The sequence below is a fragment of the Haliotis cracherodii genome, unplaced genomic scaffold (genome assembly GCF_022045235.1).
Source record: "Haliotis cracherodii isolate W230 unplaced genomic scaffold, xgHalCrac1.p SCAF_13, whole genome shotgun sequence".
NCBI lineage: Eukaryota > Metazoa > Mollusca > Gastropoda > Lepetellida > Haliotidae > Haliotis > Haliotis cracherodii.
Window position 1 is genome coordinate 10,968,873 of NW_027266268.1, and position 72,089 is coordinate 11,040,961.

The following is a 72,089-nucleotide window of genomic DNA, read 5'->3' on the forward strand; positions in this document are numbered from 1 at the left end:
TAGAAATCTACGATATTGTATCCGTAAATATAGGGTATAAATTATACTGGCAGGTACCGATTAATCAAAACATAAAATCCTTAGTTAGAAACTGAGTGTTAGGGTGGATGTTGACAGACTGCTATGATATCAAACACCACTGAACTGTGCAGCGTCCATTCTCTTTACTGCCTACATCACAAAATCGGCGATACACGAGACGTCACCCAGATATGGACATAAAGTATATACCTCTTCTTATTTTTCAGTCTTCTTCACTGAGGGAATGTACATGCTGAAGAATATCCGATGAACAATAAATCACCACAGCATTTATCCGTTTTCAGTTGTCTCTATGATTAGGTGCACGCTTACCATTCACATGTTTACCATTAGTTTGGTGATATGGAATTGGAATGGCCCTTCAATGTAAAACAAGGCATTTGCGTCCACGACGTCCACGTGTCATCTCACAACTTCATTTAAATTAGAGTAACTAAGCTAATATTTAACGCAATATTTCAGCCATATCGTGACGAGAAGTTACATAGAAATAACTACACGAGTGTCCGTCAGATACCATTGAACTTACAACGAGATGTTTCAAAACGTATATAACTAGCGAAAGCGAGTTAGATACGCATTGTAACAACGAGTTGGAACATCAGTGGTATCTGATAGGCACGAGTGGAGTAACCTGTTTCTTACACACCCAAAAATCGCAACTTTTTAGCATCGAATCCATCTATACTGAACCAAATTAAAAACTTCACAATCCTAAAATTTTAACATTTTGACCAGTTATCATTGTGGGCCCTTATTGTGTATTTAAACAGTAATGGCCACGTATTGTCTACAGATAACACCTTTTTTGTGCAGGTTAATCTATCAAAATCATGTGCACAGCATTATAGTGCCAAAAGTGTTTTTTCACGTGCAACTGGTCAAGTAGCCATAATACCGTACGTGCTTTCAGCCATACTTGTTAGCAGTCATTAACAAAAAAAGGCCATTTGTCATGCCACGTCTTTCAAATGTGCAGACGGGAATGTCCGTAGCTGAAGTCGTAAGGACGATGGGTTGTAGTCGACGGACCGTTTATGATTTATAGACGCGTCTACAGCAAACGGGTACCACTGCTGATCGCCCTCGGCCAGGTCGACCATGTGTGACGTCACATGCAGAGGATCGTCAGATTCTCTTACATCACCTCCGTAACCTATTTTTGACGGCTACATCCAGAAATGAACTGTTTAGGGGTAGACTGAGTGCGCAAACTGTTAGAAACCGTCTGAAAACTGTTCACCTCCAAGCACGACTGCCATCCTGCGGACCGATTCTGACTCAATTGCTCAGACGTCAACGTCAATTGTGGGCACAGCGACACTTACGATGGACTCAGAGGAATTGGAATCAAGTCGTCTTCAGTGATGAATCCCGATTTAATCTTCGATTTGCTGATGGAAGGCGAGAGTGTGGAGGCGCCGTCATGAACGTTACGCCAAGTGTTGTGTACAGGAAGTTGACAGATTATGACAGCACATGGACCCGGTTTGATCTTCCAACACGACAATGCCAGACCCCACACAGCTATTTTGACAAAGGCACTCGTGCAGAGCCACCTCCTCGTGGTAAGTGCTGGGTAACGGTAATAGCTCTTCCCCCGTGTGGAACCGGGGCAGAATATTTCCACAGCCTCCCATTGCTGGTCGTATGAGGCGACTAAAATGGGCAACCTGTTTGCCGTGGGTTGCGTCCCTGTGTCGGCGGAGGACGGGAGTCTGGTAGTTGAGGGCACTGGTTCCTGGAACTGTGTTCCTCTGCCCAACACACTACTTCGACCCTTACTTCGCCTAGACGGGTGGTAAGATGGGCCCGGTCTTATCAATCGGCTGGTCATGCCAGGCCCTGTGCGTAAATTAGTATCTGCACACATGTGTTGTATTATAATGTATATTTTGGTCTTGGCCGTGCTTAACATGTATGAATTAACAATTTTGGTTGGAATAAATTGCCTAGAGTCTTACGCCAGAAGGCGGTGGCACTACATCTGGTAGATAAATGTAGCTATTCAAGTCATATTTGCAGGAGTATAACATCCCTGTATCCCTGGTGTTTGCATCCTGGATATCCGGTGCAATATAACACTGTCCTTGTTGACACTCGATGGCGGGTGGGGAACAGGGGTGCTGAATTATATTCTTTTCATCATGGCTCAACAACAATCTGGTTCTTCTCGGAATGAAAAAAAAGAGACGTTTAGAGGAAATTGAAATTACAACTGGAATGGTTTCTCAAAATATTGATTCCTGGGCTCGTCTCCTGAATATTGAGGCTGCTGACAAACTACCCATTAAATTGAATCCTTTTGCTATATCTAAGGCTGAGTGAGTGAGTTTGGTTTAACGCCGCTTTTAACAGTGTTCCAGTCATATCACGGCGTGTCAGCTTAATGTGGGAGGAAAGCCCGAAGTGATGCAGGTCTCAGACGTTTACCACTTCGGTGAAACCCACGAGCACGGGTATGGTGCTGACAAACCTAGAAACATAAATATCTAAGGCTGTGTCTGGGATTTGCGGTGAGGTCAAGAACGTCACCCGTCTCCGTAGTGGTTCGCTTCTGGTGGAGTGTGCACGGAGACAGCAATCTCTCAATCTTTTATCTATCTCCACCTTTGCCAATATTGAGGTTGCTGTGCCTGTGCACAGAACATTAAATTCATGTCGAGGCATTGTTCGTGACAGGGCTCGTTGTCTGTCCGACATGTCTGAAGAAGACATCGTTGCAGAATTGGGAGACCAGGCCGTTACTGAAGTTAAACGCTTCACAATAAAGAAAGACGGTGTCATCACAAACACTAATACTTACTTACGTATCTCATGACGTTTGCCCGAACATCCCTTCCACAGTCAATTAAAGCAGGTTATTTCCACATCGGAGTGGATGTGTATGTCCCCAATCCGCTCCGATGCTACAAGTGTCAACATTTCGGTCACGGTTCCAAATCATGTCGTAACTCTGTGGTATGCCATCGCTGTGGTGACAGCCATGAGAGCTCTGACTGTGATCATGATTTAAAGTGTGCAAACTGTTCTGGCCCACATGTTGCTTCGTCAAAATCTTGCCCTGTGTGGCAAATGGAATCTAAAATAATGAAACTCAAATGTGAAAGAAACATATCCTACCTGGATGCCAAAAAACTATTTAAAGATCAGACCACGACTCCATCTACCATTTCCTACTCAGCTGCAGTCTCCTGCTCTGTAGCAACATCCTCTATTTCGTGCCAGACTGACTTGTCATGGGTCAAGTCAGAAAAACCTGTTGCTACTATTCAACTCACTCAACAGATTCCTGCCACTCACACTCATTCAGGATCTCAAACTGAGTTTCAGTCTGAGAAACTGTATCATATGTCTCTGAAAGAATCAGAAAATCAGTCAAAAAAAGGGAAAAAGAAATTGAATAGAAAACAAGCACCGATCGTCCCTTCACCTTCAGAGATTCCTTTACAGAACTCATTTGGGCCTCTGGATATGGAGGTTACTCTGTCCTCACAGGACAGGCGGAGGAGCAGTTCTTCCTCACATTCACGCGAGCGATCTCCAATTGAGCCACCATGACTCAATTGCCCAACATAATACAGTGGAATTGCAGAGGACTTAGGCATAATTTTAATGAGATACAATTATTAATACAGGATTTTCAACCGTCAGCATTGTGTCTTCAGGAAACATACCTGAAAACTACTGATCAGTTCAACTTACGACAGTACAATGACTATCATTCATTTTCTCCTCCGGGAGATAAAGCAACGGGAGGTTCTACTATCTTGGTGCGACAGGGGATAATACATAGTCTTGTCCCTCTACATACCAATCTTCAAACTGTTGCTGCTCGTCTGACTCTGCACATTGCTTTTACGCTGTGCTCTTTGTATATCCCTCCTTCTTCTGATCTTCGACAGTCTGATCTTCAAGGTCTGTATGACCAACTCCCAAAGCCCTGCATCATCATGGGTGATCTGAACGAACACAACCCGCTTTGGGGAAGTGCAAATACAAGTTCGAAAGGAAAAATCATTGAGGAATTTATTGCTGACAACAACCTGTGTATATTTAATGATGTTTCTGCCACATATTTACATCCAGCCACGGGCTCGTATTCTGCCCTCGATCTGTCACTCACAGACTCAAACTTGTATAATGAATTTGCATGGTCAGTCCATGATGACCTCTGCGGGAGTGATCATTTTCCCACTATACTTAAAACTGTTAATCCTATTGATGAGCCACCATCATGTAGGTGGAACTTTACCAAGGCTAATTGGTCCTTATATGAGGTACTGTGTACTGACAGAATAAACGTGATATTTTCCAGGATATTCCAGATCCAATACAGTTGTTTTCGGATTTACTGAATGACATTGCTGACCAAACCATTCCTAAGTCCTCTGCGAATCCCCATATTCGTAAACCATGGTTTACAAATGACTGCAAACAGGCCAGAAAGTGTAGAAAGAAAGCAGAAAAATATTTTCGCCGACATCCCACAGTCCATAATTTGGATAGAGTTAAAATTACAAATGCCAAGGCACGACGTGCTTTTAAACAGAATAAGCGTCAATCTTTGAGAAACTATGTCTCCAAAATAAATTCCCGCACGCCCATATCCAAGGTGTGGAATATGGTGCAAAAAATAAAAGGCAAAGGTTCAAGACCGTCTGTTCACCATCTTAAAGAAGGTGACACGTTCTTAACGGACAAAACAGATATTGCCAATAAACTTGGAGAAACGTTGTCAAAACATTCTTCAACATCTAACTATGTCCCGGAGTTTCAAAAATTTAAGAGACAACAGGAAAAGATAAAAGTAAATTTCACTTCTGATAATGGTGAAGACTATAATGAAGTCTTCTCATTACATGAGCTACATACCGCCCTTGGGCAAGCTCATGACACAGCAACAGGAGCTGATAACATTCATTCCCAACTTTTAAAACATTGACCTGAATCTTGTCTGGAGACACTTTTAGGCATATTTGATCAAATATGGACATCAGGGAATTTTCCTCCTTCATGGCATAATGCCATTGTAATACCAATACCGAAGCCTGGCCGGGATCATACAGATCCCTCTAACTATCGACCTATATCCTTAACAAGCTGCGTATGTAAAACCATGGAGCGAATGGTGAATAATAGATTAGTTTGGTATCTGGAAACCAATAACCTTCTCACAAATATTCAGTGTGGTTTCCGGAAAAATAGAAGTACTATTGATCATTTAGTACGATTAGAATCCTTTGTTAAAAATGCTATTGTCAATAAACAACACATAGTATCCATTTTCTTTGATCTTGAGAAGGCATACGATACTACCTGGAAGCATGGCATTCTGAAGGATTTACATGATTTTGGCTTGAGAGGTCGTTTACCTCATTTTATATCACAGTTTTTAACAGACAGGCAACTTCAAGTCCGAGTGGGTACAACCCTGTCTGACCATTATCATCAGGATCAGGGTGTCCCACAGGGCAGTATTTTGTCTGTCACTTTATTCAGTATAAAAATTAACAGTTTGTCAAAAGTTTTAAATGATTCAGTTGATGGATCACTTTTTGTGGATGATTTTAATCTCTCTTGTCGTGGTAAAAATATGCACACAATTGAAAGGCAATTACAATTATGTCTAAATAAAATTAACAAGTGGTGTCTAGAAAACGGGTTTAAATTTTCCGAATCAAAAACTAATTGTATAAATTTCTGCAGAAAATATAAACCGCATAAGGACCCTGAACTATTTCTAAATGGCACCCCTATAAAAGTTGTGAAGGAGGCCAAGTTCTTGGGACTTATTTTCGATAGCCATTTAACTTTCTTACCACACATTAAATACCTTAAAGCTAAATACCTGAAGGCACTTGATTTGTTGAAAGTCGTTTCTAATTCAAAGTGGGGAGGGGATCAGACAACACTATTGCACTTGTACAGGTCCCTGATCCGTTCAAAACTTGATTACGGCTCCATCGTCTACGGTGGAGCCTGCAAAAGTAACGTAAAAAAACTAGATACTATCCATCATCAGGGCATGAGGCTTTGCCTTGGAGCTTTTCGAACGTCTCCAATCCACAGTCTGTATGTAGAAGCGGATGAACCTTCTCTTAAACATCGCCGTCTGAAATTATCTTTACAATACGTCACTAAATTATATTCAAATCAGTCAAATCCATCTTTTAATTGCGTCTTTAATCCTCTCTACCAAGATCTTTACAATAAAAATTCATCTTTCGTTCCACCACTCGGAATAAGAATCCAGTCTGCCATGTTTGCTTCTAATATTAAATTGCATGATATTGTTCCCTTTCAACTGTTTTCATCACCTCCTTGGCAAATGGTAAGGCCAGAGGTTGACCTCACATTAACCATCTTAAAGAAATCAGATACTAACCCATTAATTTATCAACAAGAATACAATCAATTAAGAACCACTTATAACACTTATAAATCTATATTTACTGATGGTTCCAAGGATGGTGGTGCTGTTGCTAGTGCCACTGTCATTGGATCCAGGACAATATCTTCGCGATTACCATCAAAAGCCAATCTAAACATAAACAATTCATTATTTTTTCAGATTCTCTATCGTGCCTTCAGGCGATTAAAAATATTTCATGCAAACATCCACTTTTAATCAACATCCTTGAGTTATTTAATGATCTTGCGACTGGCCAATATGACATCGTCTTTTGTTGGTTACCAAGGCATGTTGGTATCACTGGTAACACAATGGCTGATGCTGCTGCAAAAGCAGCACTCAACAAATCTGTGACACCACTTCTGATCCTGTACACTGATTTCAAACCCATGATTAGATCTTACATCCGAGATTTAATGCAGCAGAAGTGGGACGCCCAAGTAGGTATCAATAAATTACACGAAATTAAACCTAATATTGGTTACACCTACTTGGGCTGTCAGTCCAGATTTGAAGAGGTCATTTTAAGACGATGTCGTATTGGTCACTCACGTTACACTCAGGAGTATATTTTAAAAGGTGAAGATCCTCCATTCTGCATCCCTTGTGATGAAAGAATCACAGTCAAGCATGTCCTGCTTGACTGTGTTGAATTTTCCATCACAAGGATAACTATTTCAAAGTTTCATCACTCAAGGATCTTTTTAACATAAACTCTCATTTAATTATTGTTTTTTTAAAGGAAATTGAATTGATTAATAAATTTTGATGTAGAAAGTTCTATATTTTATAAATTGGTAATATATCATTATGAACTGAGATTGTTAGTGGTTGTACCCTTGATGGGGGTTGAAGTAGCGTAAAATTATTGACCCCCAGAGAGGGTACGTAAGCCCACTTCATTCAAAGTAATTTATATATGCCAGGTTTTCAATCGTAGAATGATTGTTTGTTTTAAATTTTGGCTACATTTCTCCATAATCACCAATAACTGAAGGGATGGTGTCAATCTTGCCGGGGTCCATGCAGGTAGCAAAGGTACTGTAAGTCCCCATGGTCCCTGGTATGGTGGCCTAGCTTTGGCTGTTGGTGATCAATAGCCTGTTTTTATGATGTATCGTCTGTCCTAATCCAATCATTTTATTGTTCTAAAACTAGTTTTAAAGTTATAATCTGTGATATATTGCTAGTTGTTGTACTGTCCTTTGACGACAGTTTTTTAATATATGCTATAGCTTGTTCAAGTCACGATATGGCTGAAATATTGCCGATTTGACTCTAAATATTAACTCACTCACTCACTCACTATTTTGACAAGGAATTTCCTTCAGAATGCGGGAGTCAACGTCATGGACTGGCCGGCAAGGTCTCCCGACCTCAATCCCATCGAACACGTCTGGGATGCTCTTGGCAGAAGTCTGCGCACTCTCCAGAACCAACCACATAATTTGCAAGATCTTGGCACCATTTTGCAGCAACAATGGCGTCGTCTTCCCAATCATGTGTTCTCAAGCATCACAAGGTCCATGCAGAGGCGTTGTGTGGCAGTTGTCAACGCACATGGTGGCCATACACGCTACTGAACTTGTGTGCCATCATATTCTCGTGCTTGGGACTTATGATTTAAACTGTTGATGTTATTACCGAATACCGTAGGTGCTTGGAACAAATTATGGTTACCACCGTTAATCAAAATCCTTCTTTGGACATTAATGTTTAAAAATTACCTTCTCTGATTCATTTGTCCGTTGTATATCATATATGGGATTACTTTCAAAAATGGGAAGTTTTTAATTTGACTCAGTTTATTTTGTCCATTCTGATGATCGCATTAGCGCATTAATACATAACACTACTGTCATAAGTGACGTCATCCTATGTACTGCTTACTACTCATTAATAATGTGACCCTACACAAAAAAGGTTTCGCCATATCTGAGGATTATCAAGGCGATGATGATAATGCAAACTAGACAAAAACAAAGAACAGATTTTATGTCGAATTAAAAGTTGACACCTTAAAGAAATTACCACCAAATATTTACAATAATGTTTACTTCCGTATGACATCACTACAGGTGACCGACCGACGAGAGAGTTGTTTACATTTCAACGAGTACAGTTTTCCGAACGCAGTGTTCGTTTCCACACCTAATTTATTTCGCATGATTTCATCTGGATAATTTGCATATCTGACAAAGACCATTTGTCATTTTTTTCTAAAATGTATGAGGAATTCAGGGATGCATCTATAGCAGCTGAGTTTAAAATATATCTTAGGATCGAATATTGCTAAAAGCAGCGTAAAACCGTTCTCACTCACTCATTATGATGAAATCAGACTGATAATCATTATCAAGGTTATCCTGAGATCACGGCTGGATTAACGGATGCTTACTTTGTAATGGAATCAAAGCCTATTTTGTCTTGGGACGGCATTTAGTAGTGATATACCTGAGGACGAGAATTCAGATGAAGGACTAAGTATATACTGCGAAACGTAGTGTTCCTCATTATAAATTAGTTACCATCCATTAATTCTCTTCCTGATACCTATTTTATAAATGAATCTTAAATCTTTCTTGAAAATGGTTGATCAGTTTACATCAGCATTATTACGTACAGTCATGTGATAAAACAATCATACGGTTCTTCCTGTCATGTTTGGAATTATCTCCTATTCCAATGTGTACATTCATCACAGATTGCTTCTTTCATATCTTAGGGAGGCTTCTGCTAATTATCGATGTATCAAACTGCCCTTGTTAATGGCGGTGTTTATACAGATGTTGAAAGCAAAAATGTCGACGATGATGATTGTGATTGATGATGATGAACATGACAATGCTGATGAAGTATTTTGTGCGGCGCATGTCAGTCATTATTCCAAGGAAGGATATATGTCAAGCCCGTAAAAAGCGTCAATATAAGGATTTTTTTTAGATTTCATTGAAATCTATAATTTATTTGGCTCCAAAGAAAATAAAACTAATTTATGTTTGATTTACACGTCATTATTTCCTACAGATATGTGTATTGGTATTGTATGCCTCAAGAAAAATTAGAAGAATAATACTGATTTTTTAAACTGAGTTATCAGCCTTAAGCCTTTCACAGTTACCTATCAGTCTTATGGGTGACTTTTTTTCAGAACTGGTAACATGTGTGATTATTGTTCTTTTAATAACCATAATGTTGACAGGCTGTATCTCCGCTTTGTCTAGAGCTAGTTTCGCCAGACGAGTCTGATGGGATGACTCGTATGCATGATGAATTTCCTCCAATTCAGCAGTGAATACTGACTGACCATCAGGCAGGCGAACCGATGTCCTTGGGCTTTGGAGCTATGGTTATGGATCCCGTAACCAGCAGTGTTGTTGATAGGAATCTTGGATCCATCAGTGTATAAATGGGACTGCTGTCCCAGGTTGTTTGAATTTAAGTGATAGCTACTGATCGTAGTGGGTTTGCTTTTTTTGGTGACTTCTGATGTTAATGTTTCTACTTGTAGTGCTTCTAGTAAAGTGCCTGTTGCTACACATGTGGCTAGAATTAGGGCTTTGTATTGTATTCTGTCGAGGTGGCTCAAGACAGTATTTGATGCTGAGTGAAAGGCCTCACATCCATAGTCTATTTTTTATCTGATGATTGATTTCTTGAGGCTTTGTAAAGGGATGGACTTATAATGCTGCCTTGTAGCGTACCATAGTCTAATGACAAAGAATCAGATTGATTGTTCCTTTTTTAACTGATAGCGACCTGTCCTGCAAGAAGCTGTCTATGAAGTTTGCTATGTTCACGTCTACTCCATTGCGTGTTAGTTGTGTGAGGAGTTCGTCATAAAACACCATGTTGAAGGCTGTCGATAACCATTGTTATGACATTATCCATTATATATCATTGATCTGTGGAAAGATAAAGCCAATAAAATAAATGAGACGCTGTCTATCACTCAATCAGCAGGAGAGGCGACCCAGACAGGGAATGCATGAATCGGTTGAGTGACTTCTTTCTATCAGCGTGACAGGGGTACCCAGAGAGACAGAAAGCATAAAAATTCCTAAAGATATCCTATCTACATGGCATTAGGTATCCACAAACAATTTCCTCTGATAATAAACTCATACCTTTGATATCCCCAAGGAGCAATAAATCAGAGACCCTAGTGAGATTCTGTCTACGTGGTAACACCTGGGGATTATTAAGATCACAAATTCAATCAACACCCAGAAAACATGGTAGTTTATATTCATTTCCAAAATCCTCATGTAATTTAATGTGTTTGCTGTGGTGACAAATATTCTCAGAAATTACTGTGGTTAGCTCATCCGAGATATACTTATCAATACTGAGTTATTTCTTCCAGAGAAGGATCTTTTGTATATATGAATTTCACATTTAATCAGGGGATTTTTCTGATGACATAAAGCAGCCCAAGAGCCTACCTCTTCTTAAGGCATTATAATACTCTTCTCATGGTTTATGTTCACATGTATAATAACAAACAAAGTTCTATTGGGATAATGCTGTTTTCTCGTAAAATATATAGTATATATTAGTGTCACAATCTTTTTCCATATCTAACATACATAGTATACATTATTTGATAGCATACAAGACACGTCTATTGCATGATAGTATTTAATATGACTACTCTTACACACTGTGAATGGCTCCAATTCAAAACAATTGTCACCACAGTTTATTAACGAGAGTGATGCTCGACACAATTTGAATGTAATGCTTCTGTTGAAAATATACTAAGTGTGTCGTTCATGGGAGCTGTTTTGATCTATGTTCAACTCCATTTTCTTGTTTTGCACCACGCTGTGCTATTTGATCTGTTTACGAAAACTGTTTACCTGTGCATGAAATCATGCTATTACGCTCATAGCTATGCATAACTCACACTTTTTAGTCCCTTTATATGGCCTAGTTAAATAGTGCAAATTAAAAAGAGGTTCTTGATTCGAATAAAGTAGGTTAAAGTTTGTTCTATTAGGTTCTATAAAAGGAGAGAAATGCGCAGTTTTCAACATATCTCTATCTTGTCTGCAAACTGGTAAGTATCAGCTATGTTATATTCATCCTCCTTAATTCATAAAATACACCCCTGTGAATGCCTGCCAGAATTGGAGCTTGTCATTTGTGTATTGCCACATCACGTTCTTAAAGGCGCCGCAAGTTTCTAAGGAGATTTGCTTCCTATTTGATTCTGACAAAATGACAGATTTAATTATCTTATTACCATGCATGTGAGGTTCATCTTACTGGTAACCGTCTATGTTCTGCACCATTGTGGATTTTCCATATAATTGCTGACATGCGGCAATGTTGTGATATAACTACAGGAGTATGTGCATTGTTGTTGAAGTTAAAATTTCTATGCACAGCAAAAGACGTTAAAAAATGGTACTTGTTGTTACCCTGTCTGGCGCTCAGCATTAAGAGGCTAAAACAAGGACTGGTCGGCTCGGAGTCAGTATACTGTGTCTGAGTGGGGTATTCATGTTAAACTGCGGCATGGTATCTCAGTGAGCTGGCACTATAAATCGGTATCAGTCCGGACTAGCACAAGCAGCCACACAAACACACACACACGTGCATGCACGTCGCTATATAAGTGCAATAATCTTGGACGCGACGTTAAACCCCATTTCACCTCACCTCACCTCACCTCTATGCACAGCACTGCAAGATGACCCTGGAAGGACCTCAAGTCAAATATGCCAAAAGCCATGAAGTCAGAATGTTCGGTAACTGTAGGTTTGCCAAAAAAAGACCGAGATGTTCATGTGCAATTTCAGAGGAATAAGTTGTGTTTAATGACGTGCAAGAATACACTGAATCACTATCAACGGAAACTACAACACAACTTTCCTTCTTATTAATGGAAACGTGAATACAAAATAGAGAACCAAACCGTTATTTCTCATTATAGGTTCATTAGGGGACGAGTATCGAATGCTTATTATACCCAAATATTCTCTTTGGTCACCAAATGTGTTGTTTTGTTAATGATAACTTTTCGTTTCTTTTAGTGAACATCAGGATGAAACATCTGTTTGCTGTAGTGTTGGTCGCATTGGTGTTGGCTGTTGCACAGGCCAGCTATCAGCATGGAAAGGGTTATCGTGGTTATAACAAATATGACTACCCCACCCAGAAGTATGACTACGGCAGATATGATTCCCCCCTCGGGAGGTATTACTATGGCAGATATGACTACCCCTACCAGAGGTATGACTATGGCAGATATGACTACCCCTACCAGAGGTATGACTATGGCAGATATGACTACCCCTACAAGAAGTACTACTAGGTATGTATCAAATTATGTGTCATTTCTGACGTTTAACGTTTATTCAGTGGAATCAGTGAGTGATATCAAACTTCCATAAAGGTACTCTTTTATCATGGTATGGGGGGACTGTCTGCGTAGTTTTGTGGCTAGAACGTCTACACGGAGAGGGGAACGTCAGTTGTTCGATCCTCTGGCCGCGCCACACCAACATGCGTTAACCAGTTGCTTCCCTACCTTGTGTTCAGCATTTGTTCTGGATTTCGGGCTGATCAGCTCGTCTCAGGGTATAGTCCACACTAATACCCATTTAAATGTGCTAGCCTACTGAGATACCATGTCGCAGTCTTCGCATGAATCACTTAGACACAGTATACTGACTGCTAGCCCACCAGTCCTTGCTTTATCGACCCGTGAAGATTCCAGGGTAGAATAGGTCTTCAGATACCCATGCTTGCCGTAAAAAGGTGACTATGCTTGTCGTAAAAGGCGACTGACGGGATCGGGTGGTCATGCTCGGTGACTTGGTTGATGCATGTCATTAATTCCACTTGCGTGGATCGATGCTCATGATATTAATCACTGGATTGTCTGGTCCAAACTCGATTATTTACAGACCGCCGTCATATAGCTGGAATATTGCTGAGTGCGGCGTTAAACAACAAACCATCCTTGCTTTATCCCCTTAATGTGTTCAATGTTCTTATGTTATATTTTAAAATGATATTTGAACCTACATTTTATATTATGTCTTATTTTCTAAAAATAACATAGATTTTATATTTCGAGAGAGAGGTGTTCTGTGAGTTTTTATCTGTTATCAATATCCAGCAAGCACCTAGAAATCTACGACATTGTATCCGTAAATATAGGGTATAAATTATACTGGCAGGTACCGATTAATCAAAACATAAAAACCTTAGCTAGAAACTGAGTGTTAGGGTGGATGTTGACAGACTGCTATGATATCAAACACCACTGAACTGTGCAGCGTCCATTCTCTTTACTGCCTACATCACAAAATCGGCGATACACGAGACGTCACCCAGATATGGACATAAAGTATATACCTCTTCTTATTTTTCAGTCTTCTTCACTGAGGGAATGTACATGCTGAAGAATATCCGATGAACAATAAATCACCACAGCATTTATCCGTTTTCAGTTGTCTCTATGATTAGGTGCACGCTTACCATTCACATGTTTACCATTAGTTTGGAGATATGGAATTGGAATGGCCCTTCAACGTAAAACAAGGCATTTGCGTCCACGACGTCCACGTGTCATCTCACAACTTCATTTAAATTAGAGTAACTAAGCTAATATTTAACGCAATATTTCAGCCATATCGTGACGAGAAGTTATATAGAAATTATACCATTGAACTTACAACGAGATGTTTCAAAACGTATATAACTAGCGAAAGCGAGTTAAATACGCATTGTAACAACGAGTTGGAACATCAGTGGTATCTGATAGGCACAAGTGGAGTAACCTGTTTCTTACACACCCAAAAATCGCACCTTTTTAGCATCGAATCGATCAAATTGAACCAAATTAAAAACTTCACAATCCTAAAATGTTAACATTTTGACCAGTTATCATTGTGGGCCCTTATTGTGTATTTAAACAGTAATGGCCACGTATTGTCTAGAGATAACACCCGTTTTTGTGCAGGTTAATCTATCAAAATCATGTGCACAGCACTATAGTGCCAAAAGTGGTTTTTCACGTGCAACTGGTCACGTGGCCATAATACCATACGTGCTTTCAGCCATACTTGTTGGCAGTCATTAATAAAAAGGAAAAACACAAGAAAACAAAACTCTTTACGGCCATTTGTCATGCCACGTCTTTCAAATGTGCAGACGGGAACGTCCGTAGCTGAAGTCGTAAGGACGATGGGTTGTAGTCGACGGACTGTTTATGATTTATAGACGCGTCTACAGCAAACGGGTACCACTGCTGATCGCCCTCGGCCAGGTCGACCATGTGTGACGTCACATGCAGAGGATCGTCAGATTCTCTTACATCACCTCTGTAACCTATTTTTGACGGCTACATCAACCAGAAATGAACTGTTTAGGGGTAGACTGAGTGCGCAAACTGTTAGAAACCGTCTGAGAACTGCTCACTTTCAAGCACGACGGCCATACTGCGGCCGATTCTGACTCAATTACACAGACGTCAACGTCAATTGTGGGCACAGCGACACTTACGATGGACTCAGAGGAATTGGAATCAAGTCGTCTTCAGTGATGAATCCCGATTTAATCTTCGATTTGCTGATGGTAGGGCGAGAATGTGGAGGCGCCCAGTGTTGTGTACAGGAAGTTGACAGATTATGGCAGCACATGGACCCGGTTTGATCTTCCAACACGACAATGCCAGACCCCACACAGCTATTTTTACAAGGAATTTCCTTCAGAATGCGGGAGTCAACGTCATTGACTGGCCGTCAAGGTCTCGCGACCTCAATCCCATTGAACACGTCTGGGATGCTCTTGGCAGAAGTCTGCGCACTCTCCAGAACCAACCACATAATTTGCAAGATCTTGGCACCATTTTGCAGCAACAATGGCGTCGTCTTCCCAATCATGTGTTCTCAAGCATCACAAGGTCCATGCGGAGGCGTTGTGTGGCAGTTGTCAACGCACATGGTGGCCATACACGCTACTGAACTTGTGTGCCATCATATTCTCGTGCTTGGGACTTATGATTTAAACTGTTGATGTTATTACCGAATACCGTAGGTGCTTGGAACAAATTATTGTTACCACCGTTAATCAAAATCCTTCTTTGGACATTAATGTTTAAAAAATTACCTTCTCCGATACATTTGTCCGTTGTATATCATACATGTGACCCTACACAAAAAGGTTTCGCCATATCTGAGGATTATCAAGGCGATGATGATAATGCAAACTAGACAAAAACAAAGAACAGATTTGATGTCGAATTAAAAGTTGACACCTTAAAGAAATTACCACCAAATATTTACAATAATGTTTACTTCCGCATGACATCACTACAGGTGACCGACCGACGAGAGAGTTGTTTACATTTCAACGAGTACAGTTTTCCGAACGCAGTGTTCGTTTCCACACCTAATTTATTTCGCATGATTTCATCTGGATAATTTGCATATCTGACAAAGACCATTTGTCATTTTTTTCTAAAATGTATGAGGAATTCAGGGATGCATCTATAGCAGCTGAGTTTAAAATATATCTTAGGATCGAATATTGCTAAAAGCAGCGTAAAACCGTTCTCACTCACTCATTATGATGAAATCAGACCGATAATCATCATCAAGGTTATCCTGAGATCACGGCTGGATTAACGGATGCTTACTTTGTAATGGAATCAATGCCTATTTTGTCTTGGGAAGGCATTAAGTAGTGATATACCTGAGGACGAGAATTCAGATGAAGGACTAAGTATATACTGCGAAACGTAGTGTTCCTCATTATAAATTAGTTACCATCCATTAATTCTCTTCCTGATACCTATTTTATAAATGAATCTTAAATCTTTCTTGAAAATGGTTGATCAGTTTACATCAGCATTATTACGTACAGTCATGTGATAAAACAATCATACGGTTCTTCCTGTCATGTTTGGAATTTTCTCCTATTCCAATGTGTACATTCATCACAGATTGCTTCTTTCATTTCTTAGGGAGGCTTCTGCTAATTATCGATGTATCAAACTGCCCTTGTTAATGGCGGTGTTTATACAGATGTTGAAAGCAAAAATGTCGACGATGATGATTATGATTGATGATGATGATGAACATGACAATGCTGATGAAGTATTTTGTGCGGCGCATGTCAGTCATTATTCCAAGGAAGGATATATGTCAAGCCCGTAAAAAGCGTCAATATAAGGATTTTTTTAGATTTCATTAAAATTTATAATTTATTTGGTTCCAAAGAAAATAAAACTAATTTATGTTTGATTTACACGTCATTAATTCCTACAGATATGTGTATTGGTATTGTATGCCTCAAGAAAAATTAGAAGAATAATACTGATTTTTTAAACTGAGTTATCAGCCCCTAAGCCTTTCACAGTTACCCATCAGTCTCATGGGTGACTTTTTTTCAGAACTGGTAACATGTGTGATTATTGTTCTTTTAATAACCTTAATGTTGACGGGTTTCATGTGAAGGTGATCCGGCGGCTTTTTTAGATAAACCCTATATTCCTCATGATAATTACACACGAATGGTCTTATAAATTTGGCATCAAGCTTAACTTGAATCACTTTCTGTAACAACGAGGCATAATAAACTGAGCTCGATAATAGCAGTTAATATACAGTTTAAATATTAATATTATGAAGCCAGAATCCACTTTGCTTATGTATGATACAACAAACATGGGTTGTTGAAGACTAATAATACTAAGCCGGATCTTCAGGGGTCGACATTACAAGTATCCTTAATTAGTGAGTGAGTGAGTTAATGCATCGGCAATATTTCAGCCATATCGTGACGAGAAGTTATACATTTTTAATACATATATTTAAACTAAATAAAACCTGTCATCGATGGACACTAAAATTACTAGTATATCACAGATTAATGTTTAAAACTAGCATACAACCATAAAAAGATATCACTAAATGAATTATAGGTTTATAATCACTGTATGGTAAAAGAAGTGGTGTCACAGATTTGTTGAGTGCTGCTTTTGCAGCAGCATCAACCATTGTGTTACCAGTGATACCAACATGGCTTGGTAACCAACAAAAGACGATGTCATATTGGCCAGTCGGAAGATCATTAAATAACTCAAGAATTTCACTTAAAAATGGATGTTTACAAGACATATTTTTGATAGCCTGAAGGCACGAAAGTGAATCTGAAAAAATAATGAATTCTTTATATTTGAATTTGTTCTTGATATATTTTAGTGCTGTTAAAATTGCATGTGCTTCTGCTGTGTCATAAGTGTTTCGTAATTGATTGTATTCTTGTTTATAAATTAGTGGATTTGTATCAGATTTTTTAAGTCTAGTTAATGTAAGGTCTACATTTGGCCTTACCATTTGCCAAGGAGGCGATGAGAAAAGTTGTATTGGAGCTATATATTGAAAGTTAATCTTCGTAGCAGAAACGACTGATTTTATTCTTATTCCAAGTGCTGGAACAAGAGTTGTTTTCTTATTGTAAATATCTTCAAAAAGAGGATAAATACGCAATTAAAAGCGGGATTTGTCTGCTTAGAATATAATTTAGTGATGTATTGTAAAGAAAGTTTCAGACGGCGTTGTTTAAGAGAAGGCTCATCCGCTTCAGCAGACATACTTGGAATAGGAGAAGTGTGAAAGGCTCCAAGGCAAAGCCTCAGTCCTTGTTGATGGATAGTATCTAGTTTTTTAAAGTTAATTTTACCTGCTCCACCATAGACTATAGAGCCGTAATCAAGTTTTGAACGGATCAATGACCTGTATAAGTGTATGAGGGTTGTCTGATCCCCTCCCCACTTTGAATTAGATGCAACTTTCAACAAATCAAGTGCCTTCAGACATTTAGCTTTAAGTGATTCAATGTGTGGTAAGAAAGTTAAATGGCTATCAAAGAGTCCCAAGAATTTGCCTTCTTTACAACTTTGATAGGGGTACCATTCAAAAATAATTCAGGGTCTTTATGCGGCTTATATTTTCTGCAGAAGTGTATAGTTAGTTTTAGATTTAGAAAATTTAAACCCGTTTTCGAGAGACCACTTGTGAATTTTGTTAAGATTATAATTTTGTTTACCACGACAAGATATCTTAAAATCATCCACGAATAGTGATCCATCCACTGAATCACTTAAAACCTTGGACATACTATTTATTTAAATACTAAACAAGGTAACAGACAAATTACTGCCTTGTGGGACACCCTGATCCTGATTATAATGGTCAGACAGGGTTGTACCCACTCGGACTTGAAATTGCTGATCTGTTTAAAACTGTGATATAAAATGAGGTACACGACCTCTTAAGCCAAAATCATGTAAATCCTTTAAAATGCCATGTTTCAGTTAGTATCGTATGCTTTTTCAAAGAAAGTTGATACTACGTGTTGTTTATTAACAATAGCATTTTTAACAAAGGATTCTAACCGTACTAAATGATCAATAGTACTTCTATTTTTCCGGAAACCACACTGAATATTTGTGAGAAGGTTAATGGTTTCCAGATACCAAACTAATCTATCATTCACCATTCGTTCCATGGTTTTGCAAACACAACTGGTTAATGATATAGGGCGATAATTTGAGGGATCTGTATGATCCTGGCCAGGTTTTGGTATTGGGACTATGTGCGTTATGTGGCATTATGCCACGAAGGAGGTAAATTCCCTGAAGTATTTGATCAAAAATATCTAAAAGTGTTTCAAGACATGATTCAGTAAATGCTTTAATAACTGATAGTGGATATCATCATCGCCTGCTGCGGTATCATGAGCTTGCTCAAGAGCGGTATGTAGCTCATGCAGTGAAAAATACTTCATTGTAATCTTCACCATTATTAGAATTAAAGTTAACTTTTTTTCTTTTCCTGTTGTTTCTGATATCTCTGAAATTCAGGAACATAATTTGATGATGACGATTTTTTGGCAAGATTCGCCAAGCTACAATATCAAATTTATCAGTTATAAATTTTGTCTTTAAGATGATTTACAGACGATTTGGAACCTTTGCCTTTTATTCTTTTAACCATGTTTCATACCTTGGACATGGGTGTCCATGAATTGATATTGGAGACGTTGGTATTGGTCCTCCATTGATATTGGTCCTCCAAGAGTGGCGTTTATTTTGCTTATAAGCACGTCGAGCTTTGGCACTAGTAATTTTGACATTATTCAAATAATGAACAGTAGGGTGTTTGCGGAAATACTTTTCCGCTTTCTTCCTACACTTTCTCGCTTTTTTGCAGTCATTAGTAAACAATGGTTTACGAATATGCAGATTTGCAGAGGACTTAGGAATTGATTGGTCAGCAATATTATTGAGTTGAGCCGAAAACAATTGTATTGGTACATTTCTGAAATTGTCAGGCTTTAATTGTTCCGTACATAATAGTCCATACAAGGACCAATTTGCCTTTGTAAAATTCCATCGCGATGAAGTTGGGTCATCATTCGGTTTTACAGCTTTTAAAACAGTAGGGAAGTGATCACTTCCACAAAGGTCTCATGTACCGACCATTCAAATTCATTGTAAATATCTGAATCTGTGAGGGGTAGATCAAGTGCAGAATGAGTTCCTGTGGCAGGATGTAAATAAGTCCTTGAATCGTCATTAAATATACATAAGTTATTATCAGATGCAAAATCTTCAATGATTTTCCCCTTATTGTTTGTACTTGCACTTCCCCATTGAGGGTTATGCCCGTTTAAATCGCCCATGACGATGCAGGGCTTGGGGAGTTGATCATATAAGGATTGAAGATCCGATCTCTGAAGCACAGAGGAAGGAGAAATATACAGAGAACACAGGGTAAATGTAATGTGCAAAGTCAGTCGCACTGCAACAGCCTAAAGATTGGTATGAAGTGAAACGGGGCTGTGGATCACTCCCTGTTTCACCAAAACAGTAGATCATCTGGTAGCTTTAACACCTGGAGAAAATGAATGGTAGGAACTATACCGACGCAAATTAAAGTTGTCAGTCTCTTTGAGATATGTCTCCTGGAGACAGATTGCTGATGGCGTAAAATCTTGGATTTATCAATGTAATTAATTAAAATTGGTCCTGAGACCTCTGCAATTCCACTGAATAAGTGGATTCATGATGTTCAAGTTATAGGTGGATGAGTGAGTGAGTGAGTGAGTTAATATTAAGTGAGTTAAGTCACATCGGCAATATTTCAGCCATATAGTGACTATATCAAATTAGACAATACATCAATTTAGAATATAAACCTGTCGACAAAGGACAGTAAAAGTACTAGATTATCACAGATGTAGGTTTAAAACTAGTAAATGATCATAAAACTTAACAATTCATATAATACAATACATTACAATACAACGTAAAAGTGGGCTATAGATCACAAGCAACCAAAAGGTAGGTCACCATACCGGGGATACCATACCGATATATACATTACTTTGAATGAAGAGGGTTTACGCACCCTCTCAGGGGGACAATAATTTTACGCTACTTCAACCCCCATCAAGGGTACAACCACTAACAATCTCAGTTAAGAACTATATACTACCAATTTATATAATATATAACTGTAGACATCAAAATTTATTAATCAATTCAATTTCCTTTAAAAATCCAAGAATTAAATGAGAGCTTAGGTTAAAAAGATCCTTGAGTGATGAAACTTTGAAATAGTTATCCCTTGTGATGGAAAAATCAACACAGTCAAGCAGGACATGCTTGACTGTGATTCTCTCATCACAAGGGATGCAGAATGGAGGATCTTCACCTTTTAAAATATACTCCTGGGTGTAACGTGAGTGACCAATACGACATCGGCTTAAAATGACCTCTTCAAATCTGGACTGACAGCCCAAGTAGGTGTAACCAATATTAGGTTTAATTTCATGTAATTTATTGATACCTACTTGGGCGTCCCACTTCTGCTGCATTAAATCTCGGATGTAAGATCTAATCATGGGTTTGAAATCAGATTTGTTGAGTGCTGCTTTTGCAGCAGCATCAGCCATTGTGTTACCAGTGATACCAACATGCCTTGGTAACCAACAAAAGACGATGTCATATTGGCCAGTCGAAAGATCATTAAATAACTCAAGGATGTTGATTAAAAGTGGATGTTTGCATGAAATATTTTTAATCGCCTGAAGGCACGATAGAGAATCTGAAAAAATAATGAATTGTTTATGTTTAGATTGGCTTTTGATATATTGTAGTGCGGTAAAAATGGCGTTTGCTTCTGCTGTAAAGATAGAACTGTTATCTGGTAATCACGAAGATATTGTCCTGGATCCAATGACAGTGGCACTAGCAACAGCACCACCATCCTTGGAACCACCAGTAAATATAGATTTATATAAGTGTTATAAGTGGTTCTTAATTGATTGTATTCTTGTTGATAAATTAATGGGTTAGTATCTGATTTCTTTAAGATGGTTAATGTGAGGTCAACCTCTGGCCTTACCATTTGCCAAGGAGGTGATGAAAACAGTTGAAAGGGAGCAATATCATGCAATTTAATATTAGAAGCAAACATGGCAGACTGGATTCTTATTCCGAGTGGTGGAACGAAAGATGAATTTTTATTGTAAAGATCTTGGTAGAGAGGATTAAAGACGCAATTAAAAGATGGATTTGACTGATTTGAATATAATTTAGTGACGTATTGTAAAGATAATTTCAGACGGCGATGTTTAAGAGAAGGTTCATCCGCTTCTACATACAGACTGTGGATTGGAGACGTTCGAAAAGCTCCAAGGCAAAGCCTCATGCCCTGATGATGGATAGTATCTAGTTTTTTTAAGTTACTTTTGCAGGCTCCACCGTAGACGATGGAGCCGTAATCAAGTTTTGAACGGATCAGGGACCTGTACAAGTGCAATAGTGTTGTCTGATCCCCTCCCCACTTTGAATTAGAAACGACTTTCAACAAATCAAGTGCCTTCAGGCATTTAGCTTTAAGGTATTTAATGTGTGGTAAGAAAGTTAAATGGCTATCGAAAATAAGTCCCAAGAACTTGGCCTCCTTCACAACTTTTATAGGGGTGCCATTTAGAAATAGTTCAGGGTCCTTATGCGGTTTATATTTTCTGCAGAAATTTATACAATTAGTTTTTGATTCGGAAAATTTAAACCCGTTTTCTAGACACCACTTGTTAATTTTATTTAGACATAATTGTAATTGCCTTTCAATTGTGTGCATATTTTTACCACGACAAGAGAGATTAAAATCATCCACAAAAAGTGATCCATCAACTGAATCATTTAAAACTTTTGACAAACTGTTAATTTTTATACTGAATAAAGTGACAGACAAAATACTGCCTTGTGGGACACCCTGATCCTGATGATAATGATCAGACAGGGTGGTACCCACTCGGACTTGAAATTGCCTCTCTGTTAAAAACTGGGATATAAAATGAGGCAGACGGCCTCTTAATCCAAAATCATGAAGATCTTTTAAAATACCATGTTTCCATGTTGTATCGTAAGCTTTTTCTAAATCGAAAAAGATCGATACAGCATGTTGTCTATTTACAATGGAATTTTTATTGAACGATTCTGAGCGCACTAAATGATCGATAGTACTTCTGTTTTGCCGGAAACCACATTGTATATTGGTAAGAAGATTATTTGTTTCCAAGTACCACACTAATCGATTATTGACCATGCGTTCCATCGTTTTACAAACACAGCTAGTTAGAGAGATAGGTCGGTAATTTGATGGATCAGAATGATCCCGCCCAGGTTTGGGGATTGGTATATCAATGGCCTTATGCCATGAAGGTGGAAACGTCCCAGATGTCCAAATGTCATCGAATATATTTAACATAGTTTCAAGGCATGATTCGGGCAAATGTTTCAGCAGCTGATAATGAATATTATCAGCGCCCGCTGCTGTATCTTGAGCTTGCCCTAAGGCAGTATATAGCTCATGTAGTGAAAATACCTCACTGTAATCTTCACGATTATCAGATGTAAAATTTACTTTTTCCTTTTCCTGTTGGAGCTGATATTTTTGAAATTCAGGAGCGTAATTAGATGAAGAAGAATGATGAGATAAAGTTTCCCCAATGCTATTGGCAATGGCATATTTATCAGTTAACAGAGTATCGCCATTCTTCAGATGGTTAACTGTAGAATTTGATCCCTTGCCTTTGATCTTTTTTATCATGTTCCATACCTTGGAGATAGGGGTACGACAGTTAATTTTTGAGACATAAGTCTGCCAGGATTGACGTTTATTTTGCTTAAATAGACGTCTTGCCTTGGCATTTGAAATTTTAACATTATTTAAATTATGGACAGTGGGATGTTTACGGAAGTACTTCTCCGCCTTCTTACGACATTTCCTAGCTTGTTTGCAATTAGCATCAAACCATGGTTTACGAACACGTGGGTTGACAGAGGACTTAGGAATTGATGCATTAGCAATTTCATTCAGTTGATCTGAAAACAACTGAATTGGGTCATTAACATTCTGAAAAGACGCAGGTTGTAATTTATCTTTGCATAAAGATTGAAATAAAAGCCAATCAGCCTTCACAAAATTCCATCGAGGTGAAGGAGGATCATCAGTGGGATTAATGAATTTAAGCACGGTGGGGAAATGGTCACTCCCACAGAGGTCATCGTGGACAGACCAGGAGAATTCATTTGACAAAACTGAATCCGTCAAAGACAGATCTAATGATGAATACGTACCAGTTGCAGGGTGTAAGTAAGTGTCCGAGTCATCATTAAAGATGCATAAATCATTATCGGAAACAAAATCCTCGATCACTTTACCCTTTTGATTAAGTATTGAACTTCCCCATAAAGGATTATGTCCATTTAGATCACCCCCATAAAGGATTATGTCCATTTAGAGTCATGGTGGCTCAATTGGAGATCTCTCACGTGAATGTGAGGAGGAACTACTCCTCCGCCTGTCCTGTGAGGACAGAGTAACCTCCATGTCCAGAGGCCCAAAGGAGTTCTGTAAAGGAACATCTGAAGGCGGAGGGACGATTGGTAGTTGTTTTTTCTTCAATTTCTTTTATTCTTTATTTGACAATTGAACAACGACTGGTTGTTTGACTGATGTTTGAGATTGTTTCTCAGCCTGAATCTCAGTCTGAGATCCTGAACTAGATACAACGATGCTAGGAATAACCTGACTGATTGGAACAGTCTCAACTGGTTGTTCTGACTTGACCCATGTCAAGTCAGTCTGGCACGAAATAGTTGATGTCGCAACAGAGCGAGTGACTGCATCAGAGTAAGAAATATTTGAGGGAGTTGTGGTCTGATTTTTGAATATTTATTTTGCATCCAAGTAGGATATGTTTCGTTCGCATTTCAGTTTCATAATTTGTGATTCCATTTGCCATACGGGGCATGATTTGGAGGAAGCAACATGTGGTCCAGAACCGTTGGCGCACTTCAAATCCCTCTCACAGTCAATGCTATCATGGCTGTCACCACACCGATGACAAGCCACAGAGCTATGACAGGACTTTGATCCATGACCAAAACGTTGACACTTGTAGCATCGGAGCGGATTGGGGACATACACATCCACTCCGATACTGAAATAACCTGCTTTTATTGACTGCGGGAGGGTTGTACGGGCAAACGTCATAAGATACGTTGGGGATAAGATGGTCTCCCAACTCTTCAGACATGTCGGACAGACAACGAGCCCTGTCACGAACAATGCCTCGACAAGAATTTAATGTTCTGTGCTCAGACACAGCAACCTCAACATTTGCAAATGTAGATATAGATAAAAGATTGAGAGATTGCTGTCTCCGAGCACACTCCACCAGAAGCGAACCACTACGGAGACGGGTAACGTTCTTCACCTCACCGCAAATCCCAGAAACAGCCTTAGAAATAGCAAAAGGATTGAGTTTGATGGGAAGGTTATCAGCAGCCTCAATAACCAGGAATCTAGCCCAGGTATCAATATTTTGAGCAATACTTCCAGTGGAAATATCGATTTCTTCTAATCTTCTCTTTTTTTCGTTTCGAGATGAACCAGATTGTTGTTGAGCCATGATGAAAGAAAATTATTCGGCACCCCTGCTCCCCACCCGCCACCGAGTGTCAACAGGGACAGTGCTTGTGTTGGCCGATAATGGAGTAGGTGATCTACTGGCCAAATAATCACAAACAGCTGTGGGGGGTGAGGCTGATGACGTTTATTTTATAATCAGTACGAATGTACGTACTTAATTTCAGTCTGAAACAATAAAAGTACAACATAAGCAAATGTAACATAGAAATAAATATATACAATCCGTTATAGTTACTCTTTAAATTTCTAAAAAATATATATATATATATCACTTCCATTAAAATGAATAGCATTTACTTTACATTACACAATACATCAGACGTATCCGTACAATACATCAATTCACAGATACTAAATATATTAATATGATATAGAGTGATAACGAACATTACATACCAGATAGGTGATACCTGAACTGGTAATACCGTGACAATGATCGAACGGTGAAATCTGCATAATAAAGAAATACAAATGCAGAATACTATATACAAGTGATATCCTATGGTAAAATAGTGTATAAAATATATAGTACAACAGCCACTCATTTCAAACATACATCAAGCATACAGACATACATTTACTTTCCATTACTGTCCAGAGGGGTTTATATTACTTAGTTTATATATATATTTAGGTTTTGTGTTTAATACTGTTTTATACAGATAATAATTACTCACTGAACTGTAAGTTCATCAAGCACTATAAATATATACTAGATGCATTATGTTTCTAATAAATCAAATTAAGAATTCATTCTACAATATATATTATTTCAAATCGCAATAATTAGAAAACATCCATATATACAACATCATAAAATAAATAACCAACTAACCTTAAATATGAATAAATCCTTCTACAAATCCAAATCCTCACATAGAAATGAAAGCAGCAATAAATCTCGCAGAGTCTTTCCTTGAGGTGACAAATAGCAACTGATTTTCTAAAATTCAACAACAAACATTGTTGTAGCTGTGGCCAGCTTGGCCTATCAACAAGACAATAGACTGGGCCGGGGCGCGCTGGGGCAAAGAGTGCTGTAAGTCAAAAGCATGCAGTGTGACAATTAGTGGAAGTTAGACTGAGATTAAGCTTACTTAATGTTACAGAGCTATGGAATGAATGTTTAAGGTATAAAATACTAAGGTATAAAACATAACTAATATTATAACTAATAATATCTTCTTATCATGTAAATATCGTAATAAACTAATCAGTTAAAATGGTAACAAGGCCATATAACCTTACTACTAACTAATAAATCTTAATTAAAAGTTATGTACATAATTGAGCCTGCCACATTATGTTGCATCGGATATCCAGGATGCAAACACCAGGGATACAGGGATGTTATACTCCAGGGAATATGACGCGAACAGCTGTATTTGCTTACCAACTCAATGCCAGACTGGTTCGGCCCATGACAAGAAATTGGAAACATACATTATTCGGAGGTCAACATCACCAGATTGGCCCATTAGCCACCGCCTTCTGGCGTAAGACTCTAGGCAAGTAATTCAATTCACACAAGAGCTATTAGCGTTTCCCAGCACTCACCATGAGGAGGTTGCTCTTCACGAGTGCCTATAGGTGGATGAACCGGAGATCTACATATCCCAGTTTTAGGCGACTTACTTCTGTTGCGCCCATTAGGATGAGGAGAGACATTCATGTCCTCCAAGGTTTGAAACCTATTGTAAATTTGAATAGGGTCACGTTGACCCTTTGACACACGATCAGAATTTCTGGAGAAGTCTACTTTTTTACTGGCATTTGTCAGGGTAGGTGATGGGTTTGGTGTTGGTGCCAGTGATGATGCCCAAACTGTTGACATGAGTAACACCGGAGTGGATTCGGTATGTACTTATCCACACCCATGTTACAGTAACCTGCTTTGATAGAATGTGGTTGAACAGGAAGAGAAAAGGTACAAACATATGTGTTCCACTTTTCAATTTGACCATTCCGCCGCTTTGTAAAACGTTTTACACCTGTAACACCCTGGTCTTTCAGTTCAGAACTAATGTCATCTTTAGACATGTCTGAAAGACAACGTTCACGATCTCTGACAATGCCTTTAGAACTGTTAAGTGATTTGTGCGCGGAGACAATAACTGGTACAGAAACGAGATGTTTGACAGCCAACAGCGTAGCCGATTGTAATGCAGATGTGCATTCAATCAAGATACAGCCAGAACGTGTCCTCTTCATTGACACAACATCACCATTCCAGTTTCATTATTCAAGGGTAGGAAGAGCGTAGAAGGAGGTTTAGAGAGATCAGGTGGGATCGGTGGAAGTATTGGCATAAGTTGGTGGTGAGTTTGTCGAATGAAGAATCAGATAAGACAACATGTCTATATCACATATTAAGTAGCTTTGCACAAGTGAACTTTCGAATGTTGCCCACATCCTTCCAGTAACGATATATCTGTTTCTAACACAGTATTTGGATCCATTGGTACGTATGTACACAATGTCACAATGCCAATAGATGTAGTTAGCAATCTGTTGATATGCTGATTAAGTCTTGTGTGTTTGCAGACTGATCTCTTTGGGTCAGAATCTCTCTTGCTGAGAAAGCTCCAGAACGGATTCGGGCATTAAGGTGAGCGCTGGCGGGGGACAGTTTGAGGGGAGAGACATAACTACATGGTGGATCTTGATGTAGTAGCTCCTCCATTTCCAGCTCTTGGGCTGCTCTTTATTATCCCCCGCCACGAAGTGGAAGGGGGATATAGGAATGGGTTCCGTCCGTCCGTCCGTCCGTCCATCACGGTTTCGTTTCCGGAGTAGAACTCAAAAGAGAGATATCTTTACCAAACTTGGCACATAAATAGGTCTAGAGGTGAACTGGTGCCTTTTGATAGTTTGGGATTTTTGAAAAATATATTTTTTATCTAATTTCCCTCGCAACGACTTTGACTTAGACTGAAATTGGCGGTTGTGCTCGTTTCCGGAGCAAATCTTGAGTGAGTGAGTATGGTTTTACGCCACTTTTAGCAATATTAAAGCAATATCACGGCGTGGGACACCAGAAATGGGCTTCACATATTTTACCTATGTCGGAAATCGAACCCGGGTCTTCAGCGTGAAGAGCAAATGCTTTACCAACTTATGCCAATACTTCCACCGATCCCACCTGATCTCTCTAAACCCGACCGCCCGAGCAGATCTTGAAAACCTTACAATATTTCTTCACCAAACTTGGCATATACATAGGTCTAGTGGTAAACTGGTGCCTTTTTATAGTCTTTACAAATGTTTCCTTAGCAAGAGCATAACTCGGAAACCGTTTACAAATTCTACAAAAACATCGACGCAGGATTGTTTGAGAACCGTTACCATAATTACCAAATTGAGATGTATACCACTTGTCAAAGGAACTTGGACAAGGTATAAACACTTACACAAGGAAGTAAATGTTTGCCCAGCCTGGTCAAGTGTACACAATCTCAGTGGGGTAAAATCAAGGAAAGGCCTAAAACTTGTAGGTTTTGATGTACACAAAGTTGTAGTAAACAAAAAAAGCATTGGATGAGATGAGTGGATTTCGAATGAAATACTGTTCACCTGGACACAACCTGTAGAGGACAGGCATGGTGATGGACTCAAGGTGGCTCACTTGAATGTTCGATCCCTCAATGCTCATTTCGAAGATCTGAAGAAGGATAAGTTTGTTGGTGTGGTTCATGTTTTGTGTTTCACTGAAACTCACATTGATGATTACAGTGAAAGAGACCTCCAATGATACCAAATCTATCCAGGAGACACTACACTAGGTATTGCTGTATATGTTTCAACAAGTTTCAAGAACAGTGTCCAGCTATGTGATGTAATGTCATCTCGCAGAATTGAATACATCTCCTTTCTTGTTGGCAAGTTGTACATTGCTTGTTCCTCCAAAAGTGTCATGGACACTGTTGTCCCGTTCACTTACTGATTTCATGCAGAAACTCCAGGATCTCTCAGATCAGCATGAATGTGAACATGTCCTAGTTACTCGGGATTTCTACTTTGATCTGAGTGAAAAACTGAAAGTCGAAGATTTCTTTAATGAGCGGAAAAAGACTCAACTCACTAATTCACTCTCCAACTCACTAACTTGGAGCTAGACTGGACTTGTTGTTTACTGATCATGCCAGCGCTGTAGCAATCCAGACTCCAGTCTACGACTCAGTTCATCAGATGATTGGTGCTGTACTTCTCAGTACACCTTGTGGTCACACCTGCTCAAATGATCTCTAAGTAAAGAAAGAACTCCTTTTACTTCTCTGATTATTGTTTAAGTACTATCACAACTCATTACAAATACAGTTACATATTATTAGGCCATTTACAAAATGCCTTGAATACAGACGGACATGTCATATTGGCGGGGGATATGAGTATTTCATGCTTGTTTTGTATTAAAATAAATAGTCTTTCAAAGGTTTTAAATAATTCAATTGATGGATCACTTTTTGTCGATGATTTTAATATATCTTGTCGTGTTAAACATATGCATACCATTAAGATATAGCTGCAACTGTGTCTTAACAAAATTCTGAAATGGTATCTTGAAAATGGTTTAAAGTTTTCAAAATCCAAGACAAACTGGAGCTGTATTTAGATGGTACTGCAATCAAAATTGTGGAGGAAGCCACATTTTTGGGGTTAATTCCAATTCCATATATCCAAATTAATGGAATACAAGTGAATGACAGGCATGTATCTAAACATAGAGACAACAGAAAACAGATAAATGCTGTGGTGATTTATTGTTTCATCTGATATTCTTCAGCGTGCACATTCCCTCCGTGAAGAACACTGAAAAATAAGAACAAATATACTTTTGAAGCCATATCTGGGTGACGTCTTGTGTATTGCCGATTTTGTAATGAAAGCAGTACTTAAAGAGAATGCACTCTGCACTATTACACTCAGTTTCTAAGTCAAGATTTTTCGTCCTGATAATTTCTACCTGTCAGTAAATCAATACTCTAGATATACAGATACAATGTCGTAGACTTTTAGATCTTTGTGGATATTGGCAGTAGACCATAACTCCTAGGTCCCCTCTCTCCAAATATAAAATCTGGTATTTTTAGAAAATAAGACTATAAAATGTAGGTTCAAATATCAATTAAAACATAAAACATAAGAACATAAAATGATACTTGAGGTAAGACGTGAGAAGTTAGTACGTAGTTGGGGGAGTTTTAATAGTGTGTTTTATTTTGCACCTTACACAATAAATTTGAGGTGCTCAAACGCCTCCGTGGTCAAGTGAACAGGGCGTCTGCACGGAGAGAGGAAGATCGCCGGTTCGAGCCCCGGCTGCATCAAACCATGTTACTTGGTGATTGGCATTAAGGGGATATAGGAAGTACTGGTGGCTGAACAGTAAATATACTGTGTCTAAGTGGGAGAGTCCTGTGAAAAATGCGACATGGTATCTCAGTATCTCAGTTAAAACGGGTGTTAGTCTGGACTATACCCTGAGATGAGCCGATCAGTCCAAACGCCAGGACAAATGCCAAACACAAGGCAGGGAAAAGAAGTCGTATTTATTATGTGACATGGCCAGATGATCGAACAACCGACCTTTCGCTCTCCGTTCAAACGTTCTCTCCACGACACCACGCAGATGGTCTCCTTTTATCATAAAAAGGGTACTGTAAATGAGTGGGTTATGATTTTACATCGCATCGGCAATAATGCAGTCATGTTGCGATGAGAACAAGTTTATTATTATAAAATTCCTGTCGACAAAGGACAGTTAGTTATTAGAAAGTATATAGACCACTGGCAACCAAAGCTAGACCACCTAACTGGGGATCATGGGGACTTACAGTGAAAAAAGGGGTACTGTAATGGAGTTTTGATATCACATTTCACTGAAGAAACGTTGAACATGATCAATGAAACCTTATTTGATACATACCTAGTAGTACTTCTGGTAGGGGTAATCATATTTCTGGTATGGGTAGTCATATTTCTGGTAGGGGTAGTCATATTTCTGGTAGGGGTAGTCATATTTCTGGTAGGGGTAGTCATATTTCTGGTAGGGGTAGTCATATCTGCCATAGTCGTACTTCTGGGTGGGGTAGTCATATTGGTTATAACCACGATAACCCTTTCCAGAGTTATAGGTGGCCTGTGCAACAGCCAACACCAATGCGACCAACACTACAGCAAATAGGTTTTTCATCCTGATGTTCACTAAAAGAAACGAAAAGTTATCATTAACAAAGTAACACACGTGCTGACGTGCTGAAGTAAATATTTGTAGTGTTATATGAATTCTATACTCGTCACCAAACGTACATATTTAGAGAAAGATGATTTGGTTTTCTATTTTGTATTCTCATTTCTTTGAATAAAACAGAAGGAAAGTTGTGTTGTAGTTTCCATTGATAGTGATTCAGTGTATTTTCGCATGTCATTAAACACAACGTATTCCTCTGAAATTGCACATGAACATCTCGGTCTTTTATCGACAAACCTACAGTTACCAAACATTCTGACTTCATGGCTTTTGCCATATTTGACGTGAGGTCATCCCTTGAGGTCATCCCAGGGTCATCACTTTAACAACAATGCACATACTCTTCAAGTTGTATCACAATATTGCGGCATGTCAACAAGTTTTTGGAAAACCCACAATGGCGCAGAATATAGACGGTTAACGCTAAGATTAACCCGACATGCATGGTAATAAAAAAGTTAAATCTGGCATCTTGTCAGAATTAAATTTCTACGCAAATGGAAACTTGCGGCGCCTTAAGGTCATCCATGGACCCTTCAAGAAAGTGATGCAGCAATACACATATGACAAGCTCCAATTCTGGCAGTCATTCACTTGGGTGTATTTAAATGATTATGAATTAGGAGGATGAATATAACACAGCTGATACTTACCAGATTGCAGACAAGACAAAGATGTGTTGAATGCTGTGTATTTCTCTCCTTTTATAGAACTTAAAAGGACAAACTTTAACCTACTTTATTCGAATCAAGAACCTCTTTTTAATTAGCACTCTTTAACTGGGCCTTATTTTGTGACTGGATATGAGAGTTGAGCATAGCTATGAGCGTAATAGCATGATTTCATGCACATGTAAGCAGTTTTCGAAAGCAAATCAAATAGCACAGTATGGTGCAAAACAAGAAAATGGAGTGAAACATATATGAAAACAACACCCTTGAACGACACATGTAGTTTACTTTCAACTATTACATTTAAATTGTGTTGAGTATCTCTTTGATTTTGTTTACTACGAAATAATTATTTCGGTTTGGAGCCATACAGGGTGTATAACAGTAGTATTATTAAATACCACCTTACAATAGATATGTCTTGTGTTCTATCAAATAATGTATAATATGCGTGTTAGATATGGAAAATAAATTTACTGCATTGATTTTACTGCATATTTATTAAATGACTTACAATTGGGCAACTCATCATAACAAAAACATTTGTTTCACTCGCCTTGTTAAAATGGTAACCTTTAATAGTTTATCTAAGGTTTTTTATGTTGTAAAAGAAGATAAAATTTTAGGAATAATTTGTGATCATCAGTTTACGTTTTTGCCACATATTAAATATTTGAAAGCTTAATGTGTGAAGGCACTAGACTTACTAAAGGTTGTTTCTAATTCCAAGTGGGGAGGAGATCAAACGACCCTCCTTCACTTATATAGATCACTTATCCGTCCTAAAATCGATTATGGCTCCATCATCTATGGTGGAGCTTGTGAAAGTAACCTTAAATTACTAGATCCAATACACCATCAAGGTCTGAGGCTTTGCCTTGGATCTTGTAGAACTTCTCCTATTGACAGTCTGTATGTTGAGGCAGATGAGCCATCTCTTAAACAACGACGTATAAAACTATCTTTGCAGTATGTCACAAAGTTATATTCTAATCCATCTAACCCCACATACAACTATGTGTTTAATCCTCTTTATGGGGATCTCTATAGTAAGACGTCCTCTCTTATTCCGCCTCTTGGAATAAGAATTAAACCTTTTATTTCTGCTGCTGATATTCACCTTGAAAATATATCTCCCTTTCGCCTGCATTCTTTTCCTCCTGGGCAGTTCGTAAAGCCACAGGTGGATCTTACCTTATCTAAACTAAAGAAATCTGATATGGTGCTGACAACAACCACTCAGAAAGACAACAAAATTACGCATTTTTTTAACATAACGAAATTCCACGACTCTCCGAAAATGAACGTCTGCGAGCCATTGGTATGCTTGAAGCAGGATCGAGTCAATGTGATGTTGCAAGACAATTTAACGTCCATGGACAGCCATGCAGTGGGGACAAGTTCTATACACTGACGAGTCTCGTCTTCACCTCAGCCACAGCGATGGACGTTATGTTATGGGGTGGGATTACAGCAAGACAGAGGACCCGTTTGATAGTGGTAGAGGGAAATCTCAATGGACAGCGCTACCGCGACGAGATCATCTGCCCTGTTGTTCGGCCGTTTTTGCGTCGTCATGGCCCAGGCATTACCTTTAAACATGAAAACGCCCGGTCTCATATTGATCGACTTGTTCAGGATTCTCTTCAACAAAACAACGTGAATGTCATCCCCTGGCCAGCTCGCTCCACTGATCTCTCACCAATCGAGCACATGTGGGATGAGATGGATCGGCGCCTTCGACGTTAACCACATGTTCCACAGACACTCCAGGAACTTCGAAACATGCTCCAGCAGATATGGACAGATATCCCACAGGACTTTGTGCGATGTCTGGTCCAGTCCATGCAGCGAAGATGTGTTGCTTGCATCGCAACCAGAGGTGGACACACACGTTATTGATTTTTAAATTGACATTTTCACATGTTCATGTGTTTTTTTTTATGAAATCACGCATTTTCTGAAGTCAGTCGAATTTGAAACGACTGAATAAGTCGAGTGCCCTCAGGCATTTAGCTTTAAGATAGTTTATATGGGTTTTAAATGGCTATCAGAAATAAGATCCAAGAACGTGGCTTCCTTTACAATCTTGATTGGCGTGCCATCCAAATATGGTTCATGATCTTGGTGTGGCCAATATTTTCGACCAAAATGTATACAATTGGTCTTGGCTTTAGGAACTTTAAAGCCACTTTCTAGAGACAATTTATGAATTTTATTTAGACATAACTGTAATTGTCTTTCTATTGAATGCATATTGTTACCACGACAAGATATGTTAAAATCATCCACGAAAAGCGATCCGTCTATAGAATCATTTAAAACCTAGGCTATTTATCTTAATACTAAATAGTGTAACAGACAAGATACTGCCATTTGGGACACCCTGATGTGATGTGATATATGTGATATGTGACAGATGTTTTCTATCATCCTTATTTTATTGTTCTGTATATGCACATGCTTGAATTTTTGGTTCTCCCCGCGAATAGCTAAAATATTTTTCAGTCATTCTAACACAACACTGGGAAAAGCTCTGTTGTCGTAACATTTGCATGACAAATTAAGATGGGATTTTATCACGCATACTACTCCAAAGAAATTTGGACCTACATGTAATTTAAGACAATGTCAAATGAGGGAAGTAACAAATCGTTAGAAAAACAATGACAGTTTGGAACTATATTAGAAAGTTTCGGATGTGTAGAAAGATGTTATGTAATTCTAAACGGTAAATTGAAGATTTTACGGTTTTGTTTTATAATTGCCTTGTTGTTACTGTCGTTGTAAATAATCACTGAATAGAAAAGGTGATGAAGTCTGAATGACCAATGCTGGAGCAGTGATAGGCGGATTCTGAACCCATAATTATTGTCGGGCCGATGTGAATCCAGTGCTGGGCTGATAAGTATTGTTAATGTTGGGTCGATGTCAATCTAGTGCTGAACCGATAATTATTGCTGTCGCTGGGCCGATGATGTAGTCGACGTTGGGCAGATATTGGCCCATTGATGGAGTGCTATCTTGGATTGAAGGTGAAAATATTACGCTTGATGGTGCCCAAAAGCTGTCTTCACTCATGAGAGACGAGCTCGCTCTCAACCATCGCCTCGGAAAGCGTTCTTTGTTGGACACACAGAATCAGAAGCCTAAACATGTCTGAATAATAACAGATTTTGAGATTGCTTCAATCTTCCATGTACACTTAAGTATAGATCACAATGCATTGGCTGAGGAACGGACATCAAGATACACATCTGATGAGCTTGCCTGCAGAGTTGATTTTGTCAGAGACAGAGACATGATAAAGGGAACGTAATTCTGCACCTCACCTCCTATCCCACTATCAAGTGCCAACAATGAGCATGTTTGATTGCAACGGACCCCCAGCAAGCAAATACATTGGGCACAGGGTTGTCAGGCTACAACTTGTAGATCAAGCATAATACACAAACAAATATATACACACATAGTTTATACACAAGGATTGGCATGACAACTGATGAAAAGAGGTCTAGGTGAAGTTTGGGGCCACAATTGGACTCCCCTCCTCCAGGCCAAAGACGATGCCCAAGGCAAATGGGTTGCCCATATCGGCCGCCTCTTTCAAACAGTTAGGAGGCGTTGGGGTAACATTCTTAAAGAGGGAAGATGACTGAAGAGATTCAATAATTCTAATTCTTGAATAAATATGCAGTATATATTAGTTTCACAATTATTTTCTATATATAACATGCATATTATATATTTTTTGATAGCACACACGACACATCGATTGCAAGGGGATATTTTATAAGAATACTGTTATACACCCTGTATGGATCCAAATAAAAATAATTGTCATCATAGTAAATGAATCAAAGAGATAAACGTTAACGAAAAGCATCAGCATTAGAAATCTATTATCATATATTTCAAATATTGTTTCAGACTAATTGTTATATTTCGTTACCTTTTTAGTTATAACACTGCAGATCTCGTATTGGAGATGGCCACTCTAATATTGATTTGTGCATGTGTTTTATTTCAGGTTTATGACTGCATGATGCTATATGCATGGAGCAGGACTCATATGAATAAATGCTATAGACCATTTATTACATTGTTAGATGATTCAATAGTCACCATGTTAAAGGAAAATACAATCGTGCATATATGTTGAGAATGCGTACTGTTTATTGTCATATGTCTTGTTGCGAATATTGAGAAAATACACTTCATATTCACAGGTTTCTAACCAAACACTGCTAACATGTTGGGTGTGCTCATTCTCCTACTACTTCGACGGGTAGGTTATCGGCCGCACAGTCCTTCGGGGACGTTGTACATATGTCGCCGACCATTACAAGGCATGTTCGCTTTGCGTGAAAATTAAAAATGCATTACAATCTACGAGATAATGACGACTACAGGTCGCAAGGTTATACGATATGCTTACAAATACGGTGACTTGCAATACCATGATAAGAATAGCAATACAGTCATGTGATGTGAAATTTAAAAAAAAATGAGAATTCCAAATACAACCATGCGTGTGTAAATACAGAATGAGAATTTCATGATTATGTGGTACAGATACAAATATATGGTCGACGATGAAAAACGCTGTGATGATACATGTTGATACAAAATATTATTATTACTGGAAGTTATTTACTCGCATGTTTACCGGTGTGAGATTACTGTTACCTACATGTGACAATTGTTATCATACCTTAAAGATACAGTCGGTTACTACTTGCGGGTACAGACTCGAGATGGGATGACACGTAGACGTTGTGTACGCAAAAACCATTTGTGCAGATGATTTCGCATCGTCTGGGCATGTTCTCTTACCAGTTGCCTGTTGCAACCATTCCCCTATCTGAGTGGCATTTTGCAATGGAATTTCTCAATGCCATCGTTCTGACTAATGTTACCTGGGCTAGAGTTATAGCCCTTTGACGTCCAGAGCGGCGTCAACCATCGACGTTTTGTGTTGGTATCGTGCTGATGACAAATTGAGAAACATGCAGCATTAGGCCAACAATGTTCTGACGTGTACCCACCTCCAACATGCCTGTGGCATGTAAACGTTCAGCACGTTGCTAACCACGAATGATCAATGATGTTGCTTCCTTAATGATTAAGGAGCGGTCGGGTAGCCTAGTGGGTAAAGCGTTCGCTCGTCACGCCGAAGACCTGGGTTCGAGTTTCGACATGGGTGCAATGTGTGAGGCCCATTTCTGGTGTCCCCCGCTGTGATATTGCTGAAATTTTGCTTACAGCGGCGTAAAATCATTCTCACTCACTCACTTAATGATTAAATGTGTTTAATAGTGTGTCTCTTGCATGTGCTTTTCGAGAAATGTTGGCACATAGATCACTTACTTTCATTGCCAGACATTGGTTTATTTTGCTGTAGTTTCACCGCAAAACAAAATATACCCAACTTCATTGTATATTTGTATCTTTGGTCATTACAATCTGAATATAAAGTCTTATAGCTTTGTATTAGAGTCAATAGAAAAAGCATCTAGATACCATCATTACGTCCCCACCGATTGGAAATTGTAGCGAAGGATGTGTTTTTCAGGGATTACAGCTCTGTCTTAGTTTGAGGGGTCATTCCAATTCCATATCTCCAAATTAATGGTATACATGTGAATGGCAGGCGAGTACCTGAACATAGAGACAACTAAAAACAGATAAATTATATTGTGATTTATTGTTCCATCTGATATTCCACAGCGTGCACATTCCCTCAGTGAAGAGCACTGAAAAATAAGAAGAAATTAACTTTTGAAGCCATATCTGGGAGACGTCTTGTGTATTGCCGATTTTGTGATGAAAGCAGTAAAGAGAATGCACTCTGCACTGTTCCATGTTTTTTTTATCTCTTAGCAATCGAAAACATTACACTCTTACACTCAGTTTCTGACTCAAGATTTTTCGTCCTGATAATTTCTACCTGTCAGTAATTCAATACTCTAGATATACAGATACAATGTTGTACGGTTTTAGATCTTTTTGGATATTGGCAACAGACCATAACTCCTAGGTCCCCTCTCTCCAAATATAAAATCTATGTTATTTTGGGGGAAAAAGAGTATAGAATGTGGGTCAAATATCAATTAAAACATAAAACATAAGAACATAAAATGATACTTGAGGTAAGACGTGAGAAGTTAGTACGTCATTGAATGAGTTTCAATAGTGTGTTTTATTTTGCACCCTGAGATATATCAGCCGATCAGTCCAAACGCCAGGACAAATGCCAAACACAAGGCAGGGAAAAGAAGTCGTATTTAGTATGTGACATGGCCAGATGATCGAACAACCGACCTTTCGCTCTCCGTTCAAACGTTCTCTCCACGACACCACGCAGATGGTCTCCTTTTATCATAAAAGGGTACTGTAAATGAGTGGGTTATGATTTTACATCGCATCGGCAATAATGCAGTCATGTTGCGATGAGAACAAGTTTATTATTATAAAATTCCTGTCGACAAAGGACAGTTAGTTATTAGAAAGTATATAGACCACTGGCAACCAAAGCTAGACCACCTAACTGGGGATCATGGGGACTTACAGTGAAAAAAGGGGTACTGTAATGGAGTTTTGATATCACATTTCACTGAAGAAACGTTGAACATGATCAATGAAACCTTATTTGATACATACCTAGTAGTACTTCTGGTAGGGGTAATCATATTTCTGGTAGGGGTAGTCATATGTCTGGTAGGGGTAGTCATATTTCTGGTAGGGGTAGTCATATTTCTGGTAGGGGTAGTCATATCTGCCATAGTCGTACTTCTGGGTGGGGTAGTCATATTGGTTATAACCACGATAACCCTTTCCAGAGTTATAGGTGGCCTGTGCAACAGCCAACACCAATGCGACCAACACTACAGCAAATAGGTTTTTCATCCTGATGTTCACTAAAAGAAACGAAAAGTTATCATTAACAAAGTAACACACGTGCTGACGTGCTGAAGTAAATATTTGTAGTGTTATATGAATTCTATACTCGTCACCAAACGTACATATTTAGAGAAAGATGATTTGGTTTTCTATTTTGTATTCTCATTTCTTTGAATAAAACAGAAGGAAAGTTGTGTTGCAGTTTCCATTGATAGTGATTCAGTGTATTTTCGCATGTCATTAAACACAACGTATTCCTCTGAAATTGCACATGAACATCTCGGTCTTTTATCGACAAACCTACAGTTACCAAACATTCTGACTTCATGGCTTTTGCCATATTTGACGTGAGGTCATCCCTTGAGGTCATGCCAGGGTCATCACTTTAACAACAATGCACATACTCTTCAAGTTGTATCACAATATTGCGGCATGTCAACAAGTTTTTGGAAAACCCACAATGGCGCATAATATAGACGGTTAACGCTAAGATTAACCCCACATGCATGGTAATAAGACAGTCAAATCTGGCATCTTGTCAGAATTAAATTTCTACGCAAATGGAAACTTGCGGCGCCTTAAGGTCATCCATGGACCCTTCAAGAAAGTGATGCAGCAATACACATATGACAAGCTCCAATTCTGGCAGTCATTCACTTGGGTGTATTTAAATGATTATGAATTATAAGGATGAATATAACACAGCTGATACTTACCAGATTGCAGACAGGACAAAGATGTGTTGAATGCTGTGTATTTCTCTCCTTTTATAGAACTTAAAAGGACAAACTTTAACCTACTTTATTCGAATCAAGAACCTCTTTTTAATTAGCACTCTTTAACTGGGCCATATTTCGTGACTGGATATAAGAGGTATGCATACATGTACCTATGAGCGTTATAGAATGATTTCATGCACATGTAAGCAGTTTTCGTAAGCAAATCAAATAGCACAGTATGGTGCAAAACAAGAAAATGAAGTGGAACACATATGAAAACAACACCCTTGAACGACACATGTAGTTTACTTTCAACTATTACATTTAAATTGTGTTGAGTATCTCTTTGATTTTGTTTACTACGATGACAATTATTTCGATTTGGAGCCATACAGGGTGTATAACAGTAGTATTATTAAATACCACCTTACAATAGATATGTCTTGTGTGCTCCAATTAAAGTTGTAAAAGAAGCTAAATTTTTTGGAATAATTTGTGATCATTAGTTTACGTTTTTGCCACATATTAAATATTTGAAAGCTTAATGTGTGAAGGCACTAGACTTATTAAAGGTTTAACTAATGTTATATTTGGGATAACACTTTCTTAGTAAAGTACAGATTCTAGTACTTTTTGGGGTTGAGTCCCGTCCGGGATTCGAACCCACGCCTGCCAGGGTTAGGCACCTAATCGCCAGCACACAAAGTCAGCGATCTAACCCACTCAGCCACCGAGCCTTCCACAAAAATGAAAGTCCGACAACTGGTAGTCTAGATCACGTACTTTGAGTACCCCCTTGACAAATGTAAATTGGCACGGCTCCCATGGCCGAAAGCTATGAATACACAATGCCATTTAGAAAGTGGTCAAATGTAACTAATCTGTACTTTACTAAGAAAGTGCTATCCCAAATATAACATTATTACGCATTTTTTTAACATAACGAAATGCCACGACTCTCCGAAAATGAACGTCTGCGAGCCATTGGTATGCTTGAAGCAGGATCGAGTCAACGTGATGTTGCAAGACAATTTAACGTCCATGGACGGCCATGCAGTGGGGACAAGTTCTATACACTGACGAGTCTCGTCTTCACCTCAGCCACAGCGATGGACGTTATGTTATGGGGTGGGATTACAGCAAGACAGAGGACCCGTTTGATAGTGTTATACACCCTGTATGGCTCCAAATCACGTTAACGAAAAGCGTCAGCATTAGAAATCTATTATCATATATTTCAAATATTGTTTCAGACTAATTGTTATATTTCGTTACCTTTTAAGTTATAACACTAAGTTAACACAAATAATTGTCATCGTAGTAAACAAAATCAAAGAGATACTCAACTCAAGATGCCAGATTTGACTGTCTTATTACCATGCATGTGGGGTTAATCTTAGCGTTAACCGTCTATATTATGCGCCATTGTGGGTTTTCCAAAAACTTGTTGACATGCCGCAATATTGTGATACAACTTGAAGAGTATGTGCATTGTTGTTAAAGTGATGACCCTGGGATGACCTCAAGGGATGACCTCACGTCATATATGGCAAAAGCCATGAAGTCAGAATGTTTGGTAACTGTAGGTTTGTCGATAAAAGACCGAGATGTTCATGTGCAATTTCAGAGGAATACGTTGTGTTTAATGACATGCGAAAATACACTGAATCACTATCAATGGAAACTACAACACAACTTTCCTTCTGTTTTATTCAAAGAAATGAGAATACAAAATAGAAAACCAAATCATCTTTCTCTAAATATGTACGTTTGGTGACGAGTATAGAATTCATATAACACTACAAATATTTACTTCAGCACGTCAGCACGTGTGTTACTTTGTTAATGATAACTTTTCGTTTCTTTTAGTGAACATCAGGATGAAAAACCTATTTGCTGTAGTGTTGGTCGCATTGGTGTTGGCTGTTGCACAGGCCACCTATAACTCTGGAAAGGGTTATCGTGGTTATAACCAATATGACTACCCCACCCAGAAGTACGACTATGGCAGATATGACTACCCCTACCAGAAATATGACTACCCCTACCAGAAATATGACTACCCCTACCAGAAATATGACTACCCCTACCAGAAATATGACTACCCATACCAGAAATATGATTACCCCTACCAGAAGTACTACTAGGTATGTATCAAATAAGGTTTCATTGATCATGTTCAACGTTTCTTCAGTGAAATGTGATATCAAAACTCCATTACAGTACCCCTTTTTTCACTGTAAGTCCCCATGATCCCCAGTTAGGTGGTCTAGCTTTGGTTGCCAGTGGTCTATATACTTTCTAATAACTAACTGTCCTTTGTCGACAGGAATTTTATAATAATAAACTTGTTCTCATCGCAACATGACTGCATTATTGCCGATGCGATGTAAAATCATAACCCACTCATTTACAGTACCCTTTTATGATAAAAGGAGACCATCTGCGTGGTGTCGTGGAGAGAACGTTTGAACGGAGAGCGAAAGGTAGGTTGTTCGATCATCTGGCCATGTCACATACTAAATACGACTTCTTTTCCCTGCCTTGTGTTTGGCATTTGTCCTGGCGTTTGGACTGATCGGCTGATATATCTCAGGGTGCAAAATAAAACACACTATTGAAACTCATTCAATGACGTACTAACTTCTCACGTCTTACCTCAAGTATCATTTTATGTTCTTATGTTTTATGTTTTAATTGATATTTGAACCCACATTCTATACTCTTTTTTTCCCAAAATAACATAGATTTTATATTTGGAGAGAGGGGACCTAGGAGTTATGGTCTGTTGCCAATATCCAAAAAGATCTAAAACCGTACAACATTGTATCTGTATATCTAGAGTATTGAATTACTGACAGGTAGAAATTATCAGGACGAAAAATCTTGAGTCAGAAACTGAGTGTAAGAGTGTAATGTTTTCGATTGCTAAGAGATAAAAAAAACATGGAACAGTGCAGAGTGCATTCTCTTTACTGCTTTCATCACAAAATCGGCAATACACAAGACGTCTCCCAGATATGGCTTCAAAAGTTAATTTCTTCTTATTTTTCAGGGCTCTTCACTGAGGGAATGTGCACGCTGTGGAATATCAGATGGAACAATAAATCACAATATAATTTATCTGTTTTTAGTTGTCTCTATGTTCAGGTACTCGCCTGCCATTCACATGTATACCATTAATTTGGAGATATGGAATTGGAATGACCCCTCAAACTAAGACAGAGCTGTAATCCCTGAAAAACACATCCTTCGCTACAATTTCCAATCGGTGGGGACGTAATGATGGTATCTAGATGCTTTTTCTATTGACTCTAATACAAAGCTATAAGACTTTATATTCAGATTGTAATGACCAAAGATACAAATATACAATGAAGTTGGGTATATTTTGTTTTGCGGTGAAACTACAGCAAAATAAACCAATGTCTGGCAATGAAAGTAAGTGATCTATGTGCCAACATTTCTCGGAAAGCACATGCAAGAGACACACTATTAAACACATTTAATCATTAAGTGAGTGAGTGAGAATGATTTTACGCCGCTGTTAGCAATATTCCAGCAATATCACGGCGGGGGACACCAGAAATGGGCCTCACACATTGCACCCATGTCGAAACTCGAACCCAGGTCTTCGGCGTGACGAGCGAACGCTTTACCCACTAGGCTACCTACAGTAAATAGTCGGGACCGAAAAAGTAAGTTCGTTATATCCGTCAGTTCGTTATAAGCGTGTTCGTTATAACCGTAGTTTACTGTACTGTATATTTAATAAATGAATTACAAGGCGGCCGAATTGGTCAACTCATCACAACAAAACATTTGTGTCATTGGCCTTGTTAAAATGGTAAAAAATTTTATGACATGTACATTGCCTCGAGTAAATCATATTCTTCTTTGGCAGAAAACACATGGTTACACTTGAACATAATTATAGACACCCTTTCAAAGCAATATCAGCAAAAACAAGAACGTTTGGGTAAAAACAATGACGTACTGAGCGAGGAAAAGAAGAGATGTCATTTGACGTACTAATAAAACCTCCTTTTGCTGGGGGCACGGGTGGCCCAGTCGTCTAAGGCGCCGCGATTCGCTGTGCAGAGTTGCGTCCCAGGCCCGTGAAGATCCGGGGTAGAATAGGTCTTCAGCAACCCATGCTTGCCGTGAAAGGCGACTATGCTTGTCGTTAGAGGCGACTAACGGGATCGGATGGTCAGGCTCGCTGACTTGGTTGATGCATATAATCGATCCCAATTGCGTGGATCGATGCTCATAATGTCAATAACTGGATTGTCTGGTCCGGACCCGATTATTTACAGACCAGCGTCACATATCTGGAATATTGCTGAGTGCGGCGTTAAACAACAAACAAACAAACAAGTTGCGTCCCTTGGGCACGCCAGAAACCTGTGATTGTGGGTTCGCATCCCGGTTCGCCCCGATTAAGTTTCTAGGTTTGTCAGCACCATACCCATGCTCGTGGGTTTCACTGAAGTGGTTAACGTCTGAGACCTGCATCACTTCGGGCTTTCCTCCCACATTACAGCTGACATGCCTGGAATACTGTTAAAAGCAGCGTTAAACCCAACTCACTCACTCCTTTTGTTGACCTTGACATTTGGTTCCGACCTGAAATCCTTCAAAGTGCCTTCCTAAAAGCCATTCGTAAAAATGGCTGTGATTGGTTCTGCAGGAACATCATACTCAGTACTTCAGCAAAACACAGCTATTCAGGAAACGCGCCACTCGTGAAGAGCAACCTCCCCGTGGTGAGTGCTGGGTAACGTTAATAGCGCCTCACCCATGTAGACCCGGGGTAGAATGTGTCCTCAGCAGCCCATTGCTGGTCGTGACCAAATTGGGCAGCCTGTTTTCCGTGGGTTGCGTCCCTGTGTCGGCAGAGAAAGGTAGTCTGGTGGTTGAGGGCGCCGGAACCGGCAATTGTGTTCCTTAGCCCAACACACCACTTTGGCCCTAACATTGCCTGGACGGGTGATAGAATGCTGTTGCTTTTAGATGTTCCTAAACTAGTTTTAAATCTTATCTGTGATATTCTAGTTATCATACTATCCTTCGATGACAGTTTTTTTTATAAAGTCTAAATATATGTATATTTAATGTATAACTTCTCGTCACGGTATGGCTGAAATATTACCGATGTGACGTTAAATATTAACTCACTCACTCACTAGTTATCTTGATACTAAATAGTGTAACAGACAAGATACTGCCTTTGGAGACACCCTGATGTGATGTGATGTTATATATGTGATATCTGACGGATATTTTCTATCATCCTTATATTATTGTTCTTTATATGCACATGCTGGAAGTCTTGGTTCTCCCCGCGAATAGCTATACTATTTTTTATTCATTCGAACACAACACTGGGAAAAGCTCTGTTATGGTATCATTTCAGGCATACTACTCCAAAGAATTTTGGACCTACATGTAATTTAAGACAATGTCAGATGAGGGAAGTAACAAAACGTTTGAAAAACAATGACGGTTTGGATGTTTTGAACTATATTTGAAAGTTTCGGATATGTAGAAAGATGTTATGTAATTCTAAACGGTAATTTGAAGATTTTAAAGTTTTGTTTTATAATTGCCGTGTTGTGACCGTACTTGTAAATAAGCACAGAATAGAAAAGGTGATGAAGTCTGAATGACCAATGCTGGAGCAGTGATGATTAAGGAGCGGTCGGGTAGCCTAGTGGTTAAAGCGTTCGCTCGTCACGCCGAAGACCCGGGTTCGAGTTTCGACATGGGTGCAATGTGTGAGGCCCATTTCTGGTGTGGCACTCGTGAAGAGCAACCTCCTCGTGGTGAGTGCTGGGTAACGCTAATAGCTCTTCCCCCTTGTGGACCCTTGGTAGAATATGTCCACAGCACCCCATTGCTGGTCGTAAAAGGCGACCGAATTGGGCAACCTGTTTGCCGTGGGTTGCACCCCTGTGTCGGCGGAGGACGGGAGTCTGGTGGTTGAGGGCACTGGTTCCAGGAACAGCGTTCCTTTCCCCAATACACCACTTTGACCTTTGAATCGCCTAGTGGTAGAATTGGCCCGGTTCTATCAATCGGCTGGTCACGCCATGCCCTGTGTATGAAACATGTTTATATTAAAGTATTGCAATTTACGTGAATTTATGTATGTATGTTATTAATGTATGATATAAACTTGCGGTGGCCTATCTGGTACTATCAACCTTTCGAGTTCTGTATGTCTCCAATTTTTTGGCATGGGCCGAACCAGCCTGGCATTATATTTGGTAGACTTATTCAACTATTCACGTTGCTTTTACTGGAGTATACCACCTCTGTATCCCTGATGTTTGCATGTTGGAGATCTGGTGCAATAAAACGTCGCTCTTTGTGGCACTCCATAGTGGGTGGGGAGCAGAGGTGCTGAATTATTTTCTTTCATCATGGCTCACCAATACCCTGGTTCAAACCGTTCCAAACGTAGACATGTCGATCTAGATGAAACTGATCAAACCGGAAATTCATCTCCTGTTTTGGATTCATGGGCTCGATTTGTGGTCATAGAAGCAGCTAATAAACAGCCAATTAAACTCATATCCCTTTGCCATCTCCAAAATTTGTGGAGAAGTAAAGAATGTGACGTGTCTTCGTAGTGGCTCGCTCCTTTTTGAGTGTTCACGGAGACAGCAATCTCTCAATTTGTTATCATTAACTACATTTGCCAATATTGAGGTTGCTGTGTCTGTGCACAAAACTTTGAATTCTTGCAGAGGCATTGTTCGTGACAGAGCCAATTGCCTGTCCGACATGTCCGAACAAGATATTATGGAAGAACACAAACCCAAAGGAGTGACAGCAGTCAAACGTTTTATGAGGAAATCAAGAGACAGTGACATCATCCCGTCAAGCACATATCTCATTACCTTTGCACTTTCAGCACTACCAAAGTCAATAAAAGCTGGGTATATCAACATCGGAGTGGAGGTGTATGTCCCCAATCCACTCCGATGTTTCAAGTGCCAAAAATTTGCTCATGGCTCCAAATATTGCGACCATTCTGTGATTTGTCAGTGTTGCGGCGATGGACATGAGAACACCGATTGTGATGCAGAAATAAAATGTGCAAATTGCAAACGAAAACATCTGGCATCTTCGAAGCTATGTCCTATGTGGCAAACCCAATCCCAAATTCTAAAGGTCAAGCATGAAAATAACATTTCATTTCATGAGGCAAAGAAACTTGTTGAAAATAAAGCTCCTCCAACACCAATAAATGAAACATATTCTGCAGCTGTTGCTCATTCCGCTCCACAAACATCATCAAACTCTATTCAGACAGATTTGTCCTGGGTAAAGTCAGATCAACCTGTCAGCATAACTTTAATCAGTACTTCAAATACCTCTCACCTTCAGATATAGTTGTCCATAATTCCTCTGATGCTCTGGACATGGATGTGACCCCATCGTCACAGAGCAGTAGTGGTAGTCCTTTCTCATCACGTGTACGTGAGCGTTCACCGATTGAGCCACCATGACTCAATCGTCCAACATTATTCAATGAAATTGTAGAGGATTTAGAATTTTTTTTAATGATTTACAACTTTTAATTCAAGATTTTAAACCGTCAGCTATGTGTTTGCAAGAAACCTATCTTTAAAACACAGATAAATGTGATATCAGGAAATATGATATGTATAATTTCTGTTCACCTTCAGGAGCAAAAGCCACTGGAGGTTCTACTATCTTAGTCAGACAGGACATTCTTCATAGAGCTATTCCTCTTACCACCAATCTTCAAGCCGTTGCAGTCCGGCTAACATTTCTCATCGCCTTCACTCTTTGCTCTTTGTATATTCCACCATCTTCTCCTCTTAAGGCAGGCCGAACTTCAGTCTTTATTTGACGAACTCCCTCAACCCTGTGTCATCATGGGTGACCTAAATGGACATAACCCTCTGTGGGGAAGTGTTGATACCAACGCTAAGGTCACGGTCCTTGAAGATTTTATAACAAACAATAATTTATGTATATTTGATGATGGTTCAAACACGTACTTACATCCTGCAACAGGAACTTATTCAGCATCTGATCTGTCACTCACAGATGCTAATTTACTAAACGAATTAGACTGGTCAGTTCATGATGACCTGTGTGGAAGTGACTATTTTCCCACAGTATTAAAATCTGTTCTCCCAACTGATGAACCACCTTCAACAAGGTGGAATTTTGATAGAGCAAATTGGGCCTTATTTCAAACCCGTTGATCTGAAACACTAAAACCAGAAACTTTCCAAAACATTCCAGACCCTATTCAGATGTTCTCAGAACAGTTGAAACACATAGCTGATGAAACCATTCCTAAGTCATCTGTGAACCCGCACATTCGCAAACCATGGTTTAGCGACGATTGCAAACATGCTAGAAAGCATAGGAAAAAGGCAGAAAAGTTTTTTTCTACCGACAACCTACGGTCCATAATTTGATATTTTAAAAATAAATAGTGTAAAGGCTAGACGAACATTTAATTAAAATAAGCGTCAGTCTTGGAGAAATTATGTATCCAGAATCAATTCACGCACACACCTATATCAAAGGTGTGGAAAATGATTCAAAGAATTAAAGACAAGGGTTATACGTCCAGCTTTAAATATCTCAAAGATGGTAATGATATATTAACAGATAAATCTGACATCACAAATAAATTAGGTGAAACTTTAGCCAAGCATTCTTCATCATCCAACTTTGATCCCAAATTTCAGAAATTTCAGCAACAACAGGCAAAGAAAAAGGTTAATTTTAATTCTGATAATGGTGAAGACTATAATTAAGTATTTTCACTACATGAGCTCAACACCGCCCTTGGGCAAGCTCATGATACTGCAACTGGAGCAGACAATATTCATTATCAGCTTTTGAAACATTTGCCTGAATCATGTCTCCAAACACTTTTAACTATATTTGATGATATTTGGACATCAGGGATTTTTCCTCCTTCGTGGCGCGATGCGATTGTAGTCCCTATACCAAAACCAGGACGGGATCATACAGATCCATCAAATTACCGTCCGATATCTCTCACTTTGAAAAACTATGGAACGTATGGTGAATAATCGATTAGTTTGGTATTTGGAAACCAATCATCTCATTACAGATATACAATGTGGTTTTCGGAAAAATAGAAGTACCATTGATCATCTTGTGCGTTTGGAATCGTTCATGAAAAAAATCCATTGTAAATAAACATGCTGTATCAATCTTTTTCAATTTAGAAAAAGCTTATGATACAACTTGGAAGCATGGTATTTTAAAAGATCTTCATGAATTTGGATTACGAGGTCGTTTGCCTCAGTTTATATCCAGTTTTTTAACCGACAGACAATTTCAAGTCCGCGTGGGTTTAACCCTGTCTGACCATTATAATCAGGATCAGGGTGTTCCACAAGTCAATATCATGTCCGTCACATTATTCAGCATCAAAATTAACAGTCTCTCCAAGGTATTGAATGACTCAATTGATGGGTCACTCTTTGTAGATGACTTCAACATATCTTGCCGTGGCAAAAACATGCACACAATAGAAAGGCAACTACAGCTTTGCCTAAATAAAATCCAAAATTGGTTGCTTGAAAATGGTTTTAGATTTTCCAAAACAAAAACAAATTGTATCCATTTTTGAGGAATTATAGACCGCATAAAGACCCGGAACTGTTGTTAAACGGTGCCCACATCAAGGTTGTGGAGGAGACCAAGTTCTTGGGTCTTATTTTTGATCGCCACTTGACGTTTTTACCTCATATAAAATATCTCAAAACTCTGTGCTTTAAGACTCTATCTACTAAAAGTTGTTGCAAATACTAAGTGGGGTGGGGATCAGACAACAGTACCTCACCTGTACAGATCTCTTATTAGATCTAAACTAGATTATGGTTCAGTTGTATATGGTGGAGCTACTAAAAGTAATTTAGAGAAATTAGATAGCATACATCATCAAGGACTGAGACTCTGCCTTGGATCATTTAGAACCTCTCCTGTAGCAAATTTGTATGTGGAGGCCGATGAGCCTTCGCTTGAACAACGCCGCTTATCCCTTCAGTATGTAATTAAGTTACGTACAAACCGATCAAATCCAGCTTATGACTGCGTCTTTCATCCACTTAATGAGGAACTGTTTCTCAACAAGCCAAAACTTGTACCACCGCTTGGCATCTGGGTCAAATCTCACATTGCAGATGCTAATATTGATCTACATTTAATATCTCAATGCCGTTTTTTGTCTACTCCTTCTTTGACAACTAGTAAGGCCTGAAGTAGACCTTTCACTTACTAATTTTTAAAAAATCCGAAACAAATCAACTTATTTATCTGCAAGAATATAATCAATTACGATCCTCATACAATACCTACAAATCTATATTTACAGATGGAACCAAGGATGGTGACCCTGTTGCCAGCGCCACTGTCATTGGATCCAGGACTATATCAAACCGAATACCAGACAACTGTTCTATTTTTACGGCCGAAGCAAAGGCCATATTCACAGCATTAGAATAAATCAATAGCCAATCAAAATATAAACAATTTATTTTATTTTCAGACTCACTCTCTTGCCTTCAAGCTATTAAAAATCTATCTTGTACCCATACGATTTTAATTGAAATTATTGAATTGTTTAAGGATCTTGCTACTGGCTAATACGACATCATTTTTAGTTGGTGACACCACTTCTTTTCCAATACATTGATTACAAGCCTGTTATTAGATGTTACATCAGGGATCTCATGCAGAAGAAGTGGGACACTCAAGTAGGTATCAATAAATTACATGAAATTAAACCAAATATCGGTTACACCTACATGGGCTGTCAGTCCAGATTTGAAGAGGTCATTATGCGACGATGGCGTATACCCACGAATATTTGTTGAAAGGTGAGGATCCTCCATTCTGCATCCCTTGTGATGAAAGAATCACGGTCAAGCATGTCCTGCTTGACTGCATTGATTTTTCCATCACGAGGGATAAGTATTTCAAAGTATCGTCCATCAAGGATCTTTTTAGTCAAATCAATGCTCTTTTAATCATCGTTTTTTTAAAAGAAATAGAACTAATAGATAAATTTTGATCATAATATGTATAGTATATAGAAAGTGATTTTTAATTTGGTAGAATGAATTTATAACTTAGATTGTTAGTGGCTGTATCTTCAAAGGGGGTTGAAGTATTGTAAAACAATTGTCCCCCTGAGAGAATATGTAAGACTGTTATCACTCAAAGCATTTTTTTCATTTCATGTCTGTGATTTTAATCGTAGTAGTTTTGTTGTTTTAACTGTTGGCTAATATTTCTGACCATCGCCAGTAGCCAGAGGGATGGTGTAAATCCTGCTGCTTACCATGTAGGTAGCAGAAGTACTATAAGTCCCCATGGTCCCTAGTATGGTGGCCTAACTTTGGTTGCTGGTAATCTAGAGCTCATTTTTATATTGTATCGTGACATATAGTGTTATCTTTTTTATGATTGCATACTCACTCACTCACTTAATGATTCAATTTGTTTAATAGTGTGTCTCTTGCATACCACCCCATCACGTACTTTTCGAGAAATGTTGGCACATGGATCACTTACTTTCATTGCCAGACATTGGTTTATTTTGCTGTAGTTTCACCGCAAAACATAATCCCCTACTTTTATTGTATATTTGTATCTTTGGTCATTACAATCTGAATATAAAGTCTCATAGCTTTGTATGAGAGTCAATAGAAAACGCATCTGGATACCATCATAACGTCCCCACCGAATGGAAATTGTAGCGAAAGATGTGTTTTTCAAGGATTACAGCTCTGTCTTAGTTTGAGGGGTCATTCCAATTCCATATCTCCAAATTAATGGTATACATGTGAATGGCAGGCGAGTACCTGAACATAGAGACAACTGAAAACAGATAAATTCTATTGTGATTTATTGTTCCATCTGATATTCCACAGCGTGCACATTCCCTCAGTGAAGAGCACTGAAAAATAAATACTCTAGATATACAGATACAATATTGTATGGTTTTATATCTTTGGAGATATTGGCAACAGACCATAACTCCTAGGTCCCCTCTCTCCAAATATAAAATCTATGTTATTTTGGGGGATCATGGGGACTTATAGTGCAAAAAGGGTACTGTAATGGAGTTTTATATATCACATCATTCCACTGAAGAAACGTTGAACGTCATCAATGAAATATTTTTGGATACATACCTAGTAGTACTTCCGGTTGGGGTAATCATATTTATTGTAACCGTGGCCATGCTTCTGGTAGGGGTAGTCATATCTTCCATAGTCATACCTCCCGTTGGGGTAGTCATATTTGTTGTAACCTTGGCCATGCTTCTGGTAGGGGTAGTCATATCTTCCATAGTCATACCTCCCTTTGGGGTAGTCATATTTGTTGTAACCGTGGCCATGCTTCTGGTAGGGGTAGTCATATCTGCCATGGTAATACCTCCCGCTGGGGGAATCATATCTGTCATCGTCATCTTTCTGGGTGGGGTAGTCATATTTGTTATAACCACGATAACCCTTTCCAGAGTTATAGGTGGCCTGTGCAACAGCCAACACCAATGCGACCAACACTACAGCAAATAGGTTTTTCATCCTGATGTTCACTAAAAGAAACGAAAAGTTATCATTAACAAAGTAACACACGTGCTGACAAAAGTAAATATTTGTAGTATTATATGAATTCCATACTCGTCACCAAATGTACATATTTAGAGAAAGATGATTTGGTTTTTTATTTTGTATTCTCATTTCTTTGAATAAAACAGAGGGAAAGTTGTGTTGTAGTTTCCGTTGATCGTGATTCAGTGTATTTTCGCATGTCATTAAACACAACGTATTCCTCTGAAATTGCACATGAACATCTCGGTCTTGTAATGGGCAAACCTACAGTTACCAAACATTCTGACTTCACCCCAGGGTCATCACGTTAACAACAATGCACATACACTTTAAGTTGTATCACAATATTGCGGCATGTCAGCATGTTTTTGGAAAACCAACAAGGGCGCAGAATATAGACCGTTACCACGAAGATGAACCCCACATGCATGGTAATAAGACAGTCAAATCTGGCATCTTGTCAGAATAAAATTTGACGCAAATGGAAACTTGCGGCGCCTTAAGGTCATCCATGGACCCTTCAAGAAAGTGATGCAGCAATACACATATGACAAGCTCCAAATCCTGTCATTCACAGTGGTGTATTTAAATGATTATGAATCAGGAGGATGACTATAACATAGCTGATACTTACCAGATTGCAGACAAGACAGAGATGTGTTGAATGCTGTGTATTTCTCTCCTTTTATAGAACTTAAAAGGACAAACTTTAACCTACTTTATTCGAATCAAGAACCTCTTTTTAATTAGCACTCTTTAACTGGACCATATTTTGTGACTGTATAAGAAAGTTGAGCATAGCTACATGTATGAGCGTAATAGCATGATTTCATGCACATGTAAGCAGTTTTCGTAAGCAAATCAAATAGCACAGTATGGTGCAAAACAACATATTAAAACAACTTCCTTGAACGATGGCACTCGTGAAGAGCAACCTCCTCGTGGTGAGTGCTGGGTAACGCTAATAGCTCTTCCCCCGTGTGGAACCGGGGTAGAATATTTCCACAGCACCCCGTTGATGGTCGTAAAAGGCGACCGAATTGGGCAACCTGTTTGCCGTGGGTTGCGCCCCTGTGTCGGCGGAGGACGGTAGTCTGGTGGTTGAGGGCACTGGTTCCAGGAATAGCATTCCTTTGCCCAATACACCACTTCCACCCTTACTTCGCCTAGACGGGTGGTAGGATGATTAAAATTTATTGCCTAGAGTCAAATATGCCCAGAAGGCGGTGGCTGATGGGCCAATCTGGTAGATTAATTAATTTTCAATTAATTCTTCTGCTTGAGTATACCACATCAGTATCCTTGGTGCTGCCAGTTGCAGGCCCACTGGTGTTAAGCATTGTCTTTATGACACTCCGTGGTGGGTGAGGAGCTGGGGTGGTGCACGATATTAAAAATCAACATGGCTCAAGCCAAAAAAATAAACGTGCACTAGATGATTCCTCTGATGAGGAAAATACTTTTTCGAAGAATTCTTCGAACAGCTGGTCTAGATTTTTAGTGGTTACTGCTGATGATGGTACGCCATTGAAGCTTAACCCGTTTGCCATTTCTAAGGCGATTTACGGCATTGCAGGCGATGTTCAGGATGTGAAAAAAATTCGTTCAGGATTTCTACTAATTGACTGTAAAAGTGCAAAACAATCTACGTTATTGCAAGCTGTCAAACATTTGGTTTCTGTTCCTGTGGTAATTTCCTCACACAAGACTCTCAATTACAGCAAAGGGATTGTAAGAGGCAGGGAACGTTGTCTCTGCGATATGACAGAAGCTGAAATTGCAGATGAGCTACATGATCAAGGAGTTACAATCGTCAAACGTTTCACGTATAAAAGAGATAATCAGTTCAAACACATATCTCATGAAAATATCAAAGCAGGATATTTCAACATCGAAGTGGACAAATTCATTCCCAACCCACTTCGATGTTACAAATGTCAGCAGTTTGGGCATGGTGCACAATCATGCAAAAATCGCAAACTATGCCATCAATGTGGAGATGACTATGTCTTGGCGCATTTCGAACGTCTCCTGTGGATAGCTTATATGTAGAAGCTGATGAACCATCCTTGAAGCAACGGCGTATCGCTTCAATACATTGCAATTTTACGTTCTAACCCGTTAAACCCTGCATATAACTGTCTATTTCAACCCCTTTACGAAGATCTTTTTCATAGTAAGTCTAAGCTGATCCCACCACTAGGCATTCGAATTAAACCCCACATTACAGCTGCACATATTGATTTAGATAATATCTCTCCTTTCAGGCTTCTGTCTTCCCATCCTTGGCAACTTATCAGACCGGAGGTGGACCTGACTCTTTAATTTAATTAACAAGACACAAATCAATAAGTATATCAGCAAGAATATTTACGATTTAGTTCGATCTAAATACGACTCCCACCGTTCCATTTTTACAGATGGATCCAAGGACGGCAGCACAGTCTCCAGTGCTGCTGTTATTGGATCCAAAACCGTCTCATCTCGCTTACCAGGCCATAGCTCATTTTTCACCGCTGAAGCCAAAGCAATATTAACTGCTTTGGAATATATCCAAAAACAGTTGTAAACGGTTCATCATCTTTTCAGATTCACGTTCTTCTCTACAGGCAATAAAATCTAGCTCTTCATATCATCCATTCATTTTAGATATTTTAGAATTATATAATGACCTTGCTACTGGCCAATACGACATCGTCTTTTGCTGGTTGCCCAGTCATGTTGAAATGACGGGTAACACTATGGCTGATGCTGCAGAGATCTAATGCAGAAGAAGTGGGACACTCAAGTGGGTATAAATAAATTACATGCAGTTAAAGCAGATATCGGTTTTACCTACTTGGGCTGTCAGTCCAGATTTGAAGAAGTCGTATTAAGACGATGTCGTATTGGCCATTCTCGTTATACTCATGAATATTTGTTAAAAGGTGAGGATCCTCCATTCTGTATCCCTTGTGATGAAAGAATCACAGTCAAGCATGTCCTGCTTGACTGTGTTGATTTTTCCATCACAAGGGACAATTATTTCCAGGTTTCATCTATGAAGGATCTTTTTAAGGTAAGTACTTATTTAATTATTGCTTTTTTAAAAGAAATAGAATTGATTGATAAATTTTGATATGTATTGTAAAAAGTATGTGCTTTTGATTTGGTAAAATGGTTATATAACTGTGATTGTTAGTGGCTGTACCTTCAAAGGGGGTGGAAGTGGCGTAAAATAATTGTCCCCCTGAGAGGGTACATAAGCCCTATTTCATTCAAAGTATTTTTCATTTTCCATGTTTTTAATCGTAGAATTCTTGTTGGTTTTAACTGATTTGGCTTAAACTCGCTGACAATCACCAGTAGCCACAGCGATGGTGTAAATCCTGCTGGGTTACCATGTAGGTAGCAGAAGTATCGTCCCCATGGGACCTAGTATGGTGACCTACCTTTGGTTATTGGTGATCTATAGCCCATTTTTAATGTGTACTGTTATGAATTGTTACGAATTTTATTATATGCTAGTTTTACAGTCTACATCTGTGATAGTCTAGTGTTTTTACTGTCCTTTGTCGACAGATTTTAATGTCTCTATTTATGTATTATTAATGTACAACTTGATTTAGTCACGATATGGCTGAAATATTGCCGATGTGACTGTAAATCGTAACTAACTCACTCACTCACTCACTCCTTGAACGATACACGTAGTTTACTTTCAACAGAAGCATTACATTTAAATTGTGTTGAGTATCTCTTGTATAATATTGTATCTATATGTATAATATGCATGTTATATATAGAAAATAATTGTGAAACTAATATATAGACACAATTTTATGGATAACAACTTCTTTAATACTGTGAAAAGCGACGTTTAGAGGCTTAAAACGACATAAAAAAACCTAGCATTAACAACTCAACCGATGGATAGATATATGAGAAACCTTATTTGTCCAAACACTGTAAACATACTTTGAGACATATTACAAAGATGAAACTTGGCACATCTAATCATCAAGGTTGAAATTAAAGTGTCAAAATTCTTAAAGTGAAACACAACACTAGTCTCTGAGAAAATGGCATCACAAGTCAGTTTCTCGTGTGTCCGCCATGTGCATTGGTGCCTACCGTGCAACGTCGATACATTGAATGGATGAGGCGGTTGATGAAGGCCATAGGCACTTGAGCCCACACTCTGAGGAACGCCTGATGCAGTTCAGCTGCAGTTGTCGGCCTTGTTCGGACGTCATTTAGCCGTCTTTGAAACTCGTCCCACAAGTGCTCAATGGGATTTAAATCGGGACTGAGGGCAGACCACTGCATGGTTCTGATGCCATTCTGCTGAAAGGCTTCTCTTATTGATCTCGCAGTGTGGGCGTGGGCGTTATCAAGCTGCAACTCGGGGTTGCGGTGACGTGCCAAATGAGGTATGGCGTGTGGTCTCAAGACTTGATCAATGTACCGAGCTGCTGTGACAGCATTGTCTCTCCCTGGACCGATGTTCTGGACGACAACAGGGCCGACCCTCTGTGCAAGACCAATTCCACCCAACACCATGATGCTCGGACCACCCCACGAGTCTCTCTCAACAACACAAGCATCCGAATAACGTTTCTCTCCCTCTGCCATCTGCTGTTGAGATACGGTAACGACTCTCGTCTGAGAAGAGGACTAAGGGCATGAGGAGGAGAAGAGGACTCTTCTCCACTGCTGGTGGCGCCAATGCAGGTGCTGTGTTGCCCACTGAAGACGGTCCCGGCGATGACGTGGTGACAGAATGGGTCCTCCGTGTGGCCTGTGACAGTGGAGGTGTCTGCTCGTCAATCGTCGACACAGGGTGTCCGCACTAATGTGTGGCTGGTGTGTCCCCATGGTCTGTAGAGCAGTTTCCACAGCAGTAACAAAGCGATCTTGAAGATGCTGTCGCACAATCTGACGATCCTGACGTCGGATGATGACCCTTGGTCTTCCATTTCGTAGTTGGTCATCTGTAGTGATGGTGGTCTGGTACCATTACTGGAGCCTGTATATGGTATATACTATACAATTAGTATGAGGAAGCTTAGTATTGATTTTATTTCTCAAGAGCAGCTTTTGCTTCAGCGTCTGCTTTACTGTTGCCTTTTATACCGGCATGGCTTGGAATCAAACACAAATTGATATTGCTATCAGCCAAAATTAAGGTGTCGATCTAAAATCTCAGCCAACAATGGATGATCATATTTTTCATCTGTATCGCCTGCAAGCAGGTTAAACTGTAAGACAAAATAAGACATTGCCATATAAGGTTTGACACTACTTTAAGAATGTCCAGTGCCTTTAAGCATTTGGTTTTAAGATTCTTAATATGGGGTACAAGGGATAATTTAAGTTTGGTCTCTTTGACACTTTCGATTGGTGTTTATTTAAAAACAATTCTGGGTCAGAACGCACTTTCCGTTTCTTGCAAAAACGTACACAGCATGTTTTAGTTTCAGAATACTTAAACCCGTTTTCGAACGACAACTTAAGTATTTTGTTGACAATGTTGTGATTGTCTGTCAACAGTGTTCATATGTGTACAACAGCATGAGACATTAAAATCGTCAACAAACAGGGATCCAACAATATTTTCATTTAAATACTTAGCAAGGCTGGGTTTTTTTACACTAAAAAGAGTGACTGATAAAATACTACATTGAGGGACTCTCATTTCCTGATTCTAGTAATTGTGGAAAGGGTGCGTCGCTTTTACTTATATACTACCTTGGGTGAGAGCTGCCTGAAAGAGTCAGTACACTAAAATGGGGTGCTCATATTAAACAATGGTTTTGATAAGTGAGTTTGAATATGCACCACAGACAGCACTATTCCAACAATATGAAGGTGTATCAGGACTCTGACAGGACAGGAAGTTACTAAACATCTCACAAACAAGGAAAAGACACAATTGAAAAAGAAAGAATTAAGGGCCCTCAAACAGGAAATGCCATCTCCTTTGATAATCCCTGTAGAGGTTTGTAACACTTTTGAACCTCTAGCTATGGAGGTCCCCCCATCGCTGCCATTAATGCGTAGAGGACCTTCCCCCAGATCAAGATCTCCAATTGAAGCTCTGCTCAATTAATACAATGGAATTTTCGAGGACTTCGGAACAATCTTAATTACCTTCAGCGTTTAATTCAAGATTTAAAACCATCTGCATTTTGTTTACAAGAAACTTTCCTCAAAACTAATGATAAATTTGATTTAAGACTCATACTATTGTTTTTCTCCTGTTCGCCTGTAATCATGTTTAGAAACCCTCTTGATATTTGACAAAATCTGGACGTCAGGAGAATATCCTTCTTCATGGTGTGATGCTATAATTGTTTCCATACGTAAACCTGGACGTGATCATACTAATCCATCCAATTATCGACCCATTTCATTGAAAAGCTGCGTTTGCAAAACCATGGAACGCATAGTCAATAACAGATTAACATGGTACTTGGAATCAAATAACAAACATTAAATGTGCTTTCCGTAAAAATCGTACCTTAGTACCATTGACCATTTAGTTCGATTGGAGTCATTCGTTAAGAATGCTATTATAAACAAACAACATGCAGTCTCTATCTTTTTCAATCCAGAAAAGGCATATGACACTACATGGAAGCACGGTATTTTAATAGACTTACATCACTTTGGATAGCGAGGCCGTTTGCCTCAATTTATATCCAAATTTTTACCAGACAGACAATTTCAAGTTCATGTGGGTTCAACCCTGTCTGATCATTATAATCAGGATCAGGGTGTTCCACAGGGCAGTATTTTTTCTGTTACATTGTTCAGTATAAAAATAAATAGTCTTTCCGAAGTTTAAATTGATGGATCACTTTTTGTGGATGATTTTAACATATCATGTCGTGGTAAAAACTATCGAAAGACAATTACAAATAAGTCTAAATAAGATAAATATATGGTCGTTTGAAAAAGGTTTTAAATTTTCAAAATCCAAATCAAATTGCATACATTTTTGAAGAAAATACAAACCTCATAATGACCCTGATTTAGTTTTAGATAGCACTCAAATTAAAGTTGTAAAAAGAGGCTAAATTCCTGGGTATTATTTTTTATCACCATTTAACCTGATAAAATATTTGAAAAATAAATGCCTGAAGACCTTTGACGTACTGAAAGTTTTTTCAAATTCCAAGTGGGAGGGTATCAGAAAACCCTCCTCCAACTATACAGAGCAGTTATTTGCTCTATTTTGAATTATGGCTCTATCATCTATGGTGCAGCCTGCAAAAGTAATCTTAAACTTTTGGATTCTATCCATCAAGGTCTAAGACTCTGTCTTGGATCTTTCTGAACTTCTTCTATTGACAGTCTGTACCTTGAGGCTGATGAGCCATCTCTTAAACAACGCCGAATTAAATTATCCTTACAGTGTATCTCTAAATTACGCTCTAACAACTCGAATCCAGCATATGACTTTGTTTTTACCCCCTTTGCGATAATTTCTATAATAAAAAATTATCGGTTCTCCCTCCACTTGGAATAAGACTTCAATCTGATATTGCTGCCGCTCGAATTAGTCTTGAAACTATAGCCCCCACGCAGCTTTTGTCTTCTCCACCTTGGCAGATAGTAAGACCAGAGCTAGATATTACATTAACTAAAATAAAGAAATCTGAAACAAATCAACTCATTTATCAACAACAATATAATGAATTAAGAAATACATATGATACTTACAAATCTATATTTACAGATGGATCCAAGGATAGTGGCCCTGTTGCCAGCGCCACTGTCTTTGGATCCAGGACTATCTCCTCCGAGGGGCGGTCGGGTAGCCTAGTGGTTAAAGCGTTCGCTCGTCACGGTGAAGACCCAGGTTCGATTCCCGACATGGGTCCAAATATGTGAAGCCCATTTCTGGTGTCCCCCGCCGTGATATTGCTGGAATATTGCTAAAACCATATTCACTCACTCACTCACTATCTCCTCCAGGTTACCCGATCATAGTTCTATTTTTTCAGCAGAGGCCGATGCTATTACTGGCCATTACAACATCGTCTTTTGTTGGTTACCCAGCCATGTTGGAATCATTGGTAACACAATGGCTGATGCTGCAGCTAAAGCAGCACTCAACAAGTCTGTGACACCACTTTTGCTCCCATACACTGATTAAAAGCCAGTGATTAGATCCTATATCCGTGATCTGATGCCATTGAAGTGGGACAGCCAAGTAGGTATAAATAAATTACATAAAATTAAACCAACTTTTGGTTACACCTACTTGAGCTGTCAGTCCAGATTTCAGAAGGTCATAATACGACGATGTCGTATTGGCCATAGCAGGTATACACATGAATATCTCTTGAAATGTGAAGAACCTCCATTTTCTGATGAGAGAATTATGGTCAGGCATGTCCTGCTTGACTGTATTGATTTTGCCATCACAAGGGATAACTATTTCAAATCATCATCTCTTAAGGACCTTTCTAATAAATACTGGCTTGTTAAACGAAATTGAACTTAATAATAAAGTTTGATGTACATAATTGTTTCTTAAATTGGTAGTGTCTAATTGTGAACTGATATTGTTATTGGCTGTGCCCTCGGCGGGGGTTATCATTCGAAGTACGTTATTCTTGTCATTTGTTTTAATCGTAGAATGTGTGTTCTTTAAAACTTCGGCTAAATTTCCTTATCGTCGCCAACAACTGAAGGGATGATGTAAGTCCTGCTGGGGTCCTTGCAGGTAGCAAAGGTACTGTAAGTCCCCATGGTCCCTAGTGAGGTGATCTACCTTCAGTTGTTGGCGATCTCTAGCTCTTTTTTGTAATGTTCCGTCAAATGATGTATTTTTATGGTTCCATGCTAGTTTTAAATCATAATCTGTAATAAGTCTAGTTATTTTTCTGCCCCTTGTTGACAGCTTTTTTTTATAGATTACATGTATTTATCATGCATAACCTTTCAAAGTCACGATATGGCCGAAATATTGCCGATGTGACTTAAAATCTTAATTCACTCACTCACTCACTCACTATGATACTTCTCGTGATTACTTCAATGATTAGATAGCGTGACCAGATGCAAATTAACGTAGCACGTAACACCGGAAATACAATGTCAACAAATCCGTACTGAAGTATGCAATCTAATCCTGTGATTACACTATTCAAACTTTCATTCAATACAATTCAGATATACATTAATTTTGGCGAAATCGTGATGGGTGGGAAGTGGAAAGAAGAGTCCTCCCTCCATAACGAGTACAGGCAGAATGAATGAGGAAGTAGGTGAGAAAGGACGTTTAAAGGAGTGGACCAAAGGATCAATCAGAAAAAAGTAGTATCTGACAGGTATTAAAGTAAGTCAAGATGTGTCACAGTGATATGGAGTTGTAGACATCTAAAATCAGATAGGGGAAGTCTAGGTGAAGCTGGAGAAATCACAGAGGCTGCAAAAGGGTATCAAGGTTGATGTTTGTTGGCTGACATTCACCTGCAGACAAGGACAACATTTAATGAATACAACATGAAGTGATGGTGATAATGGATGAAAATGTATACATGACCTACCAATGAAATGACTAACAGGAAGCCAACGTTAGCAACTTTCTTAAGCTTTGCAGTACCACTTTCAAACTTGCGACTTCCATTCCAGACTATGCTTTTTGAAGTATTTTGAATAAGTCATACAGTCGTAACAGTTGTTTTGTGTTAAACTTTGGAGGTTGTATGATTAGAAAACATATTCCGCAAACAATGTAAGATACCAATATGAATATTTATTTCTTATTTATTTTTACGTGTTTGAATCGTTATCTATCGTGTAGTTGTGCGATTTTCGATCACCAACGTTGATACTACTTAATTTCGTTTATCCGACACACTCGTTAATCCGACATAATCATATGCAACCATCGATGTCGGATTAACGGGACTTGACTGTATGTATAATGAATACCAGAGGGTTATGAGAGGGTGGTACTATCTCATTCAACTACAGGTGCATGACGTGAACGGCTTTATGTACAGAAACACGGTCAGATTACCGCTATTGACCACTTGAAACGAACAGAACCGAATCACCGGTAGATGATTAAGGTAGATGTGAGCTGGTTGCTATTTTAAAAGAAACGTTTACTTTCCGAGAAATTACATCGTGAAAATTAGTATACGCTTATCGACAACAAAAACACGTTGGTCTGACTGTAGCTCTTTATTTATCCCTTTGTTATATCCGATCTCCCGTTCTTTCATCCTCTGATAGATATCACTGATAGGCAGCGAGAATAGCGCTGAACCGCAATCAGGCGCACTTATGACTGAGCATTTCACCACTGCCACAGGCGATCGAAATTGTATATCATGTGATCGAACATTTTGACGCGCTCAGAACAGATTAGCCTAATGAGTGCGCTTTACATATTGTTTTGTATAGTTAAATAGATATGCTTCGACAACTGCGACAATGAGATGCATGACAACATATCTTTATTCAGTGATGCTATCGCTGGTTCTCCGTAGGCCTTCGATGACAGCACGTGCACCATATGTGTACACTTTCAAGCGAATCTAGTCCATCAGACAAGCTGACATGATGATGTCATCTTACCTGTTCGAAAATAGGGCATGCGAGGATAGGAAGCAGATGCCTCCATGCACACACGACCCGCCAGTCACGACCTTGGGCTGATTTGGGTCACGAGGATTGGGATCTCTCTCGGAAGTGAATGATTTTACATGGCGCTTATAATTAGTTTCGGTGATTGAATTGATCAGCGTCAAGTGCTTCACTGAGTACTACGGACCGCACCCGTCTCGCGTCTGCGACTGATCGCAGTTAAAAAGAGGAAGAGCTGAAAAGGCGGTTTCACTGAAGTAAAGCAATGAATGGGAACCGGCTATTGAACAATAACAGATCGTCGATATTTCTGAAGCTTATGTTAAACTTTTGACAATCCGAGCAGACATTCCAATTCATATGGATACAAAAAAAGAAACAGGGATAAGCAAGAAGGAGAGCACAATTGGTACCCATGCGGATGACTTCGTCTTGCCTAAATGTATTACTGCCAAATTTTACATGGATGCTATCAATAATGAAGTGGCTGTGTTGATTTTACAATAACAAGGGATAAATAGTACAGTGTAAAAACAGTCAAGGCCCTATTTAGTAATGTTAATTCTGATTTTATATTATGCTTTTTAAAAGAAATAGAAATAATTCATAAATGTTGCTGTACTTAATGTATTACCTTTTTAATTGGTAATGCTGATTAACAACTAAGAAGCTAGTAAGTGGCTGTACCCTCGAGGGGGGTTGAAGTAGCATAAACGTATTGCCACTCTAAGAGGGTGTGTAATTTCCACATCATTCAAAGTATGTTTATGAATGCCAGACATTTAAACGTAGTATATTCGTCATTTTAATATTTGGCTCAACTGGTACACAATCTCCAGTGACTGAAGGGATGATATAAATTGTGCCGGGGTCCATGCAGAAAGCAAAGGTACTGTAAGCCCCCATGGTCCCTGGTATGGAAATCTCCCTTTAGTTACTGACGATCTCCAGCCTATTCTTATATTGTGTCATTAACTTATACTTTCTGCTTTTTTTAATGTTCTCAACTGGTTTTGAATCGAATCTGTGATATTCTAGTTATTGTACTGTCCATCGATGACAGGTTTTGCATTTAGTCTAAATACATGTATTATTAAGGTATAACATCTCGTCACGATATGGCTGAAATATTGCCGATGTGACGTAAAATATTCACTCACTCACTCACTCACTCACTCACTCACTCACTCACTCACTCACTCACTCACTCACTCACTCACTCACTCACTCACTCACTCACTCACTCACTTAATGAGGAGGTCCAGCTTTTCACATATTGTTTTCTCAGTGAACTTCAAATGGCATTTGCCTTCATTTTTGATAAATTGTTCTGAACCTCTGAAGGTAGATATGTAACTAAAGCTGTGGTCACCCCGTTTAGTTATAAATGCCCTATGGATAAAGGAATACAGTTTTTCCGTGAGATTGTCATGTGGGTTAGTGGTGGACAAAGTTGCAAAATATAATGTATTGACAGAATTAAACACGGTTAAAACAAATCCTTTCTGGGGGGTTTTAATCTTTACTTGATTAATTCCACTTGAATTCTTTCTGTGAATATAAAGCCAGTCCTTCGTTGATTTTGTCAGATATTATGGTTAATTCTATAGACAGGAATTTGGTGGTACATTTGCTGAAACCAGGGATCTCACTTTGTACGGATTTTTATGGGGCTTTGGAATACAGATGGATGGACATGTCCTCAGGGTTTAGAGTCAGGTCATAAGTTGATCGTACCGATGCATGGTCTTGTCAGATTTCTTCCTCAGTTAGCATACTCGCCCTAACATGTTTTGATAAGTCACTTCTACCAAGTTTTTTTCTTTATCAAACAATTAATTTAGTGATGCTTACATTGTCATGTCATTTGAGGCCTTGTCAGAGGGAACAACTACCAACCTTTTTCTACCAATTTTAGCTTTATGCACTGACTTAACCCCAATTATATAACTTAATATACGGCAAAAGTACTGACGTTAAACTTTAACACACTCACTAACCCTGCCTTTGTGGGTGAATAAAAGAATTAGAATTAAAAAGGTATGTTTTAAGGACGTAGTTTTGAGAATATGTTATATCCATTTAGGTTGCTGATAAAGGAAAATCATTTTTTAGTCATCTGAAATTGGGCATAAATATATCGATTGTTGTGAATATACAAGCGGAAAACAGGTAACCATGTTAAAAGATGAACGCCATGTTTAGTGTTTCTAGTGCAGCCTCTTATGTGTAACCAAGTGATTTTAACTCGACTGAAATACGATAGAGTATCCAGTAGCGATATTCAATACATTGCATCAGGAAGTTATTGTGAGAGTCATACCCACATATCTCCCTTATTTACTGTGTAAGCTCTTCACATCGAGCTCCTTGATCTAGATATACAGCAAATCAATGAAAACATAAAAATAAGCGTTCCGTTCATTCATTTTATTTCAAATTTAAATTGTAGTACGTCGTGCCATCTTAGCCATGTTCAAGTAATGAAACATGTTGTCACCAACACACAAACGTTGAGGTGTGGCACGGCCGATTTCAGTGTGGGAAAATGATTGTTTTGTCTTTCACACAGTCTATCTCAGTCTATCACAGTCTATCCTAGTCTATCACGGCGATGTCTTCCATCCATATGGTAGGGTTTCACAGGGCAGTCCATAGTCACCGTACAGCACACGTCTCTTTGTGTACACCTGTATTTCTTGGCTGTGCTGACAGACAACAACTGGTTGCCCTGATGGAATCCTGTGCGTACGATGAGGTTAGGGTAGTCCACGCTTATTGACTCCTCCTGTCTGCCGCATATGAGTTCTTTCACGCTGTCAAAGTTGACTTGCTGGCTTGCACGGTAGTTCAGCGTGAACCCCCTAACCTTGCATACTGTCCTTGTCCCGTCTTTAGTAGGTCGGACCAATTTGTAGGCATAGTTCTTTGGGCCACCTGACACGAACGTTGATATACTGTTGCCATCCAGCTCATCGGTCAGGTCGCCCAAAGTATCACCTAAAGGTAGATTCCAGCCACTAGCCTTGTGGACGTAAATGATACTATCCGTGTCAAAGTACAGCACCCTCCGCTCAAGTGGCATCAAGTAGCTGTGAACAAATTAGAAGGATGACATGTAAATTTCCGTATGATTAATTCATATAGAAGACGTAGCTTGTGTTTCGGGCCGTTTTGCCTTGTGTGGGCGTGGTCCCGTTTGCTACGTCACAATAGCCAAGATAGTGGGGGAATTAACTTGGTAGAGCTGATTACTCGGCTATCACCCTAAAAGAGAGAGAAGCCTGCTGAATCCCTTTACGTCTTTTTTCGTGGCAGAGTGAAATTTAATATATAGAGAGATATTTAAACAATGTTACATTACAAGATAGATGTAGTCAATGACTTGTTACATTAAATATATAATTGGCAACCATACATGAATTGATAGCGACTTGTTTAAACTTTCTTAACAGGACTGTTCTAATAAATAAGGTACAAAAACGAATTGTGAATAATAAGCGACTGGGAGGTATTTCATGTTATTTTAGCTACAACATTTCATACAGGAACTGTTAACATTTACATTTACGGCATTCTAGCGTTACTCGTGTATTAACATACAAATGTTTTTAACATACTGTATAATTTCAATGCCGTAAATGCTTAACCAAATGATAGACGTAGCATTGCCAATATTCGCATGAGACGGTATTTACGTGAGATTACCCGCGGGTATTTACCACTATGTACTCTTTCTCATGCTATGTAATGTACGGCTTTATCTATCACTTGGCATATCAACAGTTAATGTACAAGTGAACTAATCTACTAACATCTATATAAACACACACATACAATTAACATTCAAGGTGCTTTGCGGTATAATGAATGACATATAACTTATTCTTTAATATTACAAACCGTGGTAAATATATAGTTGCTTGCACAGGATACCATATAAGTTAAAGGCAAGGAGAATTTAACAAGAAAATAATGATATCTTACCTTTAAAACAGAGAGAAGGCTGCTGAGTCCCTTTACGTCTTTATTCGTGGCAGAGTGAAGTATCTGTCACTGGACTCCGTATAGATAGGGACTCAGGCCTTCTATAGAATGTGTTAGTTACCTAATATTGAATCTATGATCTAAATCTGCTACATGCGTGGCGTATTAATTACAATTATTCGACAGTTACAGAGCACACTGACCGCGTAATACCCTTTATATTCCACCTATCTGATACTAAAATGACGATGCGTCCGGCCATACACAGTATGTTATAGCCTGGGGTATAACCCTAGCCTGGCCACCTGGCTGAGTTAGATAATCCTGAGTCACTGGTTTGTGACGGTCAGTTACGTGCACGGCAACTGACTAACATGATCTACAGAAATATATTTAGGTATAGCTCGTTGTAAGATACAATATTGAGAGAAATACAAAACATATTATTGAAATATGACCACTATAATTATGGGTTAATTATAGTGATTTTAGGACTATGACATAGAAACCAAATTATTACAAATTTATAATCTAAATAGCAATTTTAACAAATGCAATAGCTTACCTGTATAATTTGAGACGGGCTTGTGCCATAACCCAGGCAGCGATGACGACATTGGAGGCAGGATGCGAACTGTGGAAGTCTTTCCTTGGTTCAGTGGAGACGAACAGCATGTTTTCGTTGACAATGAGGACATCTTTAACTTCATGCCGCTCGTCTCTCAACATGGCAAAGAATAGGTCTGGCTCTGTCACATAGCTGGCTTTTCCAAAACCTAGCCTTTGCCCAAACTTGCCCCAGTGGTTATTCAGACCTCCTTTTGCCAATGTCCGCAGCCCAGGATTCGTCATGATCCGGTTGACATCGAGTGTAACTCCCTCTTTCGGAAATATCTGATGGACGTAATTTGGGGGGTCGGTACATCCTTCAGGGAGGCCACTGGCTTCTTGTTTAATTTTTAAAAAGTTGTCTACGTACTGGCAAAAAATCCTCCTTGATGAGTACTTCTGCCATATTCGGGAAAATTATCGAAATGCCAGGCCTCGAATATGTGTAGAACCCTGTATCCACATTCGCGTATGGCTGTTTGCACCTCAATGGTTGTGTAGGTTCCCACTCATGCTCGTTCCTCATCCGTATGATCATGACGACAGTCCCCATTCATCTGACCATCTGTACATGTTCTGCACAGAGGGAACATTAGTTTCCCACCAGCTCTGTAGGGTAATAAGGGATGGTACAATTGTGATGGTGGAAGAATGCGACACTGGATGCGCCTTCTAGATGATTAAATTGCGACACATGGGGATGATCAACAACCTTGGGGTGAACTAGGGGGAATTTTCCGTACTTGCAAATGTATGGATACAAGGAACACACATCTACATATTTTATTTCTTCCTCTTCTTGGACGGTATAATGCAACTGTGTGGCGTTGGTTCTTCCTCAAAAGAATGCATCGCGAGGATCCAAGGGATCTGTCAGGTATTCAAAGGTGGATAGGAATCCTTTCAACTCTGACTGTTTTCTGACTGTCTTTGAATTCACATTACCATATCTGGACAATTTTCTCCACGTCTTTGTGTTGGCTCAGCAAAGCAAGGCGATACAGTGTTTTTTGATACAGCTCTCTCATGGTTGTTCTCAGGATGGGATGTGGTTCACACCATACAGCCTTGTAGCACTTTGTGCAGCCCTGCCAGAAACAGCCCATGAATTCAAAGGCAGTCTTGCTTTCCCTGTCGTAGCCATCAACACTGTAACGAGAACCATCCGGGCAGAGAAACTTTGCTTCCCCTCCATTGCGTGCATGCTCTATTTTGAGATCTTGATCCTCATGCATTAATCATCTTAACCGTTGGAGACACTGTATTGAGTAGTGTCTCTCCGGTCTGTATCCATGAGGTGGTATGATGGCAATGGTTTGAGGATCCAGGCAGTTTTTTTCTGAATACGAGCATATACGCCATAGGAAGGGTTGTTGCCTCTAGGAATGGATCCACGTTGTTTAGCCCGATAAATACATCACGGGAAGCAGCAGATCCTCTTCTAAGAATATCGACATCACTTTGGCAGTAGGATAGTATATCCTCAGACATGTTGAATATGGCATTGGAGGAAACTTTCTCTTCGTACCATTTGATGAAAGTTTTCCGTTCGCCCGAGGACATACTGTCGGGTCAATAGGTGTCCATGGGAGGATAGGCTCCTACATAATTCTTGTTGACTGTTGTGTTGAAGAAATGAGGGAAGTATCCTTTTGACAGTTCAGAGAGCCCAAAAGTCTTGGGAAATGATTTCAATGGCATGCTGAGAAAGTTCAAAGAATCTTTGAAGGGCAATCGTCCCACTTTCATCATCAGTATCTGCTGGCCTCTGAGTACAACCTGTGGAGCAACCACAATGTGTTTGTTGAAATATTGTAGCAGCAGATAGCCATCATATCCTCGATAATTGTGAGCTATGACCAATACTTCATCTTCGTCTTCCTCATCATCATCCTCCAAAACATTTAAGGCTTCCTGTAAAGCCGAGTTTGGAGCATCCCTCTTCCTCTTCTTGCTTCGTTTCTGGTCAACAAGGGTTAGAAGCCACCCTCCCATGTCTTCCAAAGTGTTGTCTCCTCGAAAAAAATTCGTTCTTGAAGGCCCCTCATCTTCCTTTCTCCAAGGACACCCCTCACACAGATTGTAAGATTTGTCCCCAATACACCTGCCACACCCAAGCTGTACTACACACAAGTTCGGGACATGCACTCCCGTCTCCTGTTGACATTCAAAGTCATGAAATATAAACTTTTGTTTTTCATGGGCAGGATCTACAGTGTTTGATGTAGTACCTTGGTCTTCCTTTATGGGCGTAATGTAGCACAGGTGTTTTGGGGTTAGGGGTTCCTTACAGTTCTTACAAAGGCGCCGTTCAGAACAGGTATGTGCATAGACATTGTGTTCTTAACTGCAGTTGGTACACTGATGTAGGGATTGACAAGTACTGGTTGGATCTCTTGATGTCGCTGGTAACAATGTTGGAAACCACCTCTTGCAATCGAGACATGGAATGTCTTCCTTTTCACCTTTACCACAATAGCCAGGACGTCTTCATTGATGACATCTAAATTCCCTGGTATAGCGATGGTCTTCTTTGCTATTGAAGCCCACGTCGCAATCTTCACAATATTCACTGTACCCGGTAAAAGCTGCCATGGATGTAATCACATCATAATGGCTATTGTGGTGGTAAAGGTGAATGATCTTAGAGGGGTTTTCCACTGCACTCTTGAACAAAAGCTTTTTGTAGACTTCTTGAGAATATACTTTCAGCTGGTATTCCGGTGCCAGGTTATCACTGAAAACAGTCCAAGTATCCCTACCGGTGCATGGCCCAAGCTCTATACCAATTTCACTAAACAGCCTAACTGCCTCCTGAACATCAGCCCTGTTGCGCCTGCGTATACAGTTGTGTATGAAAACTGCACCGACGCTCAAGATGCTTTTGGAAGAATTTCTTCAACTTATGAGAATTCAAGCGCCATGTTCTTAGTACGTTGGACACCTATAAGAAAATTTGAAAAGTAACATTAGCGCCGGGTTTTGAATATCGGACCAACAGTCGGTCACTCGCACTGCCGGGGTCCCGTCTGTGCATTCAAAATGGTTCGGTTTCCTTGATCTATCAGCTGAATTTATATCATGTCCGTACCATTTTGGAAGAGGGAAATCACAGTGTTCGCCAAAGACATTCATGTTTACTGTACCACCCTTTACTGAAGACATGAAAATCAACACGCTCAAGTCTGCGCATGTCAGTGACAGCTTCGAACGAAAGGCAAGGTCACCACCGGAATAAGAAAAGACAACCGTGATCTACTCAGCGTTTAACGCTAGAGATAGGGAATGTTATTGTTCACCTTTGGGATATTTTGGGCCACATAATCAGAAATCAGGCACGCTTCTACGGAGTTTTCGAATGATTTGTATCGGAAATGTTCACTTTGAGTGATCTGGTTGTGCAGTCGTGAACAAACAACTCCCGAAACAGTGCCACAAAATACTCTTCGAAGAGGACACTGATGGCACAACACGATCATCCCAAGTAAGTCTATATATCTGTACAGATAGTTTAAACTGACTTCTTATCACCTCGCTTATCCTTTTACGTTAAATCAAGTTGGAAGTTGCGAAAGTAGTCGGGTGCGTCACGCTCATTGGGACCCTCGATCTATTGAACGGTAGTCGTACATTGTAAATGGATATAGCTCGATTATATAATGTCTGTGGAAGCTCAATGCATAACTTATATAGAGTGCAAACCGAATTTGATGCGTGTGACTATTTTGTTTGGTTTGATAAAGTGGTGTCAATATCTCTCGCTCACATGAGATTGCTTCAGTTCTGCCTTGTAGTTGGAAAATGAATGATGTCTCGCATCTTTTTATGAATGAAAAAAGTAGTCCCGGTGTGACAGAGGTCACGGTTATCCAATCAAAACGAATAAAACAAGGTCAACCTTGTACGACACACATGTGGCGTACGGATTTAGTATCTTACCACCTGTATCTTCACCACGTAGGTAATAAAGTTGAATACAGTTGTGTTGAACTCTGATTCGAATAAAAATGACAAAACCCTTTTCCTTTGCATAAGAAAGCAGAGTCCGGTTCCGACTTCATAAAATGTATATGTTTGTAAATCTCTATCCAAAAGAGATGAAACCAGGTTTTGAGGAAAGGGTGACCTTATCCTCGCCAAGCGGTGGCACCCATCACAAACAACATGCAAAGGCAAGTCAAGTATTCACCTGCAAAAGAAAGGATGGATGAGTGACCGG

At 39.2% G+C, this 72,089-nt stretch overlaps 1 protein-coding gene across 1 annotated transcript; it reads right to left on the bottom strand.

Annotated features, from left to right (window-relative positions):
• Positions 1 to 31,414: 31,414 nt before the first annotated feature.
• Positions 31,415 to 39,682, bottom strand: LOC139459462 (uncharacterized). The gene is made up of 4 exons (XM_071240907.1): positions 39,623 to 39,682; positions 39,083 to 39,264; positions 31,986 to 32,058; positions 31,415 to 31,627 (listed from the first exon to the last, which is right to left on the bottom strand). Exons 1-4 carry the CDS (start codon positions 39,680 to 39,682, stop codon positions 31,415 to 31,417), a joined length of 528 nt encoding a protein of 175 aa, XP_071097008.1.
• Between the last annotated feature and the right edge of the window lie 32,407 nt (positions 39,683 to 72,089).

Bases quoted from the DNA above. Each gene is read 5' to 3' on its own strand.
- LOC139459462 (XM_071240907.1), bottom strand. From the start codon at position 39,682: ATGACCTCAAGGGATGACCTCACGTCAAATATGGCAAAAGCCATGAAG. The intron at 39,265-39,622 runs GTAACTGTAGGT...GCTGTTGCACAG, and splicing joins CCATGAAGTCAGAATGTTTG to GCCACCTATAACTCTGGAAA. The intron at 31,628-31,985 runs GTAACTGTAGGT...GCTGTTGCACAG, and splicing joins CCATGAAGTCAGAATGTTTG to GCCACCTATAACTCTGGAAA.